The sequence below is a fragment of the Arachis stenosperma genome, chromosome 8 (genome assembly GCF_014773155.1).
Source record: "Arachis stenosperma cultivar V10309 chromosome 8, arast.V10309.gnm1.PFL2, whole genome shotgun sequence".
In the NCBI taxonomy this organism is placed as follows: domain Eukaryota; kingdom Viridiplantae; phylum Streptophyta; class Magnoliopsida; order Fabales; family Fabaceae; genus Arachis; species Arachis stenosperma.
In genome coordinates, this window is record NC_080384.1 from 43,321,050 (window position 1) to 43,393,138 (window position 72,089).

At 34.2% G+C, this 72,089-nt stretch overlaps 2 protein-coding genes and 1 pseudogene across 2 annotated transcripts in view; 1 reads left to right on the plus strand and 2 right to left on the minus strand.

Moving 5' to 3' along the window:
• Window positions 1-27,703: 27,703 nt before the first annotated feature.
• Window positions 27,704-30,273, minus strand: LOC130946026 (microtubule-destabilizing protein 60-like; annotated as a pseudogene).
• Window positions 30,274-34,693: 4,420 nt separating this feature from the next.
• Window positions 34,694-37,058, plus strand: LOC130945402 (non-specific lipid transfer protein GPI-anchored 14-like). Its single transcript, XM_057874122.1, has 3 exons — window positions 34,694-35,196; window positions 35,808-35,900; window positions 36,618-37,058. The coding sequence occupies exons 1-3, from the start codon at window positions 34,863-34,865 to the stop codon at window positions 36,764-36,766; spliced, it is 576 nt and encodes a 191-aa protein (XP_057730105.1). The 5' UTR covers window positions 34,694-34,862; the 3' UTR covers window positions 36,767-37,058.
• Window positions 37,059-49,286: 12,228 nt separating this feature from the next.
• LOC130946305 (protein FORGETTER 1) overlaps window positions 49,287-72,089 on the minus strand; it is a 26,808-nt gene continuing 4,005 nt past the window's right edge. Inside the window, exons 3-32 of the mRNA XM_057874979.1 lie at window positions 72,034-72,089; window positions 71,806-71,936; window positions 71,196-71,272; window positions 67,638-67,819; window positions 67,427-67,504; window positions 67,061-67,193; window positions 64,051-64,111; window positions 63,878-63,959; window positions 62,937-63,068; window positions 62,678-62,821; window positions 62,500-62,599; window positions 62,289-62,420; window positions 60,176-60,246; window positions 59,912-60,084; window positions 58,941-59,034; window positions 56,521-56,618; window positions 56,184-56,319; window positions 55,941-56,047; window positions 54,476-54,571; window positions 54,286-54,373; window positions 54,066-54,186; window positions 53,846-53,957; window positions 53,645-53,768; window positions 53,467-53,544; window positions 53,257-53,375; window positions 52,704-52,757; window positions 52,520-52,622; window positions 50,856-50,984; window positions 50,317-50,428; window positions 49,287-49,958 (exon numbers count right to left, since the gene is read on the minus strand). The exon at window positions 72,034-72,089 is cut by the window's right edge and continues 118 nt beyond it. Coding sequence (XP_057730962.1) covers window positions 49,927-49,958; window positions 50,317-50,428; window positions 50,856-50,984; window positions 52,520-52,622; window positions 52,704-52,757; window positions 53,257-53,375; window positions 53,467-53,544; window positions 53,645-53,768; window positions 53,846-53,957; window positions 54,066-54,186; window positions 54,286-54,373; window positions 54,476-54,571; window positions 55,941-56,047; window positions 56,184-56,319; window positions 56,521-56,618; window positions 58,941-59,034; window positions 59,912-60,084; window positions 60,176-60,246; window positions 62,289-62,420; window positions 62,500-62,599; window positions 62,678-62,821; window positions 62,937-63,068; window positions 63,878-63,959; window positions 64,051-64,111; window positions 67,061-67,193; window positions 67,427-67,504; window positions 67,638-67,819; window positions 71,196-71,272; window positions 71,806-71,936; window positions 72,034-72,089 — 3,155 coding nt within the window. The 3' untranslated portion in view covers window positions 49,287-49,926. The remainder of the gene's footprint in view (window positions 49,959-50,316; window positions 50,429-50,855; window positions 50,985-52,519; window positions 52,623-52,703; window positions 52,758-53,256; window positions 53,376-53,466; window positions 53,545-53,644; window positions 53,769-53,845; window positions 53,958-54,065; window positions 54,187-54,285; window positions 54,374-54,475; window positions 54,572-55,940; window positions 56,048-56,183; window positions 56,320-56,520; window positions 56,619-58,940; window positions 59,035-59,911; window positions 60,085-60,175; window positions 60,247-62,288; window positions 62,421-62,499; window positions 62,600-62,677; window positions 62,822-62,936; window positions 63,069-63,877; window positions 63,960-64,050; window positions 64,112-67,060; window positions 67,194-67,426; window positions 67,505-67,637; window positions 67,820-71,195; window positions 71,273-71,805; window positions 71,937-72,033) is intronic.

The following is a 72,089-nucleotide window of genomic DNA, read 5'->3' on the forward strand; positions in this document are numbered from 1 at the left end:
GCGCAATGCTTTCTTTTGTCCACGTACTTCTGGTCCTGATATGTTCCTGCCTTGACTGGTGGTTTTATGAGCCTGTTGTGTAGTATGTCCTTTATTATGTCCTCTCGTCTTGTCTTAAATCTGGTGTAGGAATCAAATTTTGGGGGTTAGTTTAAAAGACTTTCTTTGATCTTTAATATTTGACCTGCTCGGCCTGTCATCGTCCTTTCGTGGTGGTGGTCTTTCGTTCCTTCGTGTTTCACACAGCTCTTCTATTTCGATCTGCCCCGTGGCTATCTCGAAATTATTCTAATGTCCTTGGTTTCGCCACTGCAATGGCTTCCTGAAACTTTCCTGGTCGAAGGCCGCTTTTGATGGCGTGCAGCTGTACTTCTGGGTTCAGGTCAGGGATTTCCATGGCCGCCGTGGTGAAGCGCGTCATGTAATCCTTCTGGCTTTCGTGCTGCCCTTGTTTGGTTGTGCTGAGGTAATTCGAGTCTCTTACATAAATTTTTGATGCCGCAAAGTGATTGATGAACATCTTGGCGAATTCGTCAAAGCTGGTTATGGACCCTGCAAGCAAATTAGAAAACCACAGTAAAGCAGCTCTGTCCAAAAAGGTAGGAAAAGATCGACATAAAATAGGGTCACAATCACTGTTGGGAAACATCATGGACTCGAATTTGGTGACATGGACTTTAGGATCCCCTATCCCTTTGTACGGTGTTAAAGTCATCGGGAGTGTGAAGTTTTGAGGCATCTTGTAATTCATTATTTCTTCGGAGAATGGGTTAGCCCGCCGTCTCCCAGACTTGGGCGGAGTTTCCTCTGTCTTAGCGTTAGACTCCGACTGGTGTTCTTCATGCTGTTCAGCGTTTGTCCTCTTGCTGTCAACTTTCTGATCTCCGTTGTTTTGCATCGCCGCTAATAGTTCGGCCATCCGCTGGTTCTCTGCCAAGAGGGCGGCATTTGCAGCTGTAAGATCGGCGTTACTTCGAGGAAGTTGTTGAGTTTCGGAGTGGTCGGTCATAATGCCTTTCCTGCAAAGAAGAAATGAGAGCAAAGATAGATGCAAGCAGATTATAAGGGCGAAAATATTTGTGGGCGAAATTGGACTATGTCCTGACCCCACGGTGGGCGCAAAATGTTCTTGTTCGGATACTGTATGTTGTCGAGCTTCACGCCGGTGCCGAGCTTTACGTCGGTTCTCTAACGGTTGATACGAGCCCGACGATCTGAACTGGTCGGATTGTATCCTGAAGAATCTGGACCCGAGCGTGGTACCTGCAAAAGAGACTCCGATGTCCAAGTCAGTAAAGTGAAAAATCAGATGGAGATGAATAATAAGCGAGGTTGTTTCGTGAACGTGTTAGGTCTCTCTTTTTTCTTGTGTTTTGTTTAGTTCCTTGACTTTGGTTTTATAGCGTGATTTGCTTAGTGGTCCATTAATCGCGGAGATTCTTGTTTGTTGTGGGTCGAGATTGAGTGGGAGGTTTTGAATCCGAGACCTGCGGGACGGGATTTGTTGAAATTGAGACGTTGAGCCGAGGTATAGTTTGGTCTTATCCGACTTCATGGAGGTGCAGTACATAAAATAACTACTATATTTATTTAGTGAAATCTAAAAGATTAAAACATTTAAAATAACTACAATATTTATTTAGTGAAATCCAAAATATTAAAACTTAAAATAACTACTATATTTATTTAGTAAAATTCAAAATATTAAAACTTGGATTTCACTATATTTAATATAGTAGTTATTTTAAAAAAATATATTAAAATATTAAGATTCAACAAATGATTCTAAATTGATTTTTCAATTATTGAGTTCTACCATATAAATTAAATAATAATAAAAATAATAATTTTAGAAAATATAAAAAATTCAAATTTTAAAATAACTAATATATTATTTAATGGGATTTTAAATATTAAATTTTAAATATATAAACAGCAATAATTTGATAAACCCGTTTAAATAAAAAAATTTTACTATAAAAAATTCTAATTTCAAAATGTAAAATTTTAAAATACAAATAAAAAAATAACTATATAATAAATTAATTATTTTTATTATTTTATGTAAAGAGAATTTTGTTTACTAAGGTGTTAAAAATAATATTAAAATTAATACTATCAAAAAAATTTTAAATTTAATATTATGAAAAAAATTATATAATAACTAATTTAATTAATTTTTAAAATTATAAGAATAAAAATCACTTACATCTAAATTTTCGGGACTATTTTGATTATAAATAACTTTTTTACATGTCAAGTAATACGTGGCATGCTAGGTGTCACTAATCTGACACGTCAATCAATCATCTTGTGACACATGGCATTAATCTACCACGTCATCATGCCACGTGACAATGGCTTTAACGTGACACGTCATCATCTAACTAACGAAAGGATTAATTTGACTTACGTTTTATGTTTTAAGTTTTAAGGATTAATATGATTAAAAAAATTATTTGAGAACTAATTTAAGAAATAAGTGATCTTTCAAAAAAGAATTTGACTATTAATCCTTATTTTATCATCAACCACAATCTCTCTTCTCTCTTTTTTTCCGCATTTTAATACAACATTTTGCTATAAAAATCTCATCAAAATTATTTTAACATTGCACATGTTCTTTGTCGAATCTTTTTATTAAATTTAATCATCTAAGATATATAGGATTTTTAGTCATTTTTTACTACAAAAAATGCTAATCTAGTACCGTCGAATTTATCGTTAAATTTAGCATTGCAGAATATACGCAGATTTATCGACAGATTTATTGACGATAAAAGCGTCGAATTCGTCAGGTAAAATTACTACAGACGGATTTATGTTTTCAATGGTAAATTTATTGGTAATAAGTTGGGGAGGGGAAAAATAGACGCATAAGTTAGTACCAGATTTTCCGTCCGGTAAATTTGCCAGTAAACCCATTTAGTGAAAACGCTACGTTTTGGTGACTCGCAATGGTTTATCGTCGGATTTTTCTTACAGTAATTTTGTTCATTTCGAATCCATTTCTTCTCTTTCTCTCTTTCTCTCTAACCCTCTCCCTCCCCGCTGCGCCCTCAATCTTGTCGCCGCCTCCTCAATCCGTCTCTTTCTCTCCTTTCTTCTTCCACTCACTCTTTAACCCCTCTCTGATCCCATTCCGCTGATCCGTCAGCCCCACCACATCCTCTCTGACTGCCCCTTTCTCTCTCATCGCCATCCAGTTATGCCAGCCGCCACCAATAGCGCCGGCCACCACCAACGTTTTTCTATCCACCTCTGTGTTTGCATTTTTTGGTAAATAAATTTCTGTTTTTATTTTCATTAAATTTAGGATTAATTTAAGTTTTAGTTGTTAATTAATATAATAATTTAGTTAGAAATAATTTTTTTATTTAGTAATTTATGTGGTTAAGATAGAATAGATTAGGTTATTAGACTTTTGTGAGTTCTAATGCTATAATAATATGATATTGTTGCTGTGGTGTTGATTTTGAATTGAAATTGAATTTAGTAAATTGGTGATGCTCAAACTTAAATGGATATACTTTACATAGTTCAAATTATTCTATTTAAATAGGCATATTGATAAATGTTTGTGAAGTTGGTTAAATTTACTTCATAAAAAAATAGTTAATTTATTTATCAAGATTTTAAGTGTCTGTACTTAAATAAAGATTTTTGTCAAATTTAGATATATATTTTAATGTAATACTTTTAAAAGATAAAGATAAAAATAAATATCTATAATATTTAAATATAATTTATTTTTTATAAATAAATAACATATATTTTTTTATCAAAATAATATTATAGTCATTAATTTTTGAATTATTTATTTTTCAATAAAATAGATATATGTTAGTTGTGTACTTTTATAGTTAATGTTTTAAAAGTATTTAATTTTTTAGTGATTTTATTTTCCAAAAATAATTATATGAATAAGGTCACGGTAATATTAAAATAATAAAAAATATATAATAAACGAATTAGAAGGTAAATAATATATTAAAAAAATGAAATTAATTTTATAAAAACTAAAAAAAAAGCGGTGAAACATAAATTTTGTTTCTATTAGAATCATAAATAGAGATCAAGAGTATTTTGTATATGAATTTTTAAATTTACTTCAAATAAAATAGAATTGAAAATATAAATTAATAACTATAACATTTATAAATAACTAATTTGTAAATAATATCAGTAAATTTATATTGATATTTTTGCATATAATAACAATGTTGCCTTAAATTAAATAGGTTGTCTCGTACATCTATCAGTTATTCTAAATAAAAAAACTTCAATTCCACTGTTAACAGCAACTCTTATTCTCCTATCTCATTTTTATCTATATTTTCAGTAATAGTTATAGAAAGGTTTAAGTATCATTTGGTTCTTAAGGTATAGGCAAATTTTTTTTTCATTTCTAACTTTTTTTTTACATACAAAATCGTCTATAAAGTTTAACTTTGTTTTAAAATCGTTCTTTTTACTTAAATCTTATAATTTATGACCAAAATACCCCTAAGTAAAAAAATTATGAAATAATATAAAAAGGGAAAAAACAGAAGGGAACGATGAGAGGGAAAAAGAAAATGGGAGGAAGGGGAAGAAGGGGGAAAGGAAGGTGGCGACGCCGCCTGTGATGGAGAGGACGGACATCGACACCAGTAGATCGGCGAGGGAGGACGTCCTCCTCACTAGCTCGCCACGTCGCCGTTTTGCTCCTCCTCGCTAGCTCGCCGCATCGCCGTTCTGATCCTCCTCCTCCTCGTTAGTTCGCCGTACTCATCCTCCTCCTCGCATGTCGCCACTTCTCTGCTCCTCACTGCTGCTTCGCGTCCTCGCTGCTATTTTGAGAGAGGCGTTGATGGAATTTGGGAACGACGTTGATGCTATTGTTCCTCGCTAGTCACCGCTGCTCGTCGTCCGCCGCTGCTCCTCGACAGTCACCGTTGTTCCTCTTTAGAGTTATACTTCTAATTGTGCTTCTAATTTGTTAATTTTGTTAATTACATTGTTGATTCTTCTGCTTCTACTTCTTTGGTTAATTACATTGTTGATTTATTGATTTTATTAATTACATTGATTATGATTCTATTGTTGTTGTTGATTCTGATTTTATTTTGATTTCATTGTTGTTTTGCTTCTGTTTCTTCTGATTCTGAATAGAAAAGAAAAATAGAGAAATAAAATAAGAATGCTGAAAGTAAATGGTATTGAAAGTTTTTTTTTTGTTGTTGTTCTCCAAAGTTGAGAGAGATGGTGATGGTTGCTCTTTTTTTCTTCTCTTTTAATGAATTGTTGTTGTTCTTTTCTTTCTTTGTTTCTGCTTCATTGTTGTTGTTCCTGATTTTCTGATGACGAAGAAGAAAAAGAAGAAGAGATGCTGTTGTGTGACAGAGAAAAGAAAGAAGAATGAAAATTGATTATTTTGGTGAAGAAAGATAAAGGTATTTTAGTCTAAAAGACGGTTTTAAAATTTAGCTAAATCTTAGGGATGATTTTGTATGCAAAAAAAAGTTAGGGATGAAAAAATTTTCGACGTATACCTTAGAGACCAAAATTGTACTTAACCCTTATAGAAACCTTTAACCCCTTCTTAAATTTTTTAGTCCAATAATCCTACGCTTTCATTATTATTAACCATTTTTCATTTTTTCTTACTTGTCTTTCCAATCTTATATGGCACAATTATTTGGATGAGTTTTTGGAATTTTCTGAATTAGATAGTGACAATAATAAATGTAAGGTTCCAAATTTTTAAAAAAATTAAATAATTAGTTATTTATATGTCATTATATTTATCTAGATTTTATTTTTAAAAAAATTATTTTTACCAAAAATAATTAAATAAAAATTTTATAATTATTAAAGTTTAATTTAATTATGACTTATTCTAATAATTTGAATTATTTATTAGAAACTATTTTAATAGACAAAAATTTAAATTAATTTTTATAATTATTATTATTATTATCATTATTATTATTATTATTAATATTGATATATTATTATTATTATTATTATTATTATTATTATTATTATTATTATTATTATTATTATCCCTTTGGCCGAGGCCTTAAGGGAATTAAAGGAGAGAAAAGCCAAAACGTGGCTTACCTAACATGCATGCACATATATATGATAATTGACATATGTATATATATATATCCATCTTCTTATGATACCTAACCTACCTTATAAAAGCTAATCATCACCATCAGTTTTAATCTTCTCCATTTTCTTCTCCCTTTATCATACAAGAAAAAGAAAAGAAAGGACCCAGAGAAAGCAACCAAGAAACTTCCATGGAATCGTGATCTTTAATTTCGATTTTTTTTGTCATCCGTAACTCTAATTAAAAATCTAATTCGATAAAAGTGTTCGTATCTTCATTCTCTACACATTGGTGTTATTTTTATTTGGTAGAAGTTGACGGTGACGTTGCTCCTCTTTTCTTTAAGTTTGGCCAATTGGAATTCTAGGAGACACTGACAATTTCTGATGATTTTTTTTTCAGCAGTTCAGTGAAAAAGTTTCTCTGGAGCTTTTGTTGATTTTGATTTCATACGGAGGTAGGTATTTATTTAAAAATTAACTGTTTTAATTTACGAATGCCACTGAAGTTTAGTGAGTAACTGCAAATAATTTATAAATGTCTCGTTTGACTAATTAATGAAAATTGATGAAATTGAGATTGTTAATGATTGTGAATAAAATTGAATGTGATAAAATTGCGATTAATTGTGTTATTTGTGAAATTGATTGAATTTGGCGATGAAATTGGTTGATTTGTGGTTGTGAATGTTATTTAATTGGTGTGATTTGTTAAACTAAAACATGAATTGAGTTTGGATTGAGAATGTATTTGTTGCTGAAATTTTTAGTTATGTTAATTTCTTGGTTTTGTTGTTTGTCTAAGATTTATTCGAGAATAGTGGGCTCTGTTGCAAGCTGGTTTGGGAATTGTGGTATTGAATTTTAAATTAAACCGTTCGTTACTAAACTAAAATAAAGTAGGTTGATTATTGAGAAAATAAAGGAGCCGAAGGAGTGTTGAAGTCTAATTTTTAAGAGGATGTTTTGTCCGAATTTTTGTAAAAGTATACGAAAAAGTAATTTAGTTTTGAAAACCTGATTTAAATATGTATTTACACTAAAAAGCGAACTTTGTATTAAAAATCTGATTTACAGACTTATTTTGAGAAATAATTTTGAAATTAAACTTAGTTAGCTTTTAGATTTATAAAATGACTTGGCATTGAATTTTGGAATGACTGATTTATCAAGGATGATTTTTGAGAATAGAAAATGATTCGATTGGGACCCTGGAAGGGTGGCTAAACCCGAATTTTAGGGGAAGTGCTGTCGAATCTGAGATTTTATTTGAAAAGTTATTTTAAAAGATTTAGTTTTGGGAAACTAAATTGTTTAAGATTTATTTAGTTGAGAAAATGTGTACTCTATTTTTAAACTCGATTTATTAAGAAAAATATAATGTTTTAAATCCAATTTTGTAAGGAGAGATTTTGTTTTAAGTATTATTTTGAGTTCGGTCTTTTAAGAAAAGGAATATCTGCCATAGGAGAGCAGAAAATAAGGATTTAAAGAATATATTAATTTAAAGAGATTTTCTGCCACAGGAGAGCAGATGTGACATTGTTTGGGTCTTAGTGAGAAATGTAAAGTGGGGACGCCCACACACTGAGAACTGTTTTCCAGATGTACGCTTATTGATTTGGAAAGTCACACTGTATGCGGCCTAGCCGTACGACTTAAAGTCACACTGTATGCGGCTTAGCTGTACAACTTATAAGCACACTGTATACATCTGGAAAGCCATATCTGGGACTTGTGCCTGAATAATATCGGGAGCGGGTAGGCAACCGACACATGAGCTCATGGCCTGCATTAGGAATAGACATGCATCATGTTGTTTGCACATTTGTATTTGGTTGTGTTTGCTTGTATTACTTCTCTGTGATTGTGCTATTTGACTTGTTTGTATGTTGGTTTGAATTCCTTACTTGTGCTGTTAGTTCACGGATGTATTGAGATAAGATGTTGTGGTTGAAATATGATTATGTGGTTGAGAGATGGTTAATATGACTAATTTTGTGATTAAAATCTGTTTTGAGTTTAGAAATTTAAAGAAAAGTAATTATTTATCTGAAGTAGAAATAAAAGTATTTCCAAAAATTTAACAAAATACTTTTACTAAGTTAATTATTTGCATTAAATTCATTACTTTTACGACATTACCAATTCCTACTGAAAACGTGTGGTTTGTTCTCACCCCAAAATCTTCCACCCTTTTAGTGACAGGTTTGAAGATTCAGTAAGAAGCTGCAGACGATTAGTAGATTTACTTGTGATTCCTGTTGTTTTTATAGAGTTTCCTCGTCTTTGTTGTTTCAGGGTTTTTATTTTATTTAGAGAGATAGGTATTGTATTTGAGTTTTACATTGAATTTAATTGTATAGCATCTATTATTATTAATAATTACGTGATTATTATTATTTGAAGATCTTTTATTATGTAATTTTAATTACTAAAATCTATTTTCTGAAATTTTCTTAAAAACTGAAACGCGATACCGATATAAAGATTCAATATTAAATAGATAATAAAAGAAAATAGGTTAGTAATTCCTTATTTTTGGTACGATCATGACGTGTTATAAGTTAGGTTGTTACAACAAAGGTTAGTTGTTGGCGCCCTGTACGAGAGGAGAAAAAGAATAATTAGGATATAAGGAAGTGTGTAATCAGTGTTGATAAATAAATTTTTATGGATGTTGTTGTTTTGCTTTTGTAGAGTACTATAGTTAAGTACATGCAAATTTGTTTATAATTAAATTAAAATAAAAAATTATAATTCAAAAAATTTATTAATTTAATATTATTCTTTTGGCATATGACATTGATCATTTGATTGGCATATATAAGATACAATATTATTTATACCTACTAATGATTGAGTAAAATTTTTTTTATGGATATTTAGCTAATTCTTTTTTGAATTTCTAATTGATTCTATGTTAGTTAATAATATTTTTTATTAATTATTAGATTGACATATAATGTTAAAGATGTGGTAAGATAAGAATATTTATTAATTAATTTTTTAAATAACTTGGTAACCCGATAAACATATAAATTAATATATATTAGATTGATATATAATGTTAAAGATGTGGTAAGATATAGAATTCTATTTTATGCTATGTGGTACAAAGATAATATAATAAAATAATAAACTATAATGTTCTTACACTATGTTAGATTGCAAGTTAGATTTGTAATTGTTAGCTGAAAACTTACAATAGCGCATTTTTGTTTATACTAGAGAAAAATAATATATTTTAATATTGTGTTTAAGAATTATTAGCATTAAATTTTGACAATTTAAGCAAAAAAAAAAATCTGAATGATAATGGTAGATACATATATAGAGAGTAATAATAAAAAAAAATAAGTTTAATTATTTGTTAGTCTTTATATTTTTATAAAATTTTTAATTGGATTTTTATACGTTTTTTTAATTTAGTTTTTATACCAAAATTTTTTTAATTAGGTCCCTCTTGATAGTAATTAGTTTAATTGTATAGAAATTTAATTAAAAAAAATATAGAAATTTAATTAAAAATTTGACAAAAACTATAAAAATCAACAAAATAATTAAACCTAAATAATAATAGTGTGTGGAATAATTAAGAGACATAATAAAAATATAAATTAATAATTGAAAAAGTATGAGTAACCAATGCTCTTATTATACAATGCATACAATGGGGTTTAATTGAAATTAAAATTAGATTTTGGGTACCGGAGTTTAATTGAAATTAATACTGAATTATAATCATTAATTATGAAGATTTGTTAATTTGAATGGTTCAAAAAATTAGAATTCAGTAAAACCAAAACACAAACCATGACCTATTCTCTATGAACGGCGCCGCCGACACAACCAACAACGCAACCCCTCTCACCGACGTTACTATCTCTTTTTCTCACTGGCTCGTGTTCACCGGAAGTCGCTCCCAGAGACGTCGAGATCCTCATTGGTGAACGCCCTTCTCCCAGCGTGTGGCTCCTTCCAGCGGCACCGCATCATAAGGTGAGAATGGTTCCATTGAAACCACCGGAAGAAGCTCCCGAACATTTTGTTGCCGACGGTCAGCAGCCTAATAAGGTGAGAATGGTTCGATGAATTGTTCACCATGGATGCTTATTTATATAAGAGTTAGATGTTTAAAGTGAACATCCAAAATACTATTAAAGTGACCATCCAAGACACTGTTAAAGTAACCATCCAAGGATTAACAAGACTTAGACAGCGCCGTTATTGATACAAATTGTGAGGGTTGATGGGTTGATGGGTGACATTTCTTGGTTGCAACAGGAATTGTGTGCGAGCAAGGATTGAGAGGATTTGGATTTTGTCACGTTACTGCAATGTTCAGAAATAGCAAGGGTTTGGGTGGGGGAGGAGGGAAAACGGCAAAACAAAGGGGTTGATTGATTTGGGAAAAAACTGTGAATATAAGAAATTAGGTGGTATGTTAAACTAAACAGCTAAAATAGGATTAGGGTTATTAATTGATTAATTCTTTCTATTAATATTAATTGGGCCTAATAAACAGTCCATTGTATACATTGTATACATATCTCATTGTCTCCCTAGCGGTGCTCTTAATAATTTGGGATCTGCATAAAATAAAGTAAGATTGGTATAGTATTGGAAATTGAAATAACTTCCTAAGTGGATATATATTAATTATTCTGTACGTTACGAATTATAAACTAAATGTTAACTATTATACACGTTATGAAAATTAAATAACTTGTTACATTTTACAATATAATAGTTGGCATTTGTTTTAAATTAAATAAAACTTTCACCGAAGCGTACAAATATTTTTATTTAGTTAAATATGAATTGTCACAGTACAACTAATGTTTCATTTGCCAATCTGTAGAACCCTAACCTTAAAAGGAGAAACACGTATACTATTACAACAACAACAACAAAGTTTTGTCCCACTAAGTGGGGTCGGCTACATAAATCAAACGACGCCATTGTGCTCTATCATGTATCATGTCTACAGAGAGACCGTTTACATGTAGATCTCGTTTGACCACCTCATGGATAGTCTTCTTAGGTCTTCCTCTGCCTTTCGCCCTTTGTCCATCTTCCATCTCATCCACCCTCCTGACTGGATGTTCTATCGGTCTTCTTCTCACATGTCCAAACCACCTGAGACGCGATTCAACCATCTTTTCCACAATGGGTGCTACTCCAACTCTCTCCCTTATATCTTCATTCCTTATTTTATCCAATCGCGTATGACCACTCATCGATCTCAACATCTTCATCTTTGCCACACTCAGCTTATGTTCGTGCTCCCCTTTAGCCGCCCAACACTCCGTACCATACAGCATAGCCGGTCTTATAGCGGTGCGATAGAATTTACCTTTAAGTTTTAAAGGCACTTTTTTGTCGCATATAAAACTAGATGCACTCCGCCATTTTGACCAACCTGCTTGGATCCTATGATTTACATCCTGTTCAATCTCTCCATTATCCTGTATGATGCACCCAAGATACTTAAAACTTTTAACTTTTTCTAGGATGTTTTCTCCAATCTTCACCTCTATATTGGGGTTTTCCCTTCTCAGACTGAACTTACATTCTATATATTCCGTCTTGCTACGGCTTATGCGCAGACCATACACTTCTAAAGCTTCTCTCCATAACTCCAACTTCTTATTTAGGTCTTCCCTTGACTCTCCCATAAGGACGATATCATCGGCAAAAAGCATGCACCATGGCACAGGCTCTTGGATGTGCTCTGTGAGTACTTCCAGGACTAATGTGAAAAGGTATGGGCTTAAGGATGATCCCTGGTGTAATCCTATACGAATAGGGAATTCTTCCGTCACACCACCTTGAGTCTTCACACTAGTTGTGGCCCCATCATACATGTCTTTAATTGCCCGAATATATGTGATCCTTACTCTCCTTTTTTCTAAAACCTTCCATAAAACCTCCCTTGGTACCCTATCATACGCTTTTTCCAAATCAATAAACACCATATGTAGGTCCCTTTTACTACTACGATACCTCTCCATCATCCTTCTTAATAGGTATATCGCTTCAGTGGTAGATCTTCCTGGCATAAATCCAAATTGATTCTCTGTTACTTGTGTCTCTTTTCTCAACCTCCGTTCTATCACCCTTTCCCATAACTTCATAGTATGACTCATAAGCTTAATCCCTCTATAGTTTTCGCAACTTTGTATATCCCCTTTATTCTTGTAGATAGGTACCAAGGTGCTCTTTCTCCACTCATCAGGCATCTTCTTTGACCTTAAAATCTCATTAAAAAGCTTGATTAACCAGTTGATGCCTTTTTCTCCAAGACCTTTCCAAACCTCAATCGGGATATTATCAGGTCCTACTGTCCTGCCATTTTTCATCTGCTTTAAAGCCTCTTTTACCTCGAAGTCTCAAATCCTTCGATAGTAGTCAAAGTTTTGATCTTCTTTCCTTGTGCATAATCGACCAAGACTCGGAAGAGTCTTCTGTCCCTCATTAAATAACTCGTAGAAGTAACTCTTCCACCTTTCATTAATCTTCTCCTCTTGGGCCAACACCTCTCCATCCTTATCCTTTATGCACTTAACCTGATCCAAATCTCTCGTTCTTCTTTCCCGACCCTTTGCGATTCTATATATACCTTTTTCTCCTTCTTTTGTGCCCAAAGACTTGTAGAGACCCTCATATGCTCTTGTTTTTGCTTCACTTACAGCCACTTTTGTCTCTTTCTTAGCCGCCTTATATTTTTCCCAATTATCTGCATTGCGGCATAAAGACCACTCTTTAAAACATTCCCTTTTTATCTTTATCTTTTCTTGTAAACTCGCATTCCACCACCAAGACTCCTTGTCTCTTGGTCCTATTCCTTTAGATTCACCAAAACTTTCTTTTGCTGTTCTTCTAATAACTTCTGCCATCTCCCTCCACATCGCTTCCGCGCTTCCGTTTCCATCCCACTTTGCCTCTTCTCCTACCCATCTTAGGAAGTTTCTTTGTTCCTCACCTTTCATCCGCCACCACCTCGTCCTTGGGTTCTTCGTATAATGTCTTTTCCTCAACTTTTGCTCAACGCGAAAATCCATGACGAGCACCCTATGTTGTGTTGTCAAACTCTCTCCCGGAATAATTTTACAGTTAATGCAAAATTTCCGGTCGACTCTCCTCAACAAGAAGAAGTCGATTTGAGAGCTTGTCATGCCACTCTTATAGGTTATAAGATGTTCGTCTCTCTTTTTAAAACATGTATTTGCGATAAGAAGATCAAAGGTTGAAAAGAAGTCCAAAATAATTTTACCCTCGGCATTGATCACCCCGAAACCATGGCCTCCATGAATACTCCCATATCCAGTCACTTCTCTCCCAACATGGCCATTTAAATCTCCTCCTAAGAAAATCTTATCTCCCAAAGGTATGCCTTGAACCAAACTCTCTAGATCCTCCCAAAACCTTATCTTGTGTTGTTCGTCCGAACCCACTTGCGGTGCATAGGCGCTAATCACATGGAAAGCACCTCCCTCCACCACAAGTTTGATAGAGATGATCCGATCTCCCACCCTCTTGACATCCACTACGTCCCTCTTCCACTGCTTATCCACAGTTATTCCAACCCCATTCCTATTCTTCACATTTCCTGTATACCAAAGTTTGAAGCCAGAAGTATCCAACTCCCTAGCCTTTGCACCAACCCATTTCGTTTCTTGTAGGCACATAATGTTAATCTTCCTCCTTGTCATGGTGTCCACCACCTCCATGGACTTTCCTATTAGAGTGCCTATGTTCCATGTCCCAAATCTCAACCTTCTGTCGCTTCGACCTTTACCTTTTACTTTGTGAACTAGCTTATTTACCCTCGTTCGTTCACGAAAACGCGAGAACCCTTACTCATTTAACACTACATCCGGGCACCGATGCAGCGGCTCTTGCTTTGACACCGTACTCGAGCCATACGACGCGTTGCTTCCGGGTAACGACCTAGCTTTAACGCAATAATGTCTTTGATTCATGTCATGGGGGTTCGGCTATATTTTTATGTTGGTTGCCGAAGACCTAACACAACCCTCCTCCTTTATCCGGGCTTGGGACCGGCTATGTACCGCAAGTATAACATAGGCGGAGTTAGAAACACGTATACTATTAATTATAAATTTTTTATCTATATGGTACATTAAAGGTATATATAAAGAATGGCTATAAAATATGAAATAATTAAGAATATTAATATATAAATATGCCTCTCATTAATTTTGTATCGTGAACAATTTAATAATTTAACTAAATTAATCTTTATAGATGAGTAAAGTTGAGTCACATTTGCAATCTGTGAAATGTGTGGATAAAATAAAGTAGGGTGAGAATCGCAACCATGAAATAGAAGGAGTCGTTAATCAATTCTTGAGAGTTTTGTTCTCGACATACAAATATTTTAGTCAACTTCATTTGATGGACCTTTCTACAAGAACTCCATCAAATACTTTTGTCAAATTTGTAAGGTATATATGATTTTGCCGTCATGGGTTTGTTGACTTTTTTGCAGAAAGCATTGTTTGACCTGGGCACTGAAGCTGAAGATGTGGTTAGGAATTTGGAGTGCGAGGGGTGGGGGGGGAGGCGTCACATGTATATATAGATATGGGTGAACTTAGACCGGAAGACGTTCTTCTAATGGAATTTAACACGCCTGAGAAAGCAAGTGGTTTCTATAATATCTATAGCCGCATTAAGGGATTTGTAACAAGACAAGGAAATAAGGTAATAAATATTGTCAGAGAGATTGTTAGCCGCTTTAAAGGGTCTGCAATAGAGAGGGGTTCAAAGAGAAGAAATGGTTGGAGAAGACTGATAGAAAGAAGGAACATAAAGTAATAACTTGTTGTGGTTGTGTGGCCGTGATGAGGATTAAGAGGAAAGACAGTAGCGAAAAGTGGCATGTCTCACGATTTGTTGATGAGCACAATCACAAGCTTGTTTTGGGGAAGTTTGTGGATTTCTTGAGATCACACAGAAAAATTTTAGAGTTGAGATTGCTCACCTAACAAGCATGCGGGATATAGGAATTAGCATTCCTAAAATCTATGAATCGTTTGTAGCCCAGCTTGATGGCTTCAACATGATCATGTTTACAAAGAAAGATATGTATAACGAGGTGAGGAGGCAAAGAGCATTGTAGGATGGATATGTGAATGCGGCAATTCGGCTCTTAGAAGGTGTTGGTCGTGTTGATGAAAAAATGTTTTGGAGGCATAGATTGAGTCCTAGATAACTGATGAGTTTGAAAAACTCTAAATTAATATTTGTGATGACTAAACATTGTTAAAAATAATTAATAACAAAATTATTAATCTGATTCTCATTTAACATATTTTGATTAATTATTTTGTTGCAGGTTTTATGATGGGCCGGGAAATGAGTTTCTGACTTAAGCCCAACAAATAGCCTTGTTGCATGCTTTATACTATGAGGCTGAAATTTTATAATAATGGGCCAGAACAAATATTATTGCTGCAAGCCCAAACAGATGCTTTCTTGAGTGTTCTATGCTTGATCCGAAAATAATTTTATCAGGAAAGCAAATGTTAACCAAATGGGCCAGCTTTGATCATATTGTCACAAGCCCAAATTATACTAAAGAGAATATGTTCCATGCTTGGTCCGAAACAAAGAAAAAATGAAAGCATAGTGCCTCCAACGGAACCAAGTTCTAACAAAGTGATGGATTTCAAAATCTATTACATTGTTAATTAATGCATGGGGAACATGAGAGAGAAAAATTCAGCTGAATTGATTTGATGGCTATTATGTCAAACACGCCACTCTATGTTAGGGAAGTAAAAGCAAGCTATTCCAAATTAATGTGTTTAACCACTCTACATTGCTTTTCTTCAGATTCTTTATTTCTCTCTCATCTCTTTCTTCTTCTCTCTTTGGTCTTTGTCCAGTGAACCATGGACGCCGTGCTCTTTAACAAAGAAAAAGAAAGAGTTGCATGCATCAAGACCATCAAGCTAATGATGGCAAGAAAACATACCAAAAGAAAGATGAGCTGTGGCTAAGATGCTTACCAAATGTGGTTAGTTTTGGTGAAGCTGTCTTAAGCATTTCATGCTCAAAAATGGAAGAAGAAGATTCGGCCAGCTAGAGGAGATTCTTGAAGCATGGCTTGTCTTCGATTCTGATCAACCACCACAGGGAGTAGCTAGAGTGGCGAAGTGATGGTTGAAGGCAGAAATTGAAGCAGATGAAGTCATTATCATCATGAGGCATCAAGGGCCAGAAATCCATCTTGGAGAACAAGCCAAGGATGGAGAGCCCGGATTGATGAAGGGTGATGATCAAGAAAGGACTAGAGGTAATTGCATGTTGGTTAATGCATGGTTATCTCTTTTCTCTCTCTGTGTGGCCGAACCGGTTCTGTGTTTGTTGAAGGAGGAAGAAGTTGGTTCGGTTTTGGCTTCAAGTGTGGAGGCTTTCCTCTTCTTTAAAAAAGGGGGAACAACCACTGTTTGAGGCAAGGAGAAAATTTGAGAGTGCAAGGCACAGAGTTCTCAGAGCTACCTGAGCTAACAGATTTCTCTTCTCCTTCAATGTATTCTGTTTAGTAATTTTCTGTTTAATTTTGTCATGTCTTGAGTCTCATGGAAAAAGGCAAACAAGTGAGGTTTGTATGAAAAAGCCATAGAGCGGAAAAAGGCAGAGAGTGCAAAATTAAAAGAAAAGCCATTGATGTCTTAGAGTTCCTTTGTACATCTTTGTTGTGTATCATGATTCTGTGGGAATCCCCTTGTAAGTTGGGTTAGCACTTTACAAGTTGTAATTAGATTGATTATAGTGAAATTCCATCATGTTTGTGATGGAGACTGGATGTAGGCTGCACTGCACTTAGCAGCCGAACCAGGATACATCTTGGTGCAATCTTCTTCTCCTTCTACTCCAATTCTGTTTTCAATTACACAGGAGCAAAAGCCAGAATTATCTCGTGCCAAGTGACGAGACAAAACAAAAAGTCTCGTGGCAAGGGACGAGACAAAACTGAGTTGCTCGTGTCAAGTGACGAGCAAAAACAGAAAAGTCTCTTCTGAAGCTCAGCAAGTAGTAGCTTCGAAAAAGGGGGCTAAGATTCAACCCCCCTTCTCTTAGCCACTGAAACCATCAATAACATTTGTGCGACCTATTTTGGAGTGATGGGCACAGTTAGTATAATTATGGGGTATTTGGTGATGTGCTGGCACTCGAGGCGACCTACAGACTGAACAAATATAATCTACCCGTAATGATTTTTTCTGGGGTTAACCATCACAACCAGACATGCGTATTTGGCATGGATTTGGTGTCATGCGAGTCACAGGAATCTTATGTATGGGTACTTGAACAATTTTTGGAGTGCGTGGGGGGTATAGCACCAAAGTTGGAATTTCGATAGTGCTACGGGACTCCGGTGTGCAAACTCAGTTCATAGGGTTAGAGAAGTCTGGTGCCACGCGATTCATGTACGAGATGTTTTGGAGATATCGTGAGTCACTAAAACGGTGTGTGTGGGTGAGGATAAATGCTTGTGTCGAGATAGAAGGTGGCCAGATGTTCAACATCCAGAAGTTTCACAAACTAGAAACGGCATGACAGGTTAAGCACGAGAATGCAACGAACACCTTCACGTGCTCCTGTTTGAGAATGGAGTCGTTCGGACTCCCATGTATACTAGTTGTTCTTGTACAGCTTGATGTTGTGGTTATTCCTGATAGCCTTGTGCTGCGATGGTGGTCGAAGACAGCAAATATTGATATGAATTCGGAGACATGCTCGTGTCTATCCGAGAAATTGTCGACAATCTACTGTACTAGATTGGGTGCATTCTCACAGTTATGCAAGAGGCTCGGAAAGGTTGCCTGCATGAGCGACGAGGACTTCAAATCGATTTCGCAAAAGGATGTGAACGACACGTCTTTGAAAATGAAGTGTGGACTTCGAGGGGACAATCCCGTTTCAAATGAAGCGTAGGGAGGAGGCGTGAAGGATCCGGTTTGTGTAAGAACCAAAGGGACTAGACATGGCAACCAAGCATCCCCATCAACCTGTAGAAAGAGATGGAAATGCAGCAGCTGTGGTCGATTGGGCCATCAAAGGACTAGGTGCCCAGGTGTGGCTGCATCAGGGACAATTGGCGATGGACTTCATGCAGAGGCAGGCACCAGTGGCCAATCAATTCAGGTAAGAGCATTTAATTGTATTATGTTATGGTTAGCAATAGCGACTTAAATTGAGTTGCAACTTTTGAAATATGTTGTCTCCATTTTGGCAATAAGTATTGTTAGCGATAATATGATCTGTGTTTGGGTAGTGAGTCAGTTTACATTATGATGTGAGTTGGTCGAAAAATCAATGTCGTGTGTCCATGTAAAGATATTGTTGTTGTTGATGTTGCAGGCAGAAGGTTCAGCGGAGCAGACAAGGTCACAAAAAAAGACATGCAAGCTTATGGAGACCTTTACCAGGTCCCTCTGATTTCGAACAATTTCAATGTTTACAAGCCACTTGTAATGTGCATGTTTTCTTTGGCCAAAGGCTTGTATAGGTAGAGGACAGTTACCATGATAAGTGAATTGGGAGGGATGTATTATTCTTCATGAGTAGATGATACTAAGATTGTGACGTTAATTTGAACCCGAATGAAGTTATGAATCATGTTATGGACTGTTACTATGTGAATAATATGTGATGATGTTTTCATTTTGGCATTTTTCCGCACCGTGAAAATGTGCTTCATGAATTCCAAGTTGTGTTATACATATGGACTCTGTTAGAGGGTACTTGGAAAATGTATGGTCATGTATGGTAGCTATTTTGAATCTTCTAAAATTTCTGATTTAATTTTCTTAAAATTAAGGTAGTAATATGTATAATGTTTGTGGTTCAATGGTGAAATTTTTTTAAGTGGCCCTTTTAACGACATTAACACATATAATTAAATCCAATTCAGGTCTCAAATTTAATGTCATGAAAATAAAATTGGTGATATTTTTTGGATGCAGGAGTAAAGACCGTGTGACTTAGTGCTATGAACTTGATATTAATACCTTATTGTTAGAGATAAAATCGAGATACTGATGATAAATTATGTTCTACTTGTCGTCTAAAGAACGAATAAAACTTTTAGGTTCACAAATGATGGTACATGAATTCATACTCTATACTTAATTGATGGTATTAGATAAAACCTGCTTACATGTGGCCGAGGAGTTGATTTTATATCAAATTTATTTTGTAAATAGGAACTAAATCATTAATTTACTGAACTTAATCCCTTACTCACATCTAATTGGAGGTTTTAATGCTGAACTTCAGTTGATCATCCAAACTCATGTTCTAAATATGAAATTTGGCACAACGCAACAATTGTTTTTCCTTGTTACCATGATTAAATTCATATTAAATTATGCTCACCTTTATCGCTTGATCGGATAACTCATTATGATTTATATACATGTGGAAACAAAAATTTCAGATCAAATCGTACTCTAAATTTCTTCTAGAAATTATTACTTTTCACCTACTTACAAGTTAAATCATGTGCTTCCTATGCATTCATGTTTTAAATTTATATAACAGTACCGATGTACAGCTGCTTATAAAAACTACTTTTAACACTTACTTGAAAGTGAAAATAAAATTCTTAACGTTAAATTAGAATTTGAATTTTTATTACAAGAATTCTATTGCAATAACTAATGAAATTCTAATTATTGCCAAGTTGTAAGTTTTTAACTTTATTTACTTTCTACCTACACATTTTATGTGTAACTTATTCTTTAGTTTTACTATGTCTATTACTGAAGAAGGAAAAAGATGAAGCTAGTTTGTGCAGAAAAAAAAATACCTACAAGTATGTTGGTTGCTTTTACATTTAATCCATACAATTTCAGCACACGGTGGGTTCAACACGGTTGGGTCAACAAATTACAATGAAAAGTGGCAAAAGATCTTGGTAATTTAATCAGCCTTAGCATAGGAGTACATGTTACTAGGGTATCATTAGTTAAGTAAGCCATGCACAGGTGTGTTTGCAATGTAACAAAGATGGACTAACATTAGAGATCACTGCTTGCATTCATTCATATTGACATAATCCATACAGAAGGTGAATGTGGATTGTATGCTCCTACTCACAAGAGGGACCACGCTTCTCCACAAAACACAACATCAGCAATCAAACTTGTTCCTAACTATATTAACTAGCATTTGACCCGTGCAAATGTACGGGCTATCGAATTTATTTTTACCACAAAAAATTATTTATTTTGAATAATATTTTTAACTTTTTATTATATCAAAATATCGTAAATAGGTATAATTTTAAAATTTGAGTTCTTTTCATATTAATAAAATATTCTATTATACAAAGATTTTTAATGTTAATCTAAATATATATTAAGCACAAAATAAAAAAATAGATGTATTATAGAATAATATTTTTTGTTCATAAAAGTAAACTAAATTACACTTAAGATTTAAAATTACATTTTCTTTTGTTAATTAAAATTATATTTCTGTTCATTTTTTCTTTTTTAAAACACTAATACTGAATTCGTTTACATTACTTGACCATGACATTACGAAATTCTAATTAAAACCGTTAAAATGGGTTGGGTCCATTGGGATTGGCACTTTTAGAGTTTTTTAACGTACTTGGCTGCGAAATAAATGGACAAACCCATTTAGTTATTTTTTTATTTTTTTATTCTTTTTTTCTATTTTTATTAATTTTTTAACAATTTTTTTCTTACCAATCTAATTCAAATATCTTTACTTCTAATAAAAAAAATAACTCAAATTCTAACATTATCTATTAAAGACAAAAAATTTGTTCGAAAATTAATATTTTAGATTTTTAGTCCATAATATAATTTTTTTTTAAATAAAAAATTATCTATTTAGACAAAAAAAATAAAAACTAAATTCGTTAGCCTGTTTTGTCCATTAAACTTTTTTTTAAATGGTCCAAACTCTCATCTTAAAAGTCTATACATACGTGTACATAAGTGTACACCTAGAAGTGTTAGTCTAATGATGAAAAGAGACTGGATTTTAATTTTTAAGCACACTTACAGAGAGAAAAATGTGTGTGCTGGTTAGCCAAAAGAAGTGTCACTAGAGAGTTAGGTTTCTATTTCATAGATAATTATCTTAAAGAAATCAAATATGTTAGTGATGATTGTAGAGAGGCCTCCAGAGTCCGATTTATCTTTGATATTTAATCTTCAGCTGGACTTTTAGACTTTATTTTAATTACCAAAAAAAAAACAATAATAAGTGTTACACCTAGCATCATTCTCCAGTTTAATTCAGTTTAATCGAATCTTGGCACAACTCAAAAAGGGAAGAAAAAATTGAATTTTTGACGGGGAATCAAAATGTGAATATCCATAGCTCACTCAAAGATAATAAATCTAAGTCTTAAGGAACTGTTATTAACACTAATATGTTCTTTGTAAGCATGGATGTGTGGACTCTATTTGAGCAAAGGATAAATATGTTTTCAAGAATTTGATTAACAATGCGCTTGTTAAATTTGTTAAAGAAGCACTTTATTGGTGACTCAAAAGTTACTATTATCTACTTAGGCTAAGTTTGAGTAAACAACTTAAATAAGTTCTTTTGAAAAAAAAGCTTAACGTATAAGGACTTTTATTAATAACAACTTATAAATAAGTTATAACGTATAAGGACTTTATTAATAACAACTTATAATAAGTTATTTTGTATTTGAATTTTAATTATAAAAGTACTTATTTAAAGTTGTAGCGTTTGAATAAATAACTCAAGAACTTGTTATAACTAATTATAAAAATAGCAAGCTATATAAAAAAAATAATGTGAAAAATAAAATTAAAACACGATTTCATATCACACACAATATTAAATACAAATTTAATAATAAATAGAGTGGTAAAATGATAAAAAATAATTGAAAGAATATATGAAGTAGGTGATTCAGATGGAACATTATTTAAAATAGTGTTGGAAGGTCAATAGTTTCAACATGAATCATTACATAAAAAAGGTGGTGGAGGGCGAATACTTCCAACATTGAGACAGTATTTTCATTAGAAACAGGAAATATTTTTACAGAGCCAAGAATGAAAGTATTTTTTTAAAGCAATTTTTTTTAGAAAAATGATAGAATGACTTATCGAAAAGAAGAAGAAGTATATTTCTACTTCAAAGTTATGGATTAACTTTCGAAAAGTTAAAAGCTTTTTTTCAAATAGTGCCAAACACCTGTATTGGACTTTTCATAATTCAAAAGTAAAAAAAAATAACTTTTGCCGTTTCCCAAACGGGCTCTTAACAAATATTCTAAAAAATACTTATTAATTATTTGTTATTTAGACTATGTTAAATCAATATCAATTTTATCTTGAAAAAAAACTTTTACCCTTTTTTTATACCGATATAAACCAATCCCATGTCACTTTTATGGACATCTAAATTTCCATATTATTACTACTACTACAACTACCAGAAACAATAAATAAATAAAAAAAACTATACAACTAAATATTATATGACTTCCAAATGCAACAGATACTGCACCATTTTTGTTTGCTTCTTGCCAAAATTTGTGCTTCAAAACTACCCACAATTTAATATGGGAGATTTGAAGTTTTTTATATTTTGGCTTTGAAGACTTTAAATTTCAAAATTAATAGCAAAGATCTTTGCACCGGTGTCATGTGGTTGTCCTACAAAAAGGCATACATGGAATACCTACCTTCACTGGTTGCAATAAAAAGACGAAGGAATTGTTATCTAAAATAACAATCTGGCTTAGATACTTTGAGATGCAGGTAACAAAATCTTAACATGTTCCTAGTATTTTGAAACCAATTAGCACTTTAGTAGAATACTCATTTATAGGAGACAGTATCCTAAACCTCAAGTTAAAAGTACCAACCATAAAATAACATACAAGTTCTAGAAAGAATTCAATAACTTAATGATATATTGTTTGCTAAGAGATCAATCACATTCCTCGGTTACTATAGCCCATTTCTATATTTTGCTAATAAATTTTTGACAGCTTAATTTATATTGACCCCAAAATATTTGCCAGAATTATGAAGTTTAGCTGAGTTTAAATATAAGAGCTATTAACAAATATTGAAAATAGGCATACGCAACCATTCTTTATACCAAACAAATTGCCAAAAAACCATTCCTAAAGACTTGAAATCATTTTTGTCAATAGAGTAAAAAGCACAAAGACGAATCCAAAGAGTATAGATATCAAAGAATACAAAATAAATGCACTGGTAAATGTAAGAAAAAGAGAAAAGATATAATTTTATACAAGACCACCAAAGTTTCATCCATTTAACTATACAAACCTGTGTAGTTATACTCATCAAATTAAAAAAATGATATTATATGACTGCACCAAATATCAGTGACCCATGGATGTTTTATCAGTATGTCAAGAGACAATGACCTCGACTTCAAATTATAAAGAAAAGATAATGAAACTAGAGACATAGGATCAAATGGGAGGAAAAAATTCGAAAACCATAGCATCATAAAGAAAGATTAAATAGATGCAGAAAGTTGGATCCAAGATAGAAGTACTTACATGCTAATTCTTAAAGGCTGATGAAGTCGTAAACTAAATGAAGTATGAATAACATGTTTCTTTTCTGCGTAACGAAAGCCTTATGTATGTTCAAAGTTCTGACAAGAACCTCTTCATGAAACTAACGGAACACATGATCATCATATACACAAGACTCAAAGAATCAAATACCAAAAAGAAATCTATCATGAGAGAAAGTGGCATTGTTTTTTGTATTCTAAAAAGTTTTGTTTTAAATTGATTACCCATCTTGGTTGTTGAAGGTGAACATAAATGTCAAACTCCATTGAACACTTCTTATTGCCACAGCTAACTTGTACTCAAGTTCTTCTGCATCTTCTCATGCTTGGATTCCAAGAAGAAGCCATGGCCTTAAAAGCAACTCAAGTAACAGAAAACCTGCATCTTCATGCAATGATTACATCCATTTAGGTGTCATAAAAGGAATCAATAAAAGAAAAAATAGTATTACTAAATAATACTTGCATGTATATTATCTAAATAACTTAAAATACACTTGTATTTTTGCTGTAAACCTAATCTCACCTCCTTTGGAGATTGTGAGCGTAGAACTATTAAAAAAACGTGTATTTCTTATCAAAAAGTCTAGCACACATTTCAAAGAAAATTTCTTATTTAAAGAAAACAATTAAAATTCACAAAGGTAAATCATTAAATATCAGTATACATCCTTTAATTAAATTTACAATAATATTATCAACTAATTGTTTAATAATAAAAAATTTCAGAAATAACCGTTAAAAAAAAAGATTATAGTTGAAAGTGCCTAATTTAAAGAAGAACAAAAGATCACATAAAACTACTCATTTGCATTGTTTTGAACTAACCAAAAGTCAACATCTATATGAGATAAACAATGAATAGAAGAACTAACCAAGCTGCATTAGGAGAACTAAAGGTATTAACTATAGCAAGTCACACTTTTTGAAGTGGTAAAGGAAGCTTACTGCCAAAATAGAATCTGCTTAGTGTGTGTTTGGATTACTTTACAAAGGGAGTTTGCATAAAATTGAATCAATGCAAAACAATTTAAATAAACCTTCACTATCATTCAGAAACAACTTATTTTTTTACACACTTGTCGAATTAAAATTCACAAAACTAACTTCATTTTTGTACTATCCTTTTCCTATATATCAAGAATTGAAAACAAAACCAAGTAACCAACTACTACTAACTACGTACAAACAAATCATCTAGTATTGTTAAGTATGTAGTATTTTTTTATCATCAATACTAAAGATTCGAATTGGTATGTCCATTCTTAGTAGATGAGAGATCTTTCAGGTAGATATATATTTAAATTGGTATGTCCATTCTTAGTAGATCCTGGATATCTACCACACCTAAACATAAGTGCATGCCTCTAAACATATTACCATTCATAAAGCAAAATCACAAAACTGCAAGACAACAATAATGAGATAGTGCAGCATAACCATTATGAAAAACAAACCAACTTCCTCAATTTAAGCAATTAAGAATTATCCACCATGAATAGCAAAACTAATAAAAGCAAACTAATTAACCTCGAGCATAGAAAATGCTTAAAAAATTTACTTGAATGGGAGCAGCAAAAATAAACTCTAATCAGCATAAAGTTCTTGAAATCAGCAACCTAAAATTTTTTCAAAACCATACCCTTTCCTTTTTATACCACATTTAAGATAAACTAAATGAAGCATCCTTTAAGTTTGAACCAACTCAAGTCTATCCAAACCCTTTTTCGGCTCTTAAAACAGAAACAAATATTTACTTTCAGCATGTTAAAAATTTTAACATAATATTATTTGAGTATGAATTTCATAGTTGAAATGTTAACTAAGAATACCAAAAGCGAAATCCAATGAAAGACCATTTCAGAAATTCTATAGTAATTTGGCTTTCAACATTTATGGATAAGGAAGAGACATTGAAACCCAAAAACAAGAAAACAAAACAAATACAACAAGTCACTATAGCAAAGAAATCAGATTAATGTAAAAGATCACTAGCTCAATGCATTAGAAGTGCAACATAAAGCATCCTTTTATAGAGAAAACCAAGGGTGAACTTTTTGAATTCAAATCCGATCAAGAATGAGAAAAAACTACACTTACACTAAAATACATAACCGAGCATGGAAACACACGACAGAAAAACTATCCAATCAAAACCAACATCATACACAATCCGCAACAGTATAAAATTATTCCTATATGGCTATATCTAATTAGATCACCCAACTCACATCCTCAATCCATATAAAACTTCACTACCCACTTATATCACATCGTTGTATCTCATGACACAAAACCCAGTATCACACTAATATATATATATATATAGACTAAACTGTTCATACTATAGAAACCCCTACATCTGACCTAAGATACTAAGAAAAACTTCATCATCTACACGAAACAACAGTATTTTTAATAAAGAATAGACCATCAAATAGAGTAGGTCAACGAATCACTTACACATTAATCAAATTACACATCACCACATTCTATGACACTCTAACAAAAAACTACCATTCATATCAAAATCATCTGCATACTGTTGTTATACATACATACCTCAAAACATCCAAAATACTACCTCATCAGTGACTACAAAAAATTCTAAAACAAAAAATGCTTTGTTATTTATGTCAGTTTCTCATTTCTCAATGTCACAAAAGCAAAAAAAAAAAAAAAATCAAGCCACAAATAGAGACTACATTCTGTCCCCAATTTTAAATATCATATAAAACAATTTTAAACTAAAAAAAAGTGAATTAAAAAAATTCAAAAAACAAAAGAAGTGAGCAGAAGCAGAAAAAATAGAAGCACTGAAATGACTCAAGTTCCTCTCTGTGATAGATGAAGCAGTGATAAGGAGTCCATCATTGAAGGCAGATATTCTTGGCTGTGAAGAAAGAGAAATAAGAGAGAGACACAACTTAGAGGAGTACATTACCCACTCTCCTTGACTAATTTAATTAACCTACTGTCCATGATTGAAACTTCTTATTACACATGAGCATTTATAGTTTTTTCACATAATGAAATAACTAAGCTAATGAAAAACAAAAAGATAATCTAATTTTTTAATGGCAAAAAATTTCTTATTATGTCATGTGGGTCTCATTAATATGCTTTATAAGTCAAAGAGTTAAAATTATAACAATCAACAGCACAATCATATATCTAGCAAAGCAAAATAATCCTAAATAGTGCTGCACTCATTGATAATTGTAGACAAGAAAAAAAACTCTGTAACCTTTATAACCATCTAAATAGCAACGTGCTATATCCTTAATGAAATGGAATTTTTCAACCACCTTAAATACATAGCATGCATTAAACAACAACCAAGTTATAAGATTGAATTAAATGAGCGTAAAATCATTAAAGAAAAGCTACATTGTTGATAATTAAAGCAGAAATAACGATAAATTATTTCTAAGTCAATATATCTTCCTAAAGTAGTAATTGTAGACAAGAAAACAAGGAAGTGGTATCATTGGGAGCTTATATCAAACACATGGTGGGCAAGTTTGAATAAAAAAGATTTTATGTTTCTTTGCATAACCAACCCACACACAAGTTTCAATAATGTTTCTTATCAAACAAAACTTAAGAAAACCTTGAAGACACACATATAAGTTCTCATTTAAGCAATAACTGAAAAGAAATAACTGTAAACAAAGCAACACAAAATAGGAAGGGACAACCATGAAAAGAAAAAGAACCAAAACAAAAAATAGCCAATTAAAATCAACAAAAAAATAGAAAATCACTGTTCTCTGGTATCATCTTCAGCACCACCTCTTATATTCAAAAGAACCGAAAAAATGATAAAAAGGGAGAAAAATAAAAATTTGAAGATAAATTAAGATAGGATTGCAAGGGAATCAAAATAGGAGAGGAGCAACCAAGATCCAGATCACAATGAAAAGTATGGTACCTCATCTGGCGAAACTCCTCGAAACCCTCGCTTGTGACCACATAGCTACGGAGGAGGAGCCTGGTTAGTGTTGAACCCGTATTCTCTGTAACCGTCACCATCCATCGGGCCGAACCCTTCGCCGGTGCCGATTGGGTGGAAACCTACAGTCCTACTGGGTGAGTAGAGAGACCGCAAGAAGTAGTCGACCAGAGATCCAGATAGAACAGACTCAATTTTTCTGCAACCTACATGATTCATGAATGGTTCAACATTTATCAAACAGTGTTCTATTGTCTACCGATTTGTATTTTTCTAAAAATGAAAGATGCTTGCAGTAGCGACAAATCTATGAAATATGGATCCAGAATTTACAATGATGCTGCTCATGACACAATATTACACTTAATGAAGCAAAATTAAACAAAATGAAAATAAGAGTTGGTACCTGATGATCAAACTCAGCACGTCTATTGTCTACCGATTTGTATTTTCTAAAATGAAAGATGCTTGCAGTAGCGACAAATCTATGAAATATGGATCCAGAATTTACAATGATGCTGCTCATGACACAATATTACATTAATGAAGCAAAATTAAACAAAATGAAAATAAGAGTTGGTACCTGATGATCAAACTCAGCACGATCCATTGCCCGCACATCACTGTGAAGCAGGTCAATCGCTGTGTGATTTCTTTGACAGGAGGCTTTACCAAACACTGAAATATTCATAGAAGATAGTTGAGTAACTCAATACAGTCTATACAGCAAATGCAAGCATGTCACTGAAATGGAAAAAGTATGAGTTGTGAACTGAAACACAGATTTGAGAGCAAAATGGGCACCTCAGGTTCATCTGTTGTCCATGGAAGCCCTTGGGGTATTGGTATCCTTTGCTTCTCTTCCTCTGTCATCATTTCATGTATCTTCTTCACAAATTCTTCCTCTTTCACCTTCCCCCTTTCCTGCATTGAATTACAGTATCCATGTTATTATCCAATTCAAAAATCAATGGAAAATTGATTCAATCAATCAATTTGTTGCATCAGAATAGGCATTACCTCAGTTCTTAGCTTGAATGGTTTTTGGCTGATGACTCTCAGCTGCTGCTTCTTCTTCCACCTGCTTCCCCCAAAGGTGCTAGTTGATTCCAAACTCTGAAAAAAGCAAATCCATTCAATTCAAATTTAGAAAACCCTCATTTTAATCAAATCTTCATTTTTTTTCTCAAAAAAGGTAAGCATCCAGAAGACTTACATTTCTTCTGCTTCTTCTACCTCCATTAGAAGTCCTGTTAGATACACTGCAGTTTGAATAAAAAAGTATAACAAACATCAACACAAACAGATAAATGCTACTATTAAATAAGTAGTATAACATAGATAGATACATATATATCATTTTGCACACACATCTGTATATCATTTATATATCAAACAAGAATTTTGGAATTGTAGTTATCAGTTATTGTCAAACCTTCCACGGCTGCTATCCCATGAACACGAAACTGAAGCCTTCGGATCCAAGCCAAGGCTCTCGGATGTGAGAATCGCCTGTGGCGGGCAAAATGAAGAACAACCAGACACTTCCTGAGTTATTTCAGTTGCATCATTAGGAAGTGGCAACCCTGGCAGTGCCCATCTCATAACCTTTTTTTTCACCTTATTCTTCTCTTTCTCTTGCTGCTCCTGTTTTTCTGCCGGTACCGCCTCGGCTACTTGATCCTGATCCTGATCCTGATCCTGATCTTTCTTTCCAATGGTGAAAACAGTCAGAAGCTTCTCAAATGCCTTGACCAAATGCATCACCTTGCCAGGCCCAACTTCAGGAACACTCTCCTATGGCTTCTTGTTGTTGTCGTTGTTCTTCTTCAATGATCACTCTCTCAATCTCAGCAGCTCCATCTTCTTGATCTTGCTCTTGTTCTCGTGCTTGCTTGTTCTTGAAGAACTCTTCCTGTGACTTCCTGAGATTCTGGTAAGCCACACACAGACACTTGTTGTTCTTGTTGCTCTCTTTGCACTTACAAAACGACAGCGTTGAGTTTGAACCCTGATCACCATCACCACCACTCCCTTCGAACTTCTTGTTCTTATTCTTCTTTGCAACAACGAACTTCCTCTGCCTGATCTTGTTCTTCTGAACGGAATTCACAGAATTCACAACACCCTCCTTTGCTGCCGAGGATTGTGGCTTCTTCTGTGACTTGGAACACGATTTCTTCGCAACAGGTGAAGGAGAAGGAGAAGAAGAAGAACCACAAGGATCGGATAAGGGTTTGGAAAATGAAGTGGTATTACTGTTAGGGTTGACATTCTCGGAATATTTGGAGGGTTCTTGATTCTTTGATCGGAAACCCTTGGCTGGAGTGGTTTGTGAAGTGAAGAAGAGAAACACAAGATTGGAACTGAGAGTGATGTGAAAGTAGAGTGCAAGATTTTACCAACTCTCTTTGACTAATCAGCTGCTTTCTAAATATTTATTTTAAAAAAATCAAAAAAATGAGAAAATGCCATATCAGCATAGACTCCACGAGGTTTCTATGGTTTATAGATAAGGCATACAGAAGATAAGACACATGCGGTATTGGAGCCACTTCAAGTTTCTCAGACCCAAGGAGCCGAAGATAACACATACATGCTTAACAAAACAAAGAAAAGGAAACTTGACATAAGTTGTCATGGCATCCAAGAAAATAAAGATTTATGCCATGCAAAAAAGACAGTGACATAAGTTGGGAGGGTGCAAGCTAGGCAATAGTGCGAAGAAGTTCGCGCCATGCCATTTCACTATTGACTTTGACTTCTAGCTTTTTCTGATTGGTTTTTGAATTGACAATGTTTTTTGCAGTCTTCATTCTGACTCTGTCTTCGTTGATTTGAACACTTGAAAATGGAGTGTTGGTGTTAGGACTACTGGTGGAAGCTGATGGGTCAATATGTTAAATGTTATCAAGCTGATGAAAGTTAGAAAGATCATGGAATTTACCTTCTTCAGAAGTAGTGCAGGGTTGAAGTTGCCATCATACTGTAGCCAATAGAAGCACTAAATTGGAGTATCATCATCCTTGAAAGTGAAAGGGAAAAGGTTTCGGAAGCAAATCTTAGATTGTGACCAGCAAAGCAAAGTGAAAATGATGTTAAAATTGTGGGCTTTTGGGGAAGAACGTATTTGTACTTGTTTGGACGGTTTGGAATCGTAGGTGGGTATTCTATGGCCCCCCCAAGTAGTTGGATTCGAAGAGATCACATTGAAACTCGGCAAGTTCCTATCAAGTCTAAATATCTAGCCAACCATGACAAGCTGGAAGAAGGAAACAGACATATGAATATCAAAATGATCGTGCCAGCTACCAACAGTAATGACTTGCATTGCAGCAAAACATTCATTTTCCAGGCATACAACAATAACTCACTATAGTCCTCATATTTCGCTCTTTTCTTGCCATTTTTCAGCAGTCCTACAAATGTCAAGCGCTATCACCTTACCTTTTCTAACATCAAGGACCATCATGTACCAGCTATGAGAAAGATCCAACATCGGGACGAACACCTATGTAGTATAAAATGAAGTTACTTTACATAATCATCATAGTAGTAAAAAAATAGCCATTAACTTCTGCTTACATATCTCAATTATTGGTCCTTACATGCTCCAGTTCATTTGTTTCTAGCATCCATCGGCCAAGATAAGTTTGAAGGATTGCTTCAACTGGCTTCAGGTGTAGGATGTGGTCCGCAAATGAGGAAGGCAAAAACCAGTCACGCACAGGTTTGGTTCGATGTGCTCTGAGTGAGGCAAGCCACACAATGGTGTTCACTATCTGATAAAACAAATAAGTAGTTACATTAAGCATGTGGAGCGTAAGGTAGTTATGACGGGACTCCGAATAAAGTGTATGATTCATTAACACTCACATCTGTGTGAGGAACGTATCTAGGGCATAGAGACAAGAACATCCCTCAAGGCATCTGTAATTCAAGGCACTTCTACAACATCTCTCTGACCAGTTAAGTACCAAACTTGTAACAACCGATGGAACCCCCGTTTTGTAACAAAGCATTGAACACTTACAAAGTAACCAAAACTTACTCGTAATCTTCTTTGGACTTGGGCTTTTTGAATATATAGGCTGCCATGACAGTCTTGTCGTATGAGAGTGACATGTTGATCGTCGGCCAAAACTTCATCTCGTAGCCTTACACATGAAGTTGGCATCATTACCCGCCGGTTAGATTTTAACATCATACATGAAACTGCATCAGTTGCTATATTTAGAAAATCAACTTGCTAATGGAATTAGCATTGTTGGGGACTCCATGTTTCTTGTCAGTGCATTCCGCGACCACGGCTTGGGTATAGGCTTAAAAGCCCCAACTCCAAAAGTTGTATTTGCTGCAGGGGGTATCTGTGGCATATTGCATGTCGCCGGCGATGGCATCCTGCACGCAATTTCACCTGCCTCCATCTTTGGGACCTTTGACGGGCCTTGCCAAATGAGGTCCGAGCTGAATATGTTGCAAACTTGACTTGTGGTGTCCAAGTGGGAGAGAGTTGGAAGTTGTGTCATGATTTGTTATTACAAAGACACTTCAGCAGGCAATTTATAGATCATTATGTGCATACCATTGCAATAACTTGGACAAAGGCACAACTACCATGTTCCCTTCTATGAGGGCAGTACATGTTATGGTTGGGGCCTAGCTGACTCCCATTTTAGGCATGCCAATGGACCAATAAGGAAGCCCTCCACTTGGCAAAGATACAGTGGTGCTTTGGGCACGTGGCCAAGGAGTTGAGAGGAATTCGTCGATGACGACATTATCGTCATGCCTAAGAGAATTTGGGACTATTACATCTAACAACCCACACACTTTGAATCAAGCTGACCCTTGCCCTTTTCGGTTTGGCTAATCAGATGGGTATAGCATCCACGTTCGTCCCCTGTGTCTGTTTTGGGAGGTGCATAGCCCGGTTGTGCTGCAAGCCTAAGCGGTTCAGCTAGACCTACGTCCATGCTAGTCACATTGGTATTCCCGGCCGTAGTAGGAGACACGGTTGGTCCGCACCCCACTGTTGCATCCTTCCTTGGCGGTGAGCATCTGCTTCAGATCATTCAATGCTAATTGACTGTGCTCCACCTGCCTAGCAATGTCAATTAACCTCCTATCACCTTCGATCATCCTAACTTTCACTCTCTGTAATTAACCACAATATAACAAGAACACGTTCATTATGACATAAAAAATTATTTTTCCATTAAATGCTGCAACGATGCAAACATTTTTCATTGTGACTAGTGTTGGGTTTGCTTTCTCCAATGAGTTATTCGCCGACCATTGTCGTTACCTAGCCTTTAGTATTCAGCGATCATCTCCACCTACCGCTATCCACCTTTACCTTTCTCATTTCATTGTTAACATCCCTTTCATCTCTGCAACTTTTACTCAACTTTAACCTTAGTGCTTTTTTCTTCGTCAATCCCAAGTTCCCATTTTAAAAGGTAATTTTTACTTGCTTTGGTCTTCTATTAAAGACACTTCTTATATAACCAAGTTGAGTTGGTCTAGTGGTTAGCTCACTAGTCTACTTAAGTAAGTGTTGGGGGTTCGAATCCCGCCTTGTGTATGCAGCAACCCATTGGCCAGCAATAAACCCTTAAATAGAGCTCAGTATCGCGGCGGATTAGTCATTAGCCTGCCGGACTGGGGGATATCATGAAAACCCAAAAAAAGACACTTCTTTTATGGTATAGTAGTCTTCCAAAAAAAAAATGAGTCTATAAGAGAAAGGTTTTTTTTTTTTTCTATAACTTCACCATCCATATAGCCCAAACAAAATGAGGTAGGCCTTCTAAAAGAACAACCCATCATCTACAACTCTGAATAATTTTGGCAGCGTTATACTTGCATATGAATTGCACTGTGCCGTGCTGTCAAAGCCGTTACTGTTACTGGGTTTTTTCGATTTTTTTTCTAAAAAATTTAAGGTTTTTTTAGACATTTACATTCACATTACAAGAGAAAAGTCACACTTGTAACTTAAAAATACATGACATAACAAAATGCTAGTAAAGCTGATTGGCATATGTGAAAATCTTCCGTAATTTTATAGCTGGTTTTAGTGATAGTTAAAAATTAGCAACGTCCTTTGGCATAAGATTTGTGATGATGTCATGGAAAGCTAAATATGAAATCATCGCTATTCATTCCCACTTGTCATAAATCAGTTCCTACATGCATCCACTTGTCGCTATGCATGAGGAGTGGCTTTGGCATGCTATTTTAAGCTTAGTGGGTTGTTGAAGTGAGGCCACTCACTCTTTTCAGTTTTGCGTGTTCACACTAACCAGTCTATTCCCCGTAGAAGAAAATATAATTTTCAAGAAAACAATAATTTAGTGTGTTCGAGTAGCACTTTCAACAAATGTTATCCCACATCCCACATCACCAAGAAACAAAAAAGAACTGGATTACGAAGCAGAACCCATAATTGTAATGATTATCTATTGCTTAGCTTGTCCCAACATCAACCACAGCGGCATATTTAATTGTAATGTGTTCCCATTTCATTAGAAAGTATACAAAAACCCCATCAAGAGTTTAAAGAAGAACTCTCGCAAAAATATTTTTAAATTTTATTTTATGTTATTTAAGAAAAAATTATTTGCATCAAATATGTTTTTAACAATTAAATTTTAAAAAATTTTAAGATCAATTTAATAATATATAACAATTATGTATAATTTACTTATAAAAAATATTATTTTTATAAAATTATTACTAAATTAATTTTAAATATTTTGATAAATTAATCGAGAGACATATATTTAATGAAATTAAAATTTTTAAAATAAAATAAAAATAAAATAAAATATAATAATATTTTTAAAAGATTTAACAAATTTTAAAAATAAAAAATATATTTTATCTAAAAATTTAAAATTCTTAAAAATACAAATATCCAAAATTTAATTAAAAAAAATATCTGAAACCCAAACCCTAAAAAACTTATTCAATCTACTGTATTATTGTGTTGGTTAAAATTGGTCGATGATTTCTAACATTATTCTAAAATAAATTATTATAAGCTTCACAGAAAGCTAAGCATTCTTCACCAACACCATACTGCTTTGTAAATATATAAGTACCTTCGGTTTATCTCATACTTGCTTCAGTCACTTCCCGTCTATCTTTCCAAAAAAGTTAGTTGTTGTAGCACAACATGAATCCCCAGGCATACATATTGCTGTTAGCATTTGTGATAGTAGGAAGGGGAACGGGAAATTCAAGCAATGACAAGGACAAAGAGGAATGCGCGCAACAATTAGGAGGGTTAGCAACATGTCTGCCTTATGTCGGCGGCGGCGGAGCAAAGGCTCCGACACCGGATTGTTGTAACGGTCTGAAGCAAGTGCTGAAGAACAGCAAGAAGTGCTTGTGTTTTATTATCAAAGATCGTAATGATCCAGACCTTGGTGGAATACAGATTAATTTGACTTTAGCTTTGGGCCTGCCAACAGTTTGCAATGCCCCTGCCAATATCTCCAAGTGCCCAGGTATATTTTGTTCCTAATTATCGTAATATTTTAAATATATATATTTTTTATTTCATAGTTAGAGAAATAATTAAGTAAATGAATTTGGACTATCAATTATTTTATTAAATATTTTGGTAAAAGATTGTAAAAGAATTTTATTCAATTCAAATTTTTATGCAAGCATCACTAATACTCCTCAATTTTGCTTACAAAAAGAAAATATTCCAATTAATATGAAAAAATAAAATCAGAGAGTTAATCCTATACTTATATATAAAGTTAACTACCTATTAGATTAATAAGTATTGAGATATTTTTCTATAAATAGTATATAAAAGATGCTAACTTCTATATAAATGGGTAGAGAATATCAAATTTTTGTAGAACAATTGGTAGGAGTTTTAAATCATTTTTAATTATTTTTTCAATAATTTTTAAATTAAAAAGAAAAATTTAAAATTACCTTGATCCATCCACCTAGCTAATTTAAGAAATAAAACATATATTTAATTTTTTATTCATGTAAAAATTATCTGGGCATTAAGACTTCTAATATATGTTTTATTAATCTTCTATATGTTTTTTAATTATTTATTTATTTATTTATTTATTACTTTCAATGGTAACAGAGTTGTTGCACATGGATCCCAAATCACCAGAGGCTCAAGTATTTTATCAGTCTGAGAAAAATGGAACAAGTCCTGTCGCAGCAGCTCCTTTTGGTAACTAAAAGTGACATTGATATATATGAAATTTTGTTTAATTTTGTTTAGTATCTAAACTTACGGTGATTTATTCTGATCCAATCTCACACACCCACAATTTAAACTTCTCTACTATTTAATTATGAATTTTGAATTTTTTAAATTTTACATTTTATTTTAGAAGATAAAGTATGATTTTTTACAATTTATTTTACAATCTTGCTACGTTACCAACAGCTGCCAACTCTTATTTATAACTGTGTTTAATAGAAGTATCTTTGTGGATGTGTCTAATAAAAATATTTTTTTATGACTGTGTTTAACAAAAATGTCTTTATAGATATATTTTTTGGATGTGTCTCTTTATATATGTGTTTAAAATATAATAATTAATTATTGTTAATAATAAGTTAGCAGATAATATGTTGGTACCTATACTTTTCTTTTAAAATATAATAATTAATTATTTTATATATATATATATGAGAATTTTAATATGTTTATACTACAGTCTAGTTATACAAAATGTTGTTAAAAGTAAAATTATATTTTTTTATATTCTAATAATATATTTCTTATAACAATACTTTTTTAAAAATATTATTTAATAATAAAAATATTATTTTTAATTTTAATGATACTTCTGAAAATATTATAATCATTATAGTCACTCTAAGCATTAGCATAGTCATTATTCATGTGCATATAGTAAGCATTATTCATGTGTAAGTCCAGGAAGCGAAAAAGGAGAGAGTAAAGGGAAAAGTAGTCAGGAAACCAGCTCTGCTCAGAAGAACGAGGCACCATGGAAGGACAAAAAGCTTTTCGGTTTAGCAATTTTGGGTTTTGGTCTTCAAATTGTTGGGCTCTTTTTTCGGCTTTGAAACTTCAAAAATGATCTTCTTTCATAGGGAGAGAACTACTTTCTTTGGGGGCATAAATGATTTTGTGCCATTTGCGTCATTGTATCAATGCCATCTACGAAATGGTATAGAGAAAAGCTGGGTGTAAAAAATAAAAATATTGTAAAAGAAGGGAGTAAAGTGAGGGACAACATTTCGGTACGATTATTGCCGTGGGTCCCAAGTTTATACTTTGAAATTGATTTTTGTACCTTGTTATTACCTATCAAGTAAGACCACTTCGTTGAGTTATTGTGTCTGTATGTTGGACACATTTTAGACATGATATTGCGTATTTGTTATGTCTAATCATATTTTAATAATAAATAAAATTTTTTTTCGACATGTTCGTACACCCCTAAATACTATTATATATCCAATTTTATTCTTAACATATATTTTAAAAAAAAATTAAATATAACATGTATTATTATTTATTAAAACAAAAAAATATTTTAAACACTTGATATAATTAAAATAAGATATTAAAAATAATTAAAAAATTAATTTATATTATAATATTAATAAAATATCAAAATATTATTACGATTTATCTAAAAAATAATTTATATTTTATATATATGTGTGTCCGTATGTCTTATAAAATTTTAAAATTTATATGTCAGCATATCTTATGTTGTATCGTATCTCGTATCCATGTCATGTCCGTGCATTATAAGTTATTACTTATTAGTGGATACTATTCTAATTGGACGATACTGTTGGTCTCACACAATAATTATAAAGTTAAATGAAGACTCATTTATGAGTTTAATTAATAAAAAGAACGTTTTAACATTTTATTTACATAGCCAGTCGATAAAATTATATATACGAAAATTTTATCTTACCTTTAGATAAGTATTATATATAATTATATATCAGGCTAATATATTGTATTTTATATAATTGAATAGTTTTAAATGCTGCAATTAAGATTTTGGATGATATAATCGTGGAATATTGGGTATTTTGCTATGTTGTGTGTATCATTTTTATGTGTTCTTGGAAAAATATTGCAGCATTTTTGTTACTTTTAAAAGAATGAGATTTAGATATAAAATGTGACATAGGTGTTATTATTGTCGATTTTTTAAATGTCCAAGTCAAGAAATTTTAGATGTTATTAAATATTTTAAAAATAAATTTTTTTAGATTATTCAACTAAAAGAAGAGAGAGGAGAGAGATAAATTTTTCAACCCATAATTATTAGAATCGAATTCAACTTGACCAAAAAATTGAAAAAATAAAAGTTTAGCCAATTTGGTTTGCCCATTAAACTATGATGGTTTCAGTGGCTAAGAGAAGGGGGTTGAATCTTAGTCCCCTTTTTGCTTGCTAATTCTTGCTGGACTTAGAGGAAATTTTTCTGTTTTTTTGCTCGTTCCTAGCCACGAGACATTTTTATTTTGTCTCGTCACTTGACACGAGACATTTTTTATTTTTCATCTGAACAGTAAAAACAGAATTGAAGTAGGAAGAGAGAGAAGATTACACCCAGATATATCCTGGTTCAGCTGCTAAGTGCAGTGCAGCCTACATCCAGTCTCCATCACAACAATGATGGAATTTCACTATAATCATCCAGATTACAAATTGTAAAGTGCTAACCCAACTTACAATGGAATTCCCACAGAATCATGAAACACAACACAGATGTACAAAGGAACTCTAAGACATCTATGGCTTTTTCTTTTAATTTTGCGCTCTCTGCCTTTTTCCGCTCTATGGCTTTTTCATACAAACCTCACTGTTTGTCTTTTTCCATGAGACTCAAGACATGACAAAATTAAACAGAAAAATTACAAAACAGAAAATATTGAAGGAGAAGAGAACTGCTATCTTAGGTAGTTCTGAGAACTCTGTGCCTTGCACTCTCAAATCTTACTCCTTGCTCCAAACAGTGGCTGTTCTCTCTTTTTAAAGAAGAGGGAAGCCTCCACGCTTGGAGCCAACACCCAAACCAACTTCTTCCTCCTTCAAGAAACAGAACCGGTTCGGCCACATAGAGAGAGAAGAGATAACCATGCAAAACCCAACATGCAATTACCTCTAGTCCTTTCTTGATCATCACTCTTCATCAATCCGAGTGCTCCATCCTTGGCTTCCTCTCCAAGATGGATTTCTGGCCATTGATGCTTCATGATGATGATGACTTCATCTGCTTCAATCTCTGCCTCAACCATCACTTCGCCACTCTAGCTGTAAAACCCGGTTAATTAACGGCTAATTAACCCATAAATGAGAATTTATTCTAGAAAGCCTAAAATGTGATTTGTATGGCTAAATGTGATAGAGGAGACTGAAACGAGAATTTTGGTACCAATTTTATAGAATTCGGACCAAGATTGGACCGAACGGGCCAAACCGGGCCAACCGGACCCAAAGTGGGCCCTTGGCCCAACATAACTTAACCAAAACCCTAGTTTTCAGCACTCTCTCTCCTCATTACACACTCAAACACGCTGAAAATTGAGAGAAAGGGAGGAAGAACACTCTCTCAAGTTCTCTCCCTTGGTTGATCTTTAAACCACCATAACTTTTGATCTAGAGCTCCGATTGCCGCTCCGTTTGCGGCCACGCGTTCATCGCGAAGAGCTCTACAAAACCCATATAATCAATCTTGAGGTAAGCCACAAGTTTCTGTTCGAAACTCCAGCCCTTATTTTCGAGTTTCATGGGTAAAATGTTGAGATTTTTGGTTCTTTGATGTTATAGGACCCAACTCTCTTGAAGAAGAAGGTTAATCTTGTCTCCTTGGACCTTGGGTGTGGTAAGATTCTCAACCCTAGTGTATTTTGTTGTTTTATGATGTTTGGGTTTTGAGATGTTGTGTATGGGTATGATGGTTGTGGCTTAGGTTGTGTATATGTGAATATTGGAGCTTAATTGGTGACTTTGAAAAGCTTGGAAAGGGTTTGGTGGTGAAAAATCTGTTCTTGGAGGTGTTGAGGCCTTGAGAGCTTGTGGATAAGTGGTTTGGAAGTGCTCCGGTGGAGCTTGGGAAATTCGGCTAAGGTATGGTTTCGGTTTCCTGTATCTAATATGTAATGTGGTAGGAAATACTTAGGCTAGAGGCCCTAAGATAGGCATTGGATGGTTGATGTTGTTAAATGATTGAGATATATGATGTGGTCATATATGTGATGATGATTATTGATGCCTTAATGGTATGATGTATGAGAAGTATGCATGTTGTGATATATGCTTGATGATTGGTTATGGTTGAATTGTGGGTTGAACCATGTTGATGGTAAATATGATATTGATTATGTATAATGATGGTTAATTGGAATTGGTGTTGTTGAAAATTGGCATGAGGAATAGTATATGATATGTCAATATGTTTGGGTTTGAGCCACTTGGGTGAAGTGGGGTAAAATGATGAGATAGTGATTTTGGTAAATTGTGATAATGTGTCAATGTGTGAGTTGAGGAGGCTTGACGTTGAATTTGACACATTTTGATTGATTTCAAAGAAAAGGGGATGAAATTGGCATGTTTTGATTGATTTTGAAAAGAGTTGAAAATGGTTTGTTTTGAAAATGGCATATTGTGGTTTTGTATGAAAATATGGTTTTTGGGCATACTTTGACGGGACATAACTTGGACTACGGATCTCCGTTTTGTACCAAATCTGTTTAGAAATGAAATTGGATCCGGGATGTCCATACCGTTCGAAGAACGGGTGAAAAACGATTTAAAATGAGGAAGTTATGTCCGTTGGAAGATTGGGGTGTAAATCTGTGAAATTCTGCAGGTTTTAACTTAGAAAATTTTTAGCAGAATGACCCCTTGCGCGTGGGCGCACCTGGCGCGTACGCGCCGATCTTCCGAAAAGTGTCATCCACGCGTACGCGTGATGTGCGCGGGCGCGCCGATTGTGCTGCACCCAATGCCCAGCCATTTTCCAGAGAGTTATGCCAGAATTGTGCCGGTGTTGTGCCTGGGGCACGAGAACACCCGCGCGTACGCGTGGTAGACGCGTGCGCGTCGATTGGCAAATTTTGAACCCACGCGTTAGCGTGCATGACGCTTGCGCGTCGATAAGTTTTTGGAGGCCATCCACGCGTGCGCGTGGAGTGCGCGTACGCGTGGCCCTGTTTTCATCCCAAAGTTGATTTTTGAGTTTTAAAAGCCAAATCTCATACTTTTAAGCCTCCGATCTCACCATTTATGTCTTACATCATTATGGCATGCCTAGCTATTAAAAAGGGGCTAGTGAATGAGTTAACTTGCGAGCGAAGCAAGGGAAATATGAATGATCAATGAGGATCAAGATGATTATGTGAGATGTGGAGGATGGTGGTGGAAGTGCTTGTTATGCCATGGGCCGAAAGGCTGTAATTGTTAATGAAATGGCTGGTTATGGATTTAACCGTGAGCCGGAATAGCTGTGTATGCTATGAATATTGGCTGGTTATGGATTTAACCGTGAGCCGGAATAGCTGTGTATGCTATGAATATTGGCTGGTTCTGGACTGAACCGTGAGCCGGATGGCTGATATGGATGTTGATCCATGGATGAGGATTCATGCATGTTTATGCTGAATTATTGATAATTGTGATTTGCACTTCCACTATCTGAGATGCGAGTTTCCCTGGGTAGTAGCAGTGGCTAGCCACCATGTGCTCCAGGTTGAGACTTGATACTCTGGTGACCCTATGTCGTAAGTGTGGCCGGGCACTGTGAAAGACCCGGATGAGCTCGCCCCCGAAATATTCACCAGTGAGGGTGATGGATATGGATCATGTTTATGATCAAGTTTATAACGAGTATAACTCGAGTTGGGGATGCGCGACAGAGGGACAGTCCAATGGTTAGCGACCAGGACTTGTCGGGTTGGCTCTATAACCGACAAGATGATATCATCGGCCACTAGGGACAGGCATTCATCATATGCATACTATGTGAATTGTTTGAGATTGCCTATTTGACTGCATATTACTTGCTAATTGTCTAAATGTCTTAACTGCTCCTATTTGTATATTCTTTGTCTGATATAATTGTGTTTGCTATAATATACTCCTGCTGGTGGTTGGGAGGTTTGAAGGAATTGGAAAGGGAAGTATTAGTTAGACTGAAGAATCTTTAGTCAGATGCCCTTATACGGTTTAGCTTGTTTATAAGCTTTGATATTATCTGGAGGAAGTTCTAGGATTGCCTTTGGCTTTCCTCTATTATTATGTATTATATATGTGGAAGCTGTTACCATGCTGGGGACCTCTGGTTCTCACCCATGCGGATTTTGTGGTTTTCAGATGCAGGACGTGAGGTTTTCCGCTGAGGCATGCTGGAGACTTCTAGATTTGCGAAGATTCCTTGTTCTTGGGGACTATGTTTTGGTTTATATGTTTTGCTTAGATACTCTTATCTCCATTAAATAATACAAACTGTGATGACTCCTCTTATGGGAGATTTTGGAGAATAGGTTTTATGTATTTGTGTCCCTTTGGGTTTCCTTTGGGGTTTTCCTTATTTTATCATATGTATATACTGCTATGCTCGGACCGGTTATCTTCGCAGCCGGATCTTGAGTCTTGATATTCCTGTTTTTGACACTCCTTTGTATATATATAATCTCACGTTGGTTATCCTTGTTCGTTACGTTATCGATCGGAGTGTTGCGCTTTCGAGTTGCGATTTTTGTTTACCCCTTTTTCTACAAAGGCTCCTAGTTATAATTAATCATTCATACTACTATACGTACTAAATTTTTATTTTTAGAGGTCGTAATACCTTGCCATCTCTGAATTATGACTTAAGCATAAGGCTCTGTATGGTAGGGTGTTACACTAGCTACTTCCTGTGGTGGTTGAGCAGAATCAAAGACAAGCTATGCTTCAAGAATCTCCCTTGCTGGCCGAATCTTCTTCCTTCTTTTTGAGTATGAAGGATCCGAGATTACCTCACCAAATCTAACCATATTTGGTGATTATCTCAGCCACAATATACTTTTGGTTTTCTTTTTCTTGCCATCATTAATTTGATGGTCTTTATGCATGCAACTCCTTCTTTTCGGTGATAGTAGCTTAATGTAGCTTCCATGGTTTCCTGGTTAATGACCGAAGAGAAGAGAAAGAGAGAGAGAAGAAAGAGAAAACAAAAGCAAAGCTATGAGTGTTATGATGAATAAAGTAATTAGGTGCACTTCTCCATGCTTTGTGTAGTAGCGTGTAAGCTACTATTAATTGCCATCAAATCACTTTGACCTTTTCTCTCTCATATTTTCAAGGACTGCATTAACTTAACTTGATAAAATTTGAGTTCCTTCACAAGTTAATGTGTGAAGTCCGTTGGAAGCATGCAACCAAGATTCAATGTCTTGGGTTTTTATTATTTTAACCATTGTGCCCCAATTTCATTTTTCTTTCGGACCATGGCATGCATAAAACAAATTGAGCTTTATGATACTATTGAATTTTGGCCCACTTAAAGCATTTGCTTTCCTGGTAAGTTTGGTTTCAGATCAAGCATAGGAAGCTTTCATCAAAAATAAATATGGGCTCAGTTGCAACAACATTTTGTTTTCCGACCCAATTAAAAAACCTGCATCACAAAATTATTAATTAACATATGATTAATGAAGATTGAATTAATAATTTTGTAATTAAATATTTTAATAATGTTTGTTCATCACAAATATTAACTTGGAGTTTTCCAAACTCATCAAACTATATAAGAAAAAATTTGGTTAAATCTGGTCAAGGTTGATTAAATTCGTTAAAAATCAGACAGAATACTCCCTTCTTGTCACGCAATATTATAAGCACTTGCTCCAAATGAATTTCACGAGGAGGAGTGGTAATCCGTGATGGCACGTCGTCTTAAATAATTTTTAAAATTTTTTTTTAAGTTTAATCAATTTTTTTTATTTTTTTATAATAATTAATAATTAATCAAATATTGAAAGTTAGAATAATGTTTTTATATTTGTAAAAGTTTTTTGGCTCAAAAATTGAGTTAATATTTAAAGTGGTCTCTAAAATTGTAGTAGAGTTTTAATATCGTCCCTGAACTTAAAATTACCCAAAATTTGTCCCCCAACTTAACAATAGTCATCCTTGAAATACTTTTTAGTGACAAAATGATGACGTGGTTGGACAGATGTCACGTTGAAAGCCACATTGAACGGGTAAAACGTCGTCGTTTTATTTTTGGCACCCAAATAGAACATAAACGATATCGTTTAGGGTATTTTGAAGGGTTTTAACATGTAGGAGTTAAAACCCCTAAAAAAAGAGAATATATACACATCTATATACAAAAACAAAATACAAAACACCAAGCCCTGAAATAGTTCTTCGCTTCCAAAAGATCTCCAGAATACTCAGCGAGGTGCCTCTCGACCTATATCTGAGAAATAGAAAAATATGTATTGAATGAGAATCGGGAGTTCTCAGTATGATTAAGGTGTCCACATAGATAATATATAAGGTTTCGGAAAAGGCAAAGGCATTCTTAGAACTCTGACACTCAAATTTTAACTTAAAGGTTATACTAAACTAGAAATTTGGTACTCTATCTACGAATTTTTAGTTCTAATATAACTCTTCTCTTTCTGTTCCCTTAAAACTTGAAATTGCCAAACGTAAACAACCCTCAACACTTCTCCACCACTAAGGTATCTCTCAAATACAAACACATATAAATCAAATAAAGAAAGCACAGATAGTGTACAGATACAACAAATAAAGCAGGTAGTAGATAAGCATGGATAAGCAGTTAGACAAAGCAAAACATACAAATACATATGATGTATGCATGTTCTATGACTGATGAGTCTTATCTGTCGGTTGTATAGTCAAACCCGACATGTCTGATAGCTAACCTTGGACAGAACACCACCTCACGGAGCAAGTGGGATTGAATCACAATCTCTTGCATACTACCCGCTTGACCCAGAGTAAGTGGAACGAATCACTACTGCTGCTACTACCAAGGCGGGTGTTTACAACTTAACCCAGAGTAAGTGGAATAAACCACTACTACTGCTACTGTCCAAATATCACAATTACTGACTCGGAGTAAGTGAGACGAACCACAACCCTTATGTACTGTCTAGGCATCTTAAATACTAACCCGGTGCAAGTGGGACGAGGCCCGACCCTTGCATACTATATCCGAGCAGGCACATCTCAACGAGACTTACTTTCCATTTTCATAATCATTATCTTCATATCTCAATCAAATTCATTCATCATCATCTTTCAATGTCATAACCATATTCATTATACTTAGTCATAACCAATCATTCTCATTTCTCGCTACCATAATCATCCCCATCACAACTCTCATTTCATATAATCCATTTTTTTTTCGATATCAATTCATCACCCTCAACATGTTCGCTCTTATTCGGAACCTAAAAACTAGCTATTGGACCTTCAACGAGAGTTGGAAAGTTTACAAGCCGGCCAGAACGGTAATAGAATTTTTGTGCAAAACAGGGCATCATGCGTACACAGCAGACAACATTCCTAGCGTGTGCGTACGCATCATAATGTGCGTATGGACAATTTGTAAAACTCCCAGAGTGTGCATACGCACGAGTCTCCTCACACGCTCTGGTTTGTGCGTGCGCACGATAGTGTGCATACGCTTGCATACCAGATTTTCTGATTTTTTTGGCAAAATTCTGTTTTTAAACCTAAATTTCAAAGGCATATAATTTTTTGTTAAAAAATCATTTTTGTCCATTTTTCAAATGTCATAAACTACTCAGACTCATTTTTTATTTAAGATACATTTCACCAAATTTGAGGATCCGAGGGCCAAATTACACCGCATTAAAGTTGGTTGAAATTTGTGTTTTTACCAAAACTCAAAACCTTAAATTTTTCCAAAGTTTTCAATCTAAAATCAACTAAATCATAACTAAATCCATCCCAAATATTATCATAACACACCAAATACCAATTTCACTACTTATCAATCATTTAGTCACCCAAAATACTAATACTTCATTATCAATTCCACATCATATTCATTACATATATACATATACAATATTTGCAATAAATCCCACCATTTCACTACCACATCCAGCATCATACTCATTATATACATACATTTATTCTACTAAAAATTCCAACCATTCAAACATTCAAGCTTATCCTAAAGCAACTAACATAAGTTTTCACGCAACATTATAAATTAACTACAAAATACCAAAACCATACTTTGGCGGATTTTTTTCCCAGCCATAAAACACTACACAACCTCGTTTTCACAATTTTCAAGCCTCTGAAGTCCACTTGACAAGCTTCCAAGGGTTTCAAATCAATTCATCAATCTTCAATTATTACAATTTTGTTTCAATTTTACCAATTTGACTTCAACTTCACATATATTCAACCTAATTCCATATAATTTTATACACATTCAAAATTTCAAAACCCTAACCTCATAAAACTAGAAGATTCAAAAGGGTTAATGGTTTCTTTTCTCAGCCATTGATGATTGGGATAAAATTCAACAATTATCCAATGTTAGATTGTACTTAAACCACCAAAATTATCAAAATCTCTCAATACTCAAACCAAAAACGTGAAAAGAGAGGAACTGAGAACTAGCTATGATTTAGTTTATAGCAAACCCTTAAGGCTTTGGAGATGCTCAGATGTCCGGATTAATATTTAATGTCATCTACCCTGATCATGTAATGATTTAGTTTATAGCAAACCCTAAGTGCTTGAATTCCTATTTCTAGGCAATTCAATCTCCTCTAATCCAACCAACTGTGAATTCCTTAATTAATCAATTGTACTAGAGAGTTAAGTATAATTTCTGATTTATAAGCCACACAAAATCCTAAGAACCCAAAAATGATACAATTATATGTCACGTACCACATTTAGTCCAGATAATTAAGGAGCTGTGAGAAAGTGGTTTCAAACTGTAATTATAATGATATAACTTTTTCAAGATTCAAGAGAATTTAAATTAGATTAGAGTTATTTTTCAATAATCACTAATCTGTAGGATGAAGAAGGAAACCAATTCTTAAACACGAATCAATTCATTAATCGAGAGTAGAAGAACAAATAATTATTAATCCATCAAAGTAAACAGAGCTCTTAACCTTAACAATTGAGGTTTAATTGCTTATAGTGTAGAGAAATTCCTAGGAGAGAAAAATGTGTAATTGCGGAATAAAAATTAGGTGATGATGAGAAATTTTCACGTGGACGGATCTCTATCCTATTTATAGTCCTAATTGAAATTAATCTGTACTTATCAAATTTTAAAAAGTCTAATAAAATTTTATATATTAATTAATTTTTAAATTTAAAATTTATATTTATGTTTATAATATTAATAATATTTTTAAATTTTAAAAACTATTTTATCAAATATAAATATTATTGTTTATATTTATTAAAAATTATTTTTAATTTAATTTATCAAATATAGATGTTATAACTTTTAAAAATTAATTTTTATAAACTAATTTTAAAATTCACACGCTATATTATTGCGCTGAAACTGCCGATTACTATTAGATAAATAAATATATTTTCAGTTAACACGTAGTGACCCCATAAATATACTCAGTTAGTAGCATGCACAAGTGACCCCATAAATAATTTTTAGCTGATGTGCATACGTATAATATTAGGTACATCCCAATGAAATTAGGATGTATTTGGGAAGTTTTAAAAGTAAATTTTTTGAATTTTTTATTTATGAAAAATAGTAGTATTAATATTTGGTGTAATTTTTAAAATTAAATTGCAGTTTTTTAAGAAGCTATTTAGGAGTTTATAGAGAAGTTAAAATAAATAACTTCTCTCATAATACTACTATTTTTTTATCACATTTCTATAAAATAAATATTTTTAAAACTAAAAACCTAAACACAAAATAACTTATTTATAAGCTACTTTTATTATTTTTTATCACATTTCTATAAAATAAATACTTTTAAAACAAAAAACCTAAATACAAAATAACTTATTTATAAGCTACTTTTAGTATAGTCATTTATTGTTTAAACTATTTTTTTAAAAGTAGCTTAATTAAACTGTTTTTTCAAACTGCACCTTAGCCATAAACTTTAACTTAATGTCATACTAGTAATTAGTAATGACCAAGGATATCAGTAAATTATGCGGTTTCACAACAGTTAAACAAAATTCAGCGATCCCAGTTCATTGTACTTGGCGATAGAGTTACATAACGAACACTGCTTATTCCATGAATCATTTAATTTGATGGTCGATTTCGCTTGAACCTGAGAGCTTCAAGTTCTTTAAATTAAGACCATTATTGTAAATTGAAAAGCTATCATGATGAATACAACATTGATGCCTTATTCACTTTCTTCAATTATCATGTGTATGCAATCATTTTTCATATCAAATACGTTTACGTAAAGCCTTTTCTCATAAACGTTGAAGAAAGAAAAATAATTTACTAACAAGCAGGTAAAAATAGAAAATGATATTAAAAAAAATCATTCTAGCATGCTGCCAGGTTATGAAAAGAAATTTTCAGCTAACTAAGCTAGTCTCTTGATTTCTCTCTCTCCTTTTTATTATGTAGTAAGGTTGATAGGTATGCACACAAATCAGTCCTATTATGCTGTGAAGCAAAATTATTGTTTTGGTTTGAACTACAAAGAAATATCACATTCTTGTTGAATTCATGAGAAACCACCTTTACCAACCCAGACAACATAATCAAATTACTTGTGTCAAGCCTTGAAACAACACATACTATATAGACTGCATATTGCTCAAGTTTTTAATTTAAAAACTCGCATGACACTTCAAACTTCTTAGTTCTAGCATTATGATCATTGTTAATAATCAAAGAGTACACAATAAATGGGGATGCTTATATTGTGTTTCAGTCAAAAACTAATATGAAGATTTTCGGTTGATAAAGTCAAATAGACAAAAAAAAAAAAAACGTAAACCTTTTGAAGAAACAACAAAGCCTATCCTAGATATAAAATGAGGAAGGGGAAAAAAGAACTTGCCAAAACCGACTAATAAACATATGATAGTATTTGGGTTAAGAACGTACCAAATACTATCTTCAATTATAAGCTTACAACCATTCCAGAATTCCCACTAATCTTAGGTTTTGTAGTTGTTTAGTTGATGCAACCCTTATAATTTTTCGCACAGTACACTTTTCTTCTTACATTCAATAGTAAACCCAATTTCCTCAGCTTTGGGAATCTCCCATTAACAATGAGACATTGTCCTTCCTCCAACACTCACAATTTGTAGTTAAGAAATTTGGCAAACAATCTTCTGCTGACGCATCTGGTAGAAAAGTCTCACTCCTTATCCAATATGAAGACACAGAAAGATGCCTCAGTTGCTTGAGCTTCCATATCCCAATAGGAAGGTAAGTCTCTTGAGTAAAATCTTTAACAGAGTTTCAAGATTCAAAAGGTAAATATTGAATCAGGATCTACATCAGATGTATTCACATGTAATCTCAAGTACTTTAAATGAACGAACATATTCAAATCATGGTGTATTGAAAAAAAAAAACCACTTATTTCCAAAATCTAGAATAGCCGAGTTAGATCCACAGCCGAATCAATTAATTTGTATCCATACAAGAAGCAGAATAAAGAATGAATGCAGGAACTATCATATTGCTTTGCAAATGACACCAATCAATGTGTCGAAGGGATAACCTATGAGATTTGATCTTAAACCTGACTGTTTCTTCCAATGATTATTCCCGCTGTAATCTCGGTAGTCAAGTAAATTATCAAGATTGCTGGAATTGTATTGTGTTCATATGCACAAATGGAATATGTACTTCAACTATAATTTCAGCAATCATTTATATCCAATGCAAACGAGTTACTTAAAATATAGACTGGACTACACGTTAACACAACCTAGCCATCACCGTTTTTATCAGCGGATCATCTTTACAAATATACAAAAATCCAATTATACAAGACAAAATGGATGAAAGAAAAACAAAATTAAATGCAGCTGCACGTATGTGTTACCGGTGCAGAGGATGAGTCCTCCCCATTCCCAAAAAATTACAGCGCTAAGGCTGAGCATTTTCCTAGGACACCAATATTGGCGGTTGCACAAGCAATTAGATGGCCGCAACTGTATGCAAACTTGAATAATTCAACTAAGGTACCATACACATTCAATCATCGATTTCTTGAACCCATGCTAAACCTGCAAATGTTGAAGGAAAAATTAGGATGGTATCTCTTATCAAATCTGACAAAAATGAATTAGATTGAAACAAAATCATCTAGTAAATGGTAAATTGGTCCATAAAATTTGTGAGACAAGCTGGTCTCCTGCCCATTTGTCATTTTCAAGTTGTTTGACTTGTGTTTAATGGGGAGTGTTAAGTTCCACAGGATGCAACAAAGCCATGTTTGTGATAGAAGTTAACAGTCCACATCAACCAGGGTCAAATGGCATGAAGATCAAAAGTGGTATAAGAATTAATGTAATGCACATTGAGAGAGAGAGAGAGAGAGAGAGAGAGAGAGAGAGAGAGAGAGAGAGAGAGAGAGAGAGAGACCTTGAAGCACAGTTTCAACTGCTGCATTAGGAACAAGAAGTCCAACAATACGCTGGTTATCCCCAGTAGTTTCAATGCGTACAACACGTAGCCTCCTATGGCTTAGACGAGCCTGTATAGATTCTAACTTAGCATTTTCCACAAAAAATACATGATTGTAATTAAAGTAAAAAGTAATACATAGTGGCCCAAATCCCATTATCATTGTGAGACGAACCACAGCCCTTACAAAAACGGAATTGTGTCGTGAAATAAATTCTTAATGAAGCCAGAAGCGACTAATAAATTATTATTATCACGAGTAAATGGTCAAATTAAAAAATCTTTCGAGAACCAATTTGAAGAACGAGTGATCCTTCAGGGCCTAATTTAACCATTTACTCTTATCACTAAGCCATTATTGTAGCTGTACAAACAGAAGTACGGAACCATTTGGAAACCGAACTCAAACAAGAAAGTGAATCACTGTCTGAATTGATAATATTTGAATGAAAAAGACCTTTTTGTCCACACTAAAATATTTTATGCCAGTGACATACCTGCTTAGACAGGGCCTTTTCAACGGTTCCCCAAACAGGAAGAATGAGGCCGCCCAAGACATTTACTTCCTGCAATCTTCTGCCTACTGTGCAGAAAGTACCTATCTTACAATTGGGACCATGCATGCACTGCCAACAGAAAGAAAAACAGGGTGCCAAAAACGTCAACAATATATAATTTCTCGTCCAATAGTTAAAACCATCATTAGGTTCTAGCATCCATGAATTCTTGGTTCACAACATACACATGGGATAGGTTATAGATGGTGTAGAAATTCAACATCAAAGCAACAAGATATTAAAATTAATCAATCCATTTCTAGATATTCGTTCAGTTCAGTGTATGACAACTGGACTGACAGATTCACAACAATTCAAAAAGTACTTTTGAAGTATTGAAGGTTTTTCATAATAAGCCATGCAAAAGTTGGAGGGCACAGCTTTTAAGTATACGACCAATTTGCAACACAATAATGGTTTGGATTCATTTAAAATAACTTGCACAAAATAGGCAACCTGATGCAAGTATTAGTGAGTGATTCCATGGAATGAACAAGTGACCATGAGTTGACACGAGAACTTGTATGCTGGGTAGGTAGCAGAAAAATGTAATTTGTTTTGGAAAAAAGAAGCTGATTTCTCCTAATATTAATATGATGATGATGCTACGTGACCAAGTCATTTTAATAACCAAGTTCAACCAAGTTGGTCCAATAGCTTATTGGCACAATAAAAACCAATTAAAGAAGAAGATGCATAAGAAGAAGAAAAAAGACTTGATTGAACTTGATTACAAAAATAACTTCTTCACCTAGCATTTCTCATATTCAAATATCAACTGAAATTTTAATTCTTAGTTCTTATCAAGCAAACTAAGGATATTATTACTGTCTTAAAGGCACATGGTCACGTCGTTCAAGTAATTCTAAAATTCAGTAGACCAGGCATTATATACCTCAAGTGTGGCTGGTTTCATAGTCAATTTGTACAATAAAGCCTATCCACATCAGCTAGGCCTACAGAACTAGAAGTAGCATTAACTACCTTCTGCAAGCTAGGATGACAGCTGTACTAGCTGTAACTAACTTAGCAGTGAAAGGTCCAAACTACCCTTAGGGTAGTTTCCCCTACAAGTCACTCAATTGAGGACTTGACATGCACCATCCTCAGTTAAAAGAAATTTCTCCTCTCCTCTCTCTTTCTCTCTGTTCAGATCTCTACTACGGTATCCAGAGCTTAGAATTACTAGCGCAATGGAGATTCCAATCAATACCTCACTGCAGATGGAATATCCGCCCCCTCATTCATCTGAATCGAGGAAACCGCCTCCATCTCTGTCGCTCAAACTTAATGACAAGCATTCTCATACTTGCCACGATAAAGAGCAATCAACTATACAGCCTTACTGATCGAGGCACATCTTCTCATCCCAATCAATTCAACTTTAAAATTTATATAAAAATTGGGCTAAAACAGTAAATAGTAGACAGAACTATATATTTTACTAAAAGATCTTCTGATACATTTCACTAAAGATTGCCACCCTGCTTGAACATTGCAATGTAGCAGTTGATTTCTGTGCCAAACCTCTTTCAATATTTCATTAACACCAGTTCCCTTGGAAAAAATAAAATCAAGAGTAATAATTCAGGGAAGCAATATACCTGCTTAGATGAAACTTCATATTCATCTTCCCAACCAGTCTGAGCCTTCTCTATCGATGAAATTTTTCTATATTTATTTTTTAGTTCTGACAGAGACATCTCTCTGTATAAGCATAGGAAATTGTGATTAAAAAACACAACTAAATGCAAAGGCTGGACAAGGCTGACAAATAGCACTACATACCGAATTGATTCTCCAACAGCAGGCCGAACTATTTTGTACATACCCGAAGCAGAACTGAGAAGAATAAACAACACAAGAAAATAACATAAGTGATCAACAACAAAACTTTAACTCACTAGTAAATAGAAGTGATCAAGTAGACATTAGTATATTAATTACATGGCATCGTACATTATGAACCTGTGTATTTCTAACACTCCACCTCAAGTTAAAAAGTTATGAACACGTGGGCAGGTGTACAGCAGGTAGAGATACAAAGCGAATGGTGCAGCCCAACAGCATAGATTACTCTCCTATATATATGTTTGTCTCCTTCATTGTCGAGTACAAAAGAGTAATATATTCATTGAATCATTTGTTAATTTACTCTATTATTTCCCTGATTAATCATGGATCTCAACAGTGACAATAAGCGAACCAACTTTTCTTCAAGAATATTGAAGAGGAACAGGATGGGACGCTACAAATGGAAAGTGTTATGGCATGCTGCAGGTTTGATGTCAACATAATGCTATTTTTCTTATGTGAGTCTAACGGAAATAGTGAACTATACCTTTCAAATGTGAGAATGAAATGACGTTTTCCCAGCCACTCCCTCTTGGACTCATAAAACCCATCATTAGATGAACCAAGCCCATCCTTCTGCTTTTCATTCAACATGGTGCTTGCTGACTGGTCAGTTAAAATTGTGAATAATAGGTCATTGTCTTAAGCTTGAAATACAGCATACTGTTAATTTAGTAATGTGCATAAGACCAATCACCTCCCACGTGATTCCCCGATCCAAGATGAATGTAAATAGAACAGTTGAAGCCCCAGTCATCTGATCAACATGTACTGTCTGCATGAACAAGAAAATGTCTCCAGCTAGTATTAGCTAGATAAAATTAACACAAAATAAGTTGCCACCACATGTTCAAAAAGAAAAAGCAATACAATACCTTTGGTGTCCCTTGTAGTTCAATGACGTTAGCTTTCAAGTCAACAATGCCTGTGTCAAGGTTACCTTCAATGCGAGCATTCTGAACGAGAAGATCCAAGATACTAACGAATAACTCAAATAACCTATTATTACAGCTGTGATTAGCATATTGAATAAAATACTAAAAGGCATTAAAGCTTTCAATTAATAAAAGACAGACTTATTCTGAATCTCAGGAGGTAGTCCCAGAAGCCGATTGAGAAATCGTCCAACATCATGCATATCTGAATCGATAATGCGACCAGACAACCTTCCAAGCTCTTTACCATTAGCTACAAAATAGGCATGTGTTTAATCATGTGAATATTAGATAAAATATGAATATTTACAACAATCATACCACAAATCTAACTCTCAGATGATGGCCATAAAAGAGTTACCAATAGTTGTGTCCCTAACTATTCCAACAGATATGAGAGCAGCTTTTGCATGATTGATAAAATCTTGAATAGTTTCTGGTCTGTCAGATGAACATCCTTGAGGTACTACAGGCAAAGAATCCTAAAGAAACCATTTTCATCAAGAGATAGATTTAAGTCAATGTATGTGAACTAAACATTACAATATAGATATTTGCATTGTCAAAGAAAATTATTAGACCTGATCCATTATTCCTTTGTACATAATCATGAGTGCCCGTTTTCCATAAGCACTATCGTAATTATAAGCACTTAATGTAGGTCCAGCTCTATAGGAATTCAAGGAAAGCAGACACAACATAGCCAAAGATGTCAGCATTCAACCATGCTTAGCTCAGACAAAAGAGAAAAAGTTTTCAAGTACCACATGCCTGCGGTCCCCTTGAGTCAAAGCACCAAGTGATTCTAATCTCTTGGCAACAATTGATGCAAACCGTCGTTCTCCACCAAGATTAGTAAAGAGTAACCTGTAAAGTTTTATGAGAATGCAAATCAAGGGTAGGCCAAGAAAAGAAAATGCAACAGCTGTACTGAACATCAAAAGTGGTTGTGCAAGAATAAGACCACACACTCGAGAGTTGGAGATAGGCCCACAATCCCTAGAAAGAAAATCATTTTGCCTCTGCATATCTATCTCAATTCGTAAAATTAACAGATTTAATCATGTAATAATTGATACAAACAATAGAGATCTAGAGGGTTGTCTCCCAAGCCATTGCACACCCTAATGGCGTCTTATTGCTATTTCATGATACCAAGAGCTATAGAGGTATTTTCAGCCTGTCTAATGCTTGAAGCTATATGAGTAATTGGGCAGAGGTAATTTCAGCCTGTCTAATACTTGAAGCTATGAGTAAAGAAACCAGCTCATTGAAGGCATGATTGCAGGTGTATACTGAAAGGTTGTGGCAATGGCCCCTGGGTAACTGATACCGAGTGATAAGACAGTGTTGACTTCCTTTTTGTACTGTTGCTGCTGTTTTTTTCCATTTTTAGCTTAATTCCTACTTAATTTCACTGTTTCATTGGTATTATATTTTCCCTTTTATACTTATTCCCAATAACGTATCAGAGATTTTTTCATTTGTCTGGTTACTATTGTCTTAAAGACTTATTCCCAAGATTATGGGATGTCATGTTTGGCATTGTAGATTAACTTGGCTACGAAACCCCTATGAGAGGGAGTAGACTTGGTTGCAGCAACTGCAGGAAATTTTTAATAATGTATCTTTAAGCATAGAATAACAAGATGAGGTAACTTGATTCTAGGGACCTGGAGGAAAATTCTCTACTAAATGTACAAGATCAAAAGGTGTAGGAAATCTCAAGTATCGTGGTGGCCGACGCTAACTTAATTATCAAGGTGTGGTGCTTAGCGCTTCCCCCCAAAGTCGAATTATTTGTTTGGCTATTGCTTTGTGGGAGGCCCAATACTAAAGATTGACTGCTTCGCCTGAATATACTTCTGGTTCAAGTACAATTATGTATTACTAGACCCAAACCCACGCGATGCGCGAAAACAAAATGTATAATTCTTTTCAGAAAATAATTTAGTGCATTATACTTAAAAAGTAACGAGAAATCTATTAATTAAGTTATTTGTAGACCATGTTAATTTATGGGCAACCCACAAGTTTATGCCAGGCAAATACAGTCCCACTAAATTAAGGGACAACTAATCCCAGGCAAATTACTATTTACCCCTCCGTGTGTGGATGGAACTCAATATACAGCTCTAGGAACAAAAACAAAAGAATGATATGTAACCAATAGGGGAGGGGGGGAAGGAAACATGGTACACAAATTTAGTCAATAATGCCTACTGAGGCTACTGACCGATATTCAGGTGCTGAAGCTTGATTTGAACGATGAGTTCTTCCAAACTGCTGAATTGCTCGATCAGCACTCCATGGAAGTTCCAAAGTTAAATGAACCCTTCTTTTCTGTTTTTTAAAGTAAGAAGAGCACAGAACGAGGATCATTGAACAGAGAATGAAACACAAAGCTGAACATTTGAAGACAAAATAATGTAGGACAGAACAGAATTGGGGAACGATACTTTGAATTAGTTTGATATACCTGATTTGCAGCTCGTCTGTCTGCCTGCAAGGAAACACCAGCTGATCCAGCTTCTGATATAATAGCAACTAACTTTTTACCATCCATAAAGAGCTGTCTTTCATGCATGTTAACCATCTCCATAGTGACATCCTTTCTAGTGAGATGCAGAGAAAACAGTATATTATGTAGACAGAGGTACAAAAATATGTTCTTTATTAAATATAATAGCACAGTTCCTCACCATCCTTTATCTTTTTTCTAATACCAAATCCACTTCATAAATGCATAATCATCAATTCTCAACCATCCCATTTCAAAAATTTTATAAAACTGACGGACACAAAATACAACTTACGTATTGCGAGCCTGGTAAGTTACACCCTTCCCAGTAGATGCCCTCACAAGCATTCCTCTCCTTCCTGTCACTTCAGCAACCTTTTCAGGGCCTCCTAGCTGCAATTGAGTTAGATTACAGTAACAGGAAAGAATTAGTCTCAGCACTGCATCCCCCAATATGCAAAAGATTAACTTTAAACTAAATTTAGGATCTGTTTGGTTTGAGAAACCATTTTCCGCTTTTATTATGTGTTTTCCTTTTAGAATTTTATGGGAAAAAGAAAAAAAGAAAACACTGAAACATGATATCCTGTTTCATGTTTCCATTTCTAGTTTTTTTTTTTCCTTCACCAAATTCTGAAAATAGAACACACTAAAAACGAAAATGAAAATAGAAAATGAAAACACAAACCAAATAAGCTCTTATCATATCTGCCCAAGCTGTAATGGTGTATCCATATCGTAAGATCAAACTACTTTCCCAATACAAATACAGTTATGCTTATTGTTGATACTATATTCAGTCAATCAGCTATATTCACTCAATTAGGTTAGATTAGAATCAATTAGGATCAATTATGAATGATTATGTGTGTCTTTAGTAGGTAACGTAATTATGTGTAATGATTAGCTAGTGTATATAAATATACAAGCTCAGGAGTTCAGTAACCTCAAGCTTTCATATTAAATCACTGTCTTAACACCTATGATGCAAGAAAATTGAATGGGAAAATTTGAGCAAGGAGAATTCTGTTTTTACTTTCCATTGCTGAAGTGGAAACCAAGAAAAGTTGAGTGATGAAAGCAGAATGTAGGGCTCATATATTACTTATGAATCCAAATATGTTAATTTTGTAAGCCGAGACCAACACAAATCCTAGTGGCAAACCCAGTTCTTCACATAAAATCTCAAATCCTGTTCCTCAAATCCAAAATCGTTTGGTACTAACAGTACATAATTGGGTGCAATACCATGTTTGCTATTAGAATTCAATAGGCCTAACTCACCCCAAAAGCAAGCTCAAAGGGTGAGGGTTGCCTCACACTATAGAGACCTTACCATTGATAGATGTGGAACTTGTAATACACCGCCTTCATGCCCAAGAATGATCATTTGAAGCGTAAACATTTGCGGATGGGTGGCCCAACAAATTTGAATCAGATAGGCTCTAACACCATATTAGTATTTGAGAAAGTGAGAGAAGAGAGAGGAGTGAGGAACTAGAGAATCAGAGAGTGTAATGCGAATTGTTCATTCTCAAATCATCATCATTGAAGCATTGAATCTGAGCTTATATATAGAGAGGAGAAGCTTGTTCAGCAAACTAGTGTAAAGGGCAGAAGAGTCTTTGCGTGCTTAAGTTAGTTAGGGAAGTCTATCCTACCTGGCACTTGTTCTAACTTCCTAACAAATTGATTAACTGCTTAATCCTATTCAAGTGTTTAATAGAGCAAGAGTAGCAAAAGATCAAACCTTATTCAGTTTCTAAAAAGATAAATAAGAAAATTAAAAAAAAATTAATTGTTAAGCATTAGTGAGATGTAGGCTGTAGTTGGTATATCAGTAGACAGCAAAGGAACAAGAATAAGAGGAATTCAATTGTTGAAAAAAAAAAAGGAGTGAAGGTCTCTTCAATACCATTAATTACAGGCCTTGGCTAATGCTAATCATGTTGCATTAAACGGCAAAAACAAATATTATCTCTTCTCTCTCATCCCCATTTTTCAAAGTTTTTGAATGTCTCTCCTATCTAACAGACTGAGGAGGACTAGATATGCCATTGACGAGGGAGTTTCTTATGAGTTTTATGACACTGGTACTTGTTCCCAACGGTTGTTTGGGAATCGGATGGAACCAATTGGGGAAGGCTTCTGCAGAATTCTTTGTATCTGATCCTGCCAAGGCTATCGAAAACAAACCAATACATTGCCCCTCCTCCACTGTCCCAAACTTATATTTCGGGAGAAATCCATCTCAAATGTTGTCTAGTTTTGTGATGATTATTAGGATCCTAGTGATGATCAACCTACCATGGGAGGCCCTTTAAAGTTTAAACTGGACACTCCTTCAGGGATTAAAAAGGACAGTGTCTTGAGTTGAAGACAGGGAAAAGCTAAAGAACATTATTAGGGAAGCATCCACCGTTTTCCTCTTAGGCATGTTGAGATATTTGAAAACTATGCATTATAGATAAAGCTTGTTTGTTTTGCTTTTGTATCGTATCCTCTATGCTGTATTATCCTTCTCCACATCTTAGTGAAATTATTCTTTTATAAAAATAAAATAAAATTTAACATTCACACATATATTAGGAAACCAACAAGTGGCTACTATTTTGTAGCAGTGATCAATAACAGGTTAATATTTTATCATTACCAAGTAAATAATCTGAGGAATATTTTTCAAAGCAATAGTAACAATAAACATGAAAACACTACCTGGTCAATAATATCATCCAAAGGATTATTTGGAAGATCTAAAGAACGAATGATCTCTAATATATTTGTCTTGCGTTCCAAGGCAGCATCATACCTGCATCATATAACATTAATCAATTCCTTACTAGTTATTGTAAACAACACTTTTTGAAATAGCAACACACCCAGGGCCACACACAAAATCTAGACTCAGAATTTTTAATTAATTGACGGGTGAGATATTTGCATTATGATTTCCAGTGTATAAGGTATTTACACGCTGATGCGGAAGATTGACCAGCAAGCTATTCTGAAGTTAGTTATGACAGCTGGAGGTATTTACCTTACCTGACTAGGAGAATTATAACCTATGCTCAGACAAACAATTAACTTTATACGTTACTATACTAATTTTTGCTACAGGTAAATTACCAAAATACACCCAGAATGAATAAGACGGGGAAAAGTAATAACCTAAAAATATGAAAACAAATAACACCAAAAGATGGTATTAGTTCAACAAAAATAACAAAAAAAAAAAGGGAAACTACCATTGGTTTCTGAAAGTGGCAACTGGCTTGTGCGTTCTATCCAACCTTTTTTATAAACATTTGGATAATTATTTAGGATGTACATGCAAATAGATACTGTAAAATTCGATCATTAAACCCCTTTTACCATTTTTTTTAAATAATATCGCCAAAAAAAAAACCACATGGAGCAAAATCAACAAATTTTAGCAATGGAAAGATATCATCATATCCGATCTCTAGAGCTCTTTAGTATCTTTAGGAGCTTTTTAATCATTTTCATCATTTATAGTTATGTTTGTCAGATCCTAAATCTTTCAGATGCATTTTTTGTTGTTTACCCTTTTCGCTACTGAAGAAAATGGAACATGCAGTTTCTTTTGTAAACAGCTACCTAAAAGCAAACACTCATAACCATAAAAAGCAATACCACAAGTCAAGAAAATTGTCCATATTGTACACCTCTTTTGGAGTTCCAATATGTATGCTTGTCTTGCTTGAAGATATTCATCAGTTTTTTCCTTGCATAAATGGCACGACCACTCTTCAGGCACTATATCACCAATTGGTGGCACCAAGCAAGCTGAATGAACTAATTTACCACAGCAGGAACACCGCAATAGTTTTTTCTTTTCCTGCAGGATAAAATAAATTAATCTAGCATCACCATCATCAAAATATTTATTTTTCCCTCTATTTTAAAGAAATTATCAAATGAAAAATTACATCCTCAGTAGTGCAAATTTCGCATATCTGAAACTCATCGTCAGAATCTGTGGAATCAATAGCCGATTCACCTGGACCAACCCAAAAGAATATTAACAAAATGCAACTTAAGAATTTAACACTAATACCTTAAGAAGAAATTATATAACTCGAAAGCCCATATTAAACTCGCCTTCCATTTCCAAAAAAGCCAACAAAAAAAAAAAACTCCACTTCAGTTAGGTGAAATTCAACCCCCTTTAGTCAATTCCCAATATTAGGTAATCATACACCTGGTAGTCTTGTATTTTCTAAAATATAACACCAGACACCCTTCTAAGCAACACTAACATCCCTTGTAGCATGGTTTTGGGGAGGTCAACATCACTAGACAAATATAGGGAGGAAATGATAAGTTTCACCAAACCCCAAGGGAAGTCAATGTAATTTGCCCATTTTTAAATTGCAATGTCGACAACATGTTGCAAGACATTAATGTGTCATATTGCAAAACAGAGAAAAAAGTAATAATGGAGTGAGTTGATTTTATGAGTGTAGTTGATTGTATTAGTGTGGGTTGGTTAGGATTACACCAGTGCAAGCTGGAATAATGAACACCAGCTGTAATAAATAATTCTGACCCTGTGAAAGGCACTGCACCAGTCTCCATACCTTAATTACTCTCTCTCACACATACACGCAAATACATCCTATTATCTAAGAAAAGCTGTACCAAATAAATGCAAGCAGCAGAATCTTATCTCAAGCCAGGTCCTGCATAATAGAAAACTACTTGAGTTATGGATTTCACTAAAATCTTCCATTTCTTTCAGACAACCATGGACTTCAAAATGCTAGTCCATAATCAATATCTAACATAAATACCAATAGAGGAGTGTAGTAACGAATCAACAAGTGAACATTGCATGAAGATTCTCAGTCCAACCCCCCCCCCCCCCCCCCCCAAAAACACAACAGCCCCCACACCCCAACAAAAAAGAGGAAGTTAGAGACATCAGTGACTGTCATTTAAATACTTTAGAAAGAAAATTGTAGTGAATGAACTTAGAAAGATTGACTTTGATTTGAATACTTTAGGTACAGCAAAACATGTTGTATATCAAGAGATCTTTCACACAAACCAGTGACGTAGCAGGCTTATTGACATTAATAGAGAAAGCTTGGAAGTGACAGATAGGCTTAGAACATTAGGACAGCAGTAACTACCTTCAGCCAGCTAGGATGACAGCTGTACCAGCTGTAACTAACATAACAGTGCAAGCCCATTTTCCATTTTTTATTTGTTTGATAAAAAATCCACTAAGATGAGGAGAAGGATAATAAAAACTGGGAATTAGGGTTCCCCTATACAAAAGCAAAACAAAGCAAAAGGTTTATCTAAAAGCATAGTGTTAAGGACTTGGGTAACATAGGGTGCGCAACATCCCACTCCCACATCAATTAGTATAAGATGCTTGATGTTATATTTAAGGTGGGTGGCTCTTCCCTCTTAATAGCTTGCTTTTAAGGTGTTTGCACTTTCCTTCGGTACTTAACAATTACCTATAGGCTGGATTAGGGTAATAACTGAATACAGAAAGCTGATAGCCAAGTGGTTACCACTGGGTCAGTGTCGAATGAAGCCACCATATGGCTCTCTAGGCCCGGTGTATTGTTAGGGACTTGGGTATTATGGGGTGCCTAATGTCCAACATCGAGTGGCAAGAGATGCTTGATGTTGTATTCAAGAAGAGTGGTTTTTTTCCCTTAATAGCTAGCTTTAAGGTATGGTTTCTCACTTTCCTTAGGCAATAAATACACAGCCTTCTAGACTCAACCTGTTAGAGGGAAAGTCCCATATAAAGATGAATATATGGGTAATACTTAAAACGTTATTTTGTCAAAAATTCTGGCATTATAAATATAGGTCCATAGACCATACCATTGCTCTTTCCTAAATATTTGACTTTTTGAAAACAATAGTTTTATTTTTGTTATGCAGTTCACCCAATATAGTTAGGGAAGGTCATGGTTGTAAATGGTTCCAATAAGAGCATAATAAGAGATCAAACTTTAGCACAACAGAAACAAGGATAAGTAGAGAAGATGTAAAATTCTGTTTTGCAAGACTCACTTTCAGATTCTTCATCACTTTCAACATCGCTTGGAGGTTGCCATTTGGCAACTTTTCGGACCCTTCCTTTTACTGAAACACCAGGTGTTGCCGAGTGCCTCTTCCTTTGGAGCTCCTTTACCCCATCCTCCCCTATAAGACAAACCAAAAGAAGAGTTGATAATAACAATTATATAATAATGAAAAGCATCTAGCAAAACAAGACTCAAACCTGGAAGAAGTTCAGGTTTTTCTGGTAATGGGTAATTTTCTTCCACAAATTTAAGCAGCAATTCTCGAGGTCCCGAAACAAAATCATCAAGTTCAGAACCCTATACAAAACATTAATTAGAAAGTACCAGAAAACTAGACTACAATTTAAGGAATAACAATAGCATTTGAAAACATACGTATCTTGTCACAGCTTCCTCTGTTCTTGCCTCTCCTGTACTCTGAAGACCAATGACCACACACTTATCCTCACTTAAAGCTTGTTTTGCAAGTCTAACAGTAGCAGGAACTTTTGCAGACATACACATATGTCTAAAGAAACGCTACAACAGACAAGTAACATTAACAGAAAAGCAACAATTACATATATTTAGTGCAAAAAGAAGTCAGAAAGAAAAGAAATTGTATCAGCATTCAGCAACAACTTAAATCTAATACCTGGTGACTTGCCCAGTATAATCTCCAAAGCTGACTAGAGTTAGGTTTATCTTTATCATTCAGGAAGGCACTCGCCGTTAGTAACTCTACACGCAATTCTGCCCAAAATTCTGCTGCCTTTTTATACATATCCTAAAATGTATGATATGGAGAATTACATGAGATGAAAATATTGAATTCATGGGTAAATGTGTAAACTTGCAGATAATTTAGATGACCATTATAAATTAATATGATATTAAAAGAACATTGAACAAAGTGATGGGAAATTCTGAGTTCTTTTTTTTCCTTTTTGATAAAAAAAAATAAATTCACTAAGATGAGAAGCATAAAGGTTCTGCTATACAAAAGCAAAAGAAAACAGAAGATTTGTCTATAAAGCATAGTTTTCCAGTCTCTCAACATGTCTGAGAAATAATACAGTGGAAATCTATATTTTTCAAGATACCAGCCCTTGACAAAAAAAAAAAATTTCCTCTGTAGCTTTTTCAGAGAGAGATTTTTAATATGAAGCGGAAGAAAAACCTCTAAGAAAGAGCATAAGCCATCTGCTAAAAATAACAAGACTGTACTTTCAGTGTAGTGTACAACACAGGAATTTGTTAATATAAATACATAGACTGATATAAATGATATAAATAAAGCATTCTATTAATACATAAAGTTATACTAAATCTTACAAGTATATATGTAAAACATGGTGAAATATCAAATAGAGATTTTCTTGGCGTTAAATTTGTAACATATATGTTAATATTTATGTATATGAATGTATATGCCATGTCCTTGTCAGACAATTATAAAACTGGTGTTTCACTTAATTCCGAGTCTCGTGTTAAGTGTAAATGCTATGATCTATGCTTCACAGCTAACCAACATTTCACAAAATAATCCCAAACAGTATTACTTTTTAAGGATATAAACAAATTCATGCCCCATACCATCATTTCATCTTCAAGTGGTGCTTCGATAACCTCAAACTCAGCACCCTTGTAGCTAAGTGTTCGACATAAATACATCCCCCTAAAACAGAAAAAGTGAAACCAACAGATAAAATATTGAAAAACATATGTTTATAAAGCTGAGGATTGGCATGCACTAGAAATTTTTTAACCTTGCTTTCATGTCCATGGCAACTAGTTCTAGAGCTCCAACACCCCCTCTGTCAAGAGCACCTGGATAATATATACTCAGTTATTTTCAATAATTTCACAGAGACAGAAACACGTTCAGAGAGAAAGAACATTTTTTCCTTTTTCATTTTGGTGAATAAGAAATTCTTTAACACTAACAACCAATATTCTGTAGAAAAATCAAATGAAAAAATGAAAATTTAGATAACTAATTTCTTAAGTACCTAAGAAGTGGGGGAAACCATACCTGGAAAGCTAACTATTAAGGGAAAGAACCACTTTCCTGAAATACAACATGAAGTATCCCATACTACTCGATGGGGGACTTTGGGCACCCATAATACCCAAGCCCCTAACATAATTCAATATCTTTTCAATTAGATTATAATGGTGTAGGGACATTTGACTGCCTCCTTGTTCGTGGAAGTTCTTAAATTTCTAGTTTCTCAATCAATAGCATCCCACATATAATACCCTCGAGATTTGTTGTTACTTGTTACTTACTATTAATTATAACTCCTTACAAACGTACCCATTAATTGTATATCCAATTTTACTCTTTTTTAATTAAAAAAAATTAATAAAGATGAACAGAAGGATTATACAAATTGGGGATAAGGGCTTCCATATACAAAAGCAAAGCAAACAAAAGATTTATCTAAAAAGAAAAACTTTCAAATGTCTCAACTTCCCTGAGAGGGATAGGCTTCTAATCCTATCCCACAAAACATGCTTTTCAGAAAATTTGTAATCAAGGTGCGAGCATTATACTCGGATGAAAATAGTCCAAATAGTGGGAAAAACTACACAATCCCACAAAATTTTCCTTTTTTCTACTACCAAACCCAAAAACCTAGTCAATTTCAATTTCAATAATTTTTTATTTCCATATATTCATAAATGCATTTATATGATTAGATTTATTTTTCTTGAAAAATAAATTTATAAACAAGAAAGCAAGCAGTACACAGAGAATCTTAATATTCTCACAAGAAAAAGAAAATATGGGACATATAACACTGAGCAATGTAATAAGGCATGCCATTTACTCTGCATATCTACCAAACAACCACTTCACAAATGACTGTTTGCAGAACACCACAAAGAAACTAAGAAGTTAATCCTATCCGAAATATTGTCTAGAGATGGAGAAACCAGTTTGAAAACTATAGCATTTTCTTTCTAGCAAAATCTCCAGAAAATAGCAAAAGATGAGCATTGCCACACTTTTACGGTTTTTTTTATTTAAATAAATTGAAAAATACAGTTATTTCCAAATATACGCAAAAGTTATAGAAGTTGCGAAGATATGCAACTGATTCCATTTCGCAATAGGGCATTGCATTGAAAAATTAAACTGCATTTCGCACCAAGGAGTTGCGAAATCAACATGTTTCATGCAACTATGAGCATTTTGCATGAAGCACTTGGGAAAATTGAGTTAATTTTTTTGCATTTGTTCTACTCATTTCGCATCAGGCTAGTGGGAAATATATTGATTTTTTTTGGCGCACTTGTTCCACTCATTTTGTGTTGACTTTTTTTTAAGCTAAAACCCCATGGGAGACATGCAAAATGTGCTCGAGTTTTGTGTGAAACTCAAATCCCACTGGGCAATGCAAAATGAGTGGAACAAGTACAACTCAATTCCCCCAAGTCCCTAAAGCAAAATGCTCATAGTTGCATGAAACATGTTGATTTCACATTTCCCTGCTGCGAAATGCAGTTTAATTATTCAGCGGAATACCTTACTGCGAAATGGTATCAGTTGTGTATACTTGCAACTTCTACAACGTTTGTATGCTTGAAATAATTAATTTTTTATTTATTTAAATAAAAAACCACAGTTTTGCATTGTTTGTGAATCCCAAAGCATCTGAATTTAGTAAAAAGAAACTGTTGAAAGTCCATTTGCAAACCAAGCTTTCTATAAAAATGTCAAAAAGCATGATGCAGTCATAATTGACAGCAGAATAATACAAATTATAGGAGACGCTAGCTCTGAACTACTAGATCAACAGATAAGAGACAAAATAAGGCCTGCACTTTTGTGGCATCTCCTGTGAAAGGTGAACAAAAAGATTTGGGCAACATTAATTAAGTGGAAGGACAACGATGAGTTGGAGAATACTTGGGAAAATGCTCAGCCATTATTAAGCGATTTCCAGAATTTCACCTTGGGAAAATGCACAGGTAGTGGAACAGTAGTAAAGGTATGCATCAAAGTATATAAAGGAAAGAAACATGCAGAGTTAGAGGGAAAAGGATAAGTAGCATTGATAGTAATAGAATCACATAGAATTACATGCAAGAACTGCAAATAACTTGTATAGAGGTTACCATTTCCATCAAAATATTTACATGTTCTACTTCCTTTAATTATCCTTGATTGATGAAGTAACTAACATCAACATAAGACAATACAGGCATTTACTAAAGTTTTGTCAGTAGTTTGATCTCTTATATCAGTTCTACTATAACCAAAGACCTTTTGATGACTAACTTACACCCCAACTTAGCGAGACACTTTTAAGCATTGCCAAATTTTTCAAGCCTCTTCCCTCAGCATTTGTGTAAGCAAAACACATCAAATTATTCTCAATCAATATCCACCAACAGCTTATTAATGAAAATAATAATGTAGTCGTCATGTACAAATCATGTATGACTCAGAAAGTAACAGCAGCAAGTATCTAAAACGAAAAAGGTTTCAAACTTATCAAACAATTTTTGTGAATGAAAGAAAAGACTTCTTCAGAACAAGATCACCAGCTATAATTGTATTTCCTGTTTAAGGACAAGTTGGACACGGAATATAATAAGAGAATATATGGGTATAAACAGTATAAATGCATCAACTTCAAAATCTGGGGTAAAAAGCTAAAAGAAAGAAAAAACACAACAAAAACAAAAACAGAAACAAGAATACTAACAGTTACGTAAGGAAAAGGGAAATTTTCAATACTAGAAAAGGAGGAAGAAAAACAATACCTAGAAATTCACGGAAATCAGAGAAAGAGGTCCCATCTCCCCAAAGACCAAGTCGAACCATATAACCCATATTGCGAGGTTCTGATGCACCAGTAGCAGAGCAATAAACAACACGAGCGTCAGGTAGCCGGTCCTGTTTAATTTAAATAGCAATAGTTACAGAAACCCACTTTTATCAACCACTTCAACAGTAAATATTACTATATCCGGAAATATTATTGCAGACAGACCAAATGCGCACGCACGCGCACACACACAGCCTTCGATTAGTCACCAATCTTATAAGTAGTTGTCAAACATGTGAGCTTCTGTAGGTCACTTTAATAATAATCCAAGTCTTCAAAAGATAGAGAACAAAGAACAAACCTGAATTTCAAGCACCGCTTCTCCGGTTCGTGTTGGCTGACTTCCAGATTCAGGGACCAAATTTTTCGCTTTGTGACACTACAATCAGCAAATCAAACCTTAGTAAGAAAAGGTAAAGAAAATCAAATTGAACCAATAAGCACACAAATCACCAATCACCATCTTTCAAATTGAATAGACATGCGAATAACATTGGGGAATATTTCCATACCTCATCAAAAATTACAAGACCGTCAAACCCTGGTCCACACCACTGTACAAGCTGTTGGAGACGTGAACGACCTTTCTCAGAGGATGCTATGAGACTATTGTATGTCAAGAAAACAACTCCCTCCCTGACCCCAACAGACTTTGAATCAAGCTTAGAATAAGGCAGTTTGTTCAAAGCATGCACTGGATAAGGGGAAGAAAAATAAAGAAACTTAAATACATAATAATACTATATGCTCGTGGACGAGAAACATATAGGCACTTTTTCAAATTCAACTCTACATAAAAGTGAAATCTGAAATGGACTACAGAAAGGAACTTTTCCCATGAAGACAACAACTCATCAAAAACTATTCATTCTATGAATAAAAAAATGAATTATTGTAGCTAATAATGTAGGAGAATGAGCAAAGAAAACAAATAATCTATTATGAAGTCCAAGTGCATCAATTCTGGCATGATAAGCCTGCAGCATTAGATGACAAGAAATTTCAAGTTGATGTATGGTCCAAGCAGAGGAAACAAACTGAAAGTAACGAGACCACAAATTTTGACGAGGAAGGGGAAACACCACCACCAATATTAATGATATAAAAACAGCCAAGCCTTGTTACAGTAATGGAGAATGGCAACATGAATCAGAGATCACCAGAGTGTTCTATCATAAACCACATTTAAGGTAGAATCATCCAAATAACTATTTTCTATTTTTTTTTATCAACAGTTTTTCTTCATCTCCCACTTCTTCTCACCAAGACGCTAACTTCCATCATATCTTTTCAACCCAAGGACATCAATATTCACACACCTAAAATCACCAACAATAAAATCCTACCTTGAATCTACATGAGCTATGTACATATTGTAAATGCTAAAAATCAATTTGAAAGAGAGCACATAGCAAATAAGACATCCTCACAAGAAGGAAGAAAATGTCCTACAAAAATTCTCGGATCAGTGTGAAATGTCTTCTTAGCTACCTATGTTATCTGCTTGCAACAGTGTGCCTTTTCTCTGCTCACAAATTTAAGTTCATGATTTGCCTTTGGCTGATTGTTCAATGACACTGTCACATTGAGGAAGAGTAAGCCACCTTCCAAGTGCCTCAACATCCCTATTCTGCATTTCACCTCTAATTTTCCCCATGGGATAAAGTGATGAATATTGGATTGAGTTTTCCTTCCAACCTCCAATTAGAATCAAACCAATGGCTATATTCGTTATTTCACTCAGGCCATTTCAAGGCTTCATTGGGTCTCCAAGTTCTCAGAAGTTCCTTATGTCGTTCTTTGCAGTCTATTGTTGCATGTATAGGAAACTTCCGCTGCTTTCAGTGTGCCTTCTCCCACCATCATTGTTAGAATTCATAGCCATCATTTCTGTTAAAAAAAACTCCACTTATGGCCTTCTTCCAAATAATGCAATTGATCAACAAGTTGATAAGTTGATGGTTATTCCAACTACCTTGTGCTATATTTCACATATCCAACATCCCAAAGTTGCATTGCTAGTCTTCAATGGAGATGATTTTATATTTTCAAGGGTTAAATTGTTACAAGCTTAAAGGTTAGCAAGTTTTAGCTTGAGGGAAGTGTTAGAAATCAGGATAGAATCATATCATATCAAATCAGAGTACCAAATATGATCTCCTAGGATTTTTTTTATATATTTATCATTATTCTCCATTTTTCTTTCCTTATTAGTATAAAGGTTTTATTATTATTATAAACAGAGGCTAGAATCCTCTTATGAAACACATCACATAAGAGTAGTATATTCTTTTCGCACTGACCAAAAGGTGAGGAAAAGACATTAAGAAAAGAACTCCAGGAGGAGGAGGAGCCAGATAAGAGGTGAGAAGCAAAGAAACTTCCAAAGACGGGTAGAAGAAGAAACAAGGTGGGAAGGACTGGAAGTGCGGATGAGATGTGGAGTGAGATGTTAGAAGTTATCGGAAAAGTGGAAAAAGAAAGCTTTGGTAAAACTAGAGGAATTGGAGCAAGAGACAAGAAGTTATGGTGGTGGAATACAAGTGTATAGGAGAAGGTAAAGGTAAAGAAAAAATATTTTGAAGAGTGGTCTTTGTGCCACAACAATGAAAATTGCAAAAAATATAAAATGGCTAAGGAGACAAAAGTGACAATAAACGAAGCAAGAACAAGAGCATATGAGTGTCTTTGTCAGTCCTTGGGTACAAAGGAATGGGAAAGAGGTATATATAAAATTGCAAAAGGTTGAGAAAGAAGAACGAGAGATTTGGATCAAGCTAGCTGCATTAAGGACAAGAATTCTGAGGTTTTTGGAAAAACTAACTTACCTTTCTATGTTCAGCAGAGAAAGTCGAGAATTGGAAAAAAATAAAAAATAAAATAAAATAAAAAGAAGGAGGAGGAGGTGGAGGAAAGATAAAGCTGCTTACATGAGAAAATAATAGACTTGTCAAGTGCTAAAGTCCTAGTGTCAGGAGTTTTGAAAAAGGGGATAGGGTAAAGGAAATGAAGGACTGACTAGTTTAGTAACCTTTTCATCCATTTAAGCTTTGGGATAAGTGATTTCATGATATGGTATAGCTTTTATATGACCAAAAGATCTGGAGTTCAATCCTTATTACCCCCAGAACAAATAAATTCAACATAAGGTAAACTAAAAAGATAGAAAAAGACCTATGTATATGTATAATCACAGATTAAGCCCAAAAAGCGGCTTTTATTGGAGAGGGTGTATTAGATACATAACCATTCAAGTATCTCTACCTATCAATTTAAAGTTTTGGGAAAAGTGGTTTATAAGTGTTTCTACAACCAAAAGAACTAAAGTTCAATCCTTGTAACTCCCGAAACAGGAAAAAAATTAGCACAAGGGCAAAAAAAAAAGAAAGAAAGAAAAATACTTATGCATAATCACGCTTCGAGCCCAAAAGAAGCTATTGCGCGAAAGGGCATGTTACAGATATAACCATTCATGTGCTTTCTCATATTAGCTTAAACTTCTGGGATAAGTGATTTCATGAAAAAGATAGCAAACCAAGGGATGATAGGCAATAAATGGGCAATGAGAGGAAACAATATCATTATCATCCTAAATATCTTACCAAATTTTAATTCGAGAATCATCAACCAAATAGAAGGATAAAAGAAGAACATTATGGTAACCCTAGAGATGAATTTCAAAAGACATGTATATTATCCTACTTGCAATATATCATTGCCCCAACCATTCGGGTGCAAACCATACATAAAAAGATCAAGAAGAGTTACACACAGCTTCAGTTAACGAAATATAAGGGAACTCTATCCACACACCTCACATTTCAATAACAATTTTCTCACCACTAGTCACGCGCACACACACACACACACTATATATATATATATATATATATATATATATATATATATATATATTAAGCAAATGGGAAAAAAATAAAAAAAAATGAAACATGATTAGATTAGATTAAGTTGCTTTAGGAAGCACACTGAAAGTGTCAAACACTAATAAATACACCACATAATTAACAAATATGTCAATACAACAGTATTAAAATCAGCAAAGAATTTACCATCAATGCACGTTGCTTCCACATCATCCAAGTCTCTTCTTGCATCAAACTTCAAGTCTGAACCAACAGAAATCCACCTGTGTAATATCATTGGAAACATAGCAACATAATCAAAACAAAACCTCCAGTTTATAGTCAAAAACCTAATTGAAATCACAAATGATTTTTCTTTTTCTTTTTTTTTTTTTTGTTCTGACAAGGGACTCGAAATCGAGTCATTGGGGAGGGGGGAATCTAACGACTCTAAGTGGTACCAACTGGGATACTCCCATGTTGGCACAAAAGAGATACTAAACATGTTGGCACAAAAGAGATACTAAACATGTGCATTACAAACATACAAATTGGATCTACATTGTTAATGGGTGTTTATCACAATTATTAATAAAGCACACGCATGATTGCATTTGGGGACTGTGACCTAAATTTGTAGAACTTTTTTCCTTCCATGGTGCTAGAAGCCTAGAACTTGGTTAAAATCACAAACAAGCAATAAAAAAGGTGATTGTAAGAACAAATAAAAGTACATCTGGTGCATTAACTATTATTTATCACATTTTTTCGATAAACAAAAGCGTGATTTCATTTGGAGACTATGACCTAAACTTACAATGCTTTCCTCCTTCCATGGTGCCAATTCTCCCAAATTAGCCCTGCAATAGTTCGACCTTTACCTATACCAGCTCCATCTCCGATAAAAAATCCTGCCCTAGCACCATTAGGTAGGTGTTGAAGATGTCTCTGTCAAAAGGAAACCCACAGGCCAGATCAATACAACAGAAAGGTAAAACATAGATATATACATATTATCAATTATGAATTACGTTATAGAAGAAACCTGGCAAGCATAGATCAATGTCTCAATTTGCAAGCATGACAAAGCCTTTGAACTTT

Coding starts and splice junctions, on each gene's coding strand:
- LOC130945402 (XM_057874122.1), top strand. CDS start 34,863: ATGAATCCCCAGGCATACATATTGCTGTTAGCATTTGTGATAGTAGGA. Junction 35,197..35,807: donor CAATATCTCCAAGTGCCCAG/GTATATTTTGTT, acceptor CAATGGTAACAG/AGTTGTTGCACATGGATCCC. Junction 35,901..36,617: donor TGTCGCAGCAGCTCCTTTTG/GTAACTAAAAGT, acceptor GTGTAAGTCCAG/GAAGCGAAAAAGGAGAGAGT.